Genomic DNA, 72,089 nt, shown 5'->3' on the forward strand with positions numbered 1-72,089 from the left:
TTACTTTTATTTATCATATGAATTAAAATATACATATATTTACATTTGCATCCGTTGCTGCTGCTTTGCGCGCTTCGGTGCATTTGCCATATCCAGTTTATTTAACTCTCTGATGTTTTCTGTTTTTACTCTTTAATACAATCTTTTATATATTATATTATTATATATATATATATATATATATATATATATATAGATGAAATTTTTGAAATATATACTGTAGATGAATTTTTGAAGCGTCTTCCTTCTATTATTTATTATTATTATTATTATTATTTTAGTATTGTACTTGAATCTTGGTTTATGTTGAAATACTCGTCCCGCCCCCTACCCACAACCGATTAAATAAATATATAAATAATGTGTTAAATAATGGATTCTTCCTTTTCAGAAAACATCAAAATGAATGAAACAATAAAATGAAAAGAAAGGATGCAGTAAAAGTCAATTGAAAAATCATAACATAAATTTAAACAGCCGAGTTACGAATAAATATCAAGCAAACGTTATAAAAATAAAATAATAACTTTTGTTAATTCCCCTCACCACTACATCTAGCAGGAAATTGAAGATAAAACATCAAAATATTTTATATTTAAAGAATATTAATCAAATCTGCTTTTATTCCTTTTAAAATTCACGCATTGTCATTCATCGCAAATTACAAAGCAAAACTTTTCACAGTAGAAGGGGAAGTTCACCTCGTAACAATTGTACATTCAGTGCGCCGACCTTGCAGTTACTCCTTAAGTAGATTAGAGCGCATGCGTAAACCAACTTTCGCGTCTGCAAAGGAGCTGATTAATAGGGAACGCGATATCACTTCGGTAGCGGGGTGAGTAGCGAACTATTTTGTCCGTAAATTTTCTTCGAACAAACCCTCGCGTGATAATGCACGCTAAAGGCTCGAATATTAATTATGAAAATCGTAATTATATTTTCAAATTACTCAAAGCAGTTATTATTAATAATTCCAAACGCGTCTAGGAAGTACTAACTAATAATAAATTAGTTTTTATCGTTTGGTAAAAAATTCATTGCGACTTTTTTATAATAATTTTTGACGCCTACGGATATTGTGATTGTCGACTCTAATTACAGCGACATCTGGTGAGATTGTAGACAAGAATATAGGGTTCGGGCTGTTGTGTAGTTTGTTCTGAGAGCGCCAATCTTTTTAGGGAAATAAGATAAATGAACAGGAAAAACCTGTTTGTTTCAGGACGCAAGTGTGCCTCGGGGTGGCCCCTACCGATAAGCCTTACTGACTTTAGCTCACCCGTTGCTGCAGGTTGTAGTCAGTCTGGAAAGGGAGTGAAACGTGTAGTATTACAACGCGTCGCGACTTCACCTGGCGACCTCTGGCAAAGCTTCAAAGTTCTATTGTGACGACCGCTGTTGTCTTCTGCTGAATTTTGGTGCCCCTAACATTGCCCGAAGAACGGATATGTGCTACGTGGAAAATCTGCGTGGGGCCCTTTTCTGCACGGTTAACGCAGATTGCCCATCTTATTTGTGATGTTAATGGAATATACGTTCAGGTTACGTCTGCGTGGATAAAGTATTTGAAAGTAGCGCTTTGTGTGCCCAGTATCTGCCTCAAGAAAAGGTACGTGTATTTATTGGAAATATTTTTTTACTTTTTAATTTTTACATGGTACTTGACTTCCGTTTAATTCATGGTGGTTTCCATTGCGTGACTGAGTCACAGTCAGTGAACTCCTACGCTGGACAAGTGATACTGATTGCTGTTAACACAATTTACTACAGAGAAGACTGCCTGCTGTTACCATGGAAACTGATACTTTTACCAAACGACACAAGCAAAAAGTGAGGCAATGGCGCCAAACGATTTCTTTATTTTTTTGAAATTTGAATATACGTATATATATATATATATATATATATATATTTTTTTTTATTTGGAATATATTTATATCAGTATATTTTTATACAATTGTGGCTTCTTTGACTTTAAAATTGCAAAGTAGCTTTTTTTTTTTTTTTGTTTTATGTGGCTGGGAAATATTTCAGATTAATTTTTTATGAAAATTGATATTTTAATTAAGGGTAATAAAACCACCAAACTTTAGTTTATGCAAATTAAAACAAGGATATTATTCTGTAACGTTATAATTGTTTCTAGTAGTAAATAATGAAAGTTATAAACTATCAAAGAGCCAATCACAAATTTTTATTTGCAAATTATTTTACTTTTAATTTTGACAAATTATTTGACAATAAGTAAAGTAAATATAAGGAAATTCCGAAATACAAAGCATTAAAATTTTTGAACAGAGGCGTCGACAGATGGGGACCGCTAAACTTCCTCTGGGGCAGGTTTTAGCAATTATTTAAAGACATAAGAGGGGTAACTCGGCAAGGCCCTTGGGCAGGCGCTGTTTTGGCTCAGGCTGCTTCTGTTTGACCAGTTCACTTTTATGTTATTCTGAAGATTCGATACATGCATGCAACCATGATGATGATATTTCATAAAGCTTGCAAAGCAACTACTGTAATTTTAAAGTTATAAAACTTCATAAGGAATATTAGCATTGAACACCTCCAATCTATATCCGTCTTTCAATACAATGAATCATAATTACTTCATGAGAGAATGCATGCGCGCTTTCAGATCATGCGTAAACAAATGAAACCGGAATACAAAAGTGAACCTTACAAAAGAAAGCAAAACCAGTTTGCTTCTTATTTTTTCTTCACTTGAAGTCGTGCGAAAGTAATATCTAACTGCCAAGTAAAATGTAATGTGAGACGTCGAAGAATTAAATTTCTGAACTTTAGATGTTAAAGTGGAAACTCGGAAGTTTTACAGATCATGCAGTAAGTTTTTTTTTTTATTTGAGGTATGTACAAATAGCAGTTCCTGTACTTCATCTGCGTAAAAATGCCATCTTCTGAGCAACTGTTTCCATTTTTGTGGATGTAGGAGTTGTTTATATCGAATTATATATACGGACAAACAGGGCCGGTCGTAAAGTTTATAATTAATCGACAACCAACCAACCCTTGTTCCGTATTTTTAAGTTTATGGTAAATGAAGTAGTATGCAATAGAACTCACCAGCTGGAGTACAAAGCACGTGAAGAAATAAATGTCGTTGATGGGATCGACGCGACAGACCAAAGTGTCGCGACACCCTCTTTGGAAAGCGGCTGTCGCGACACTTTTTCTAGGATACAAAATTCTGCAGGAAAATGCGCACCCTTTCCTTCCTTTCTTGAAGACTTCGAATTATTGGTATTAAGAGAATTCTAATATTTCCTCTCCCATATCCTGCAACGTGGGTCGTATTACCGCTGAATTTTATCATTTCTTCCGCAATTTTGCAGGCTATACTTTTTTAATTCTTTGAAAAGCTGTTTTTGTACCGGTAAATGGTATGACACTAATAAAATTACACAACGATTTTTTTTTTTTAATTATCCAAAGAACAAATTTAATTATTTCAATACGAAAAAAAAATGAAATTACAGCTGTATGAATTTTCGTTTGCAGTGTTTTTTAATAACTGCTTGCATATCACGTCTTCAAAATGGTCAGGTGATATTAAAAATCTTTGACTAAGTTGACAATGAATGATTTCAATTAGGGAACTCGTTTTTCACCGTTTGGTTTGACAGCTTTATTTTTTGTTCATTCGCGAATATCTTTCAGTTTACAAGCACCCCACCTCCCAAGTTGCTCGCAACCCTGCTGGTATCGCCTTTTTTTTTTTTTTTTTTCTAATTTTATCTCAGGTTTGAAATTTAATTGTTTTTCTTTTGTTTACAAAAGAGAGACACTCCTACGTCTGCATTTTATCACGAAGTAATAAGAACGCATGAAACTCTTATCTTTTTACACTACTGCAGTGGTTTTCCACCGGGGTGCCGTGTAATTTGGGTTTAAGTTATTATTTTTTTTAAATTTGTATATTTATTTCATTATAAAAAGGTGTATAGTATCCATTGTACCGTATCTTTTTAATTTTGTGGTGACCTATAATTGATCTTTATTTAGTACCTCTATATAAAGAATAAAATTATTATATAGGTATATATTAAAAGGCTGAAAACCACTGTGTTAGGTATTTCTTTTGGCCTAGGGGTGCCTTGAAAAAAATTACTGAGATACTAAGGGCGTCGTGCACCGAGAAAGCTTGGGAACGTCAGCACTACTGGTTCAACCAGTAGCGGATTAAGGTCGGTTGAGGCCCCGGGCGTAGAAGAAAATATTGGGCCCCTTAAAAAAAAAAAAAGAGTCACAGGGAAAATAAAAATACATGTTAACCATTTTTTTTAAATAAATAAAAAATATTATGTACTAGTAATGTTTTATTTCCAATAAAATTTGAATATAATATATATATATAATTAATAATAGCATAATAATCACAAAATGTTCAACTAATTTGTTGGGTTTTGCGTGGGCCCCTTCAGAAATCGGGACCCAGGGCACGCGCCCGCCCCTAAATCCGCCTCTGGGTTCAACTGTTACCGTCATATTTATAATATCCTGATTTATAATGACAATTAGTCACTTGCGCAAGCGCATTAATTGCTTAATTTCATATTTACAAATAAACTCCTTAAATTATAGTTTTAAAAACTCGATTCCTGGTCGAAGCTTGTCAAGTGATACATCATTTATCTTTCATATGGGTTTTTTTTTTTTTTTTCCATCTTTCAGGTTCACATCTTAGTATGGGTTTGGCACTCTCAGGGTAACTTTTTTTTTTTTTTTTTTTTTTGGCTGATGCAGCAAAAGCCCCAGGCTTCCTTGCACCATATGTCTAATAATATCGGCACGAAATATATATTCAAAAACAGTCTTAATAATGTATAATAGATTGTCATTTAGTTTTATATAATTTTATTCTAATAATGGCGGCTTTCAGTTTTGTTTTTAAAACAAAACAAAAATCATTTGTGGTTAAAGATATACAGATAAAAACTCGTACCGCCTTGTATTGGAAAACGTGGGGAACAGATCCGAAACTCGTATTAGGTTTCATCCTTTCTGCATTCAAAAATCGTACAGCTGAGTTTATCTCTGCGTTAGTACAACTTCCGACACAGTGACGCCATTTTAAATCGTGCAGCTGCGGGATACAAGTCGAGAAAGCAGACGACAATTGCTTGATTTGTTTTTATTTTTAATCATACCCTCTTTAATATTTAGTAAATCCAATTTTAACAGTTTATTTATTTTTCTTTCTTTAAAGCGATTTACATATAATAAATATCAGTCTGTCTTGTGCCTGCCGAAGTGAACGGGGTTTGACTTGAGGGCAAAATAACAAATCGAAGAACTGATTGATCAGTGACCAAAAGAACAATGTAATTATTTTGGTCACATTTTTCATTATATATTTATATCACGTTTACATTGTATGTCTACTACTCTTATTAAATAAAATAAGAAGATATATGGCGCACGTATTCTATGGTTAAATGTTGCCATATGAACCCAGTAAACTATCGTGCTCATACTTATTGCTTTTCACCTAATTTCTAAAGCGAGGTGTACACATGTTTTCCTCAAAGCAGAACCTGTTATCAGAGAACTGTTGTCACGTATCTACCTTTGTACCAAATAATTCTATATTTTTATGCTGACAAACTTCCTGGTATTGCTTGCATTTATTCGCAGATGACAGTCGCAGTGTTTGTAGTTCGTCTTGGAAACTTTTCCCCCTTTGCGTCTACTAATGTTCGATTACGAAGCCGAGACCTGATTACTACAAAGAGAGAAGAGCACTTCATCCAAGGCCTCGAGGATTTGTAGGAAAAAACCTCAAAATAATTGTGAAGTGGATGATTATAATCACCGTGTGACCCGAGAGGGTTGCTGTGTAGATGTATTAAAAATAAAAATTTGTTAGGCTAGCTGTCACCTGCAATGGCTATAGTAACTTGATGTAGTTGCTTTCTCTTCTATTTGCAGTGAAGTAATCACTCAGTTTGTTCGCGAGAAGAATATTGTTATTGGACTTTAGCATTAGCAACTAAGGCTCCATGTATGCTGTCTGTAAATTGCGTGTGTTCTATGGTCGATTTTCTGATTGTTCGACGAAAAATCCGAACTTCTGGGAGGAAAAATCATGCTACCTTCCCCTGAGACCGACTAACTGAACCACGTTGTGAAAAAGGTCCCTAAAAAATTGGACAAGATTAGCTTTGAACTTCAAAGCGCAGGCAAGAGTAATGCGCAGGTTGGTTGGTTGTTATAGGGTTTTAGACGCATCACCATCTTGGGTCATATTACGCCGTATATAATATGTCTGCAAATTGTGTTCTGTAGTCAGTTTTTTTTTATGAAAACCCCAAACACGAGAGGTATTAGAACCTATAGTACTTAGTACCGTGCATGGATTAGAGGTTCAGAAGACGAAACAAGATATCTGTTGACATTAGACTTGAACTTCTGTAGATTGTAATTTTCAGGAAATACGTATGAAGGAAGGCTGTTCCAGAAAACGGCAGTTGAATGAATAAACGAGGAAGATGAAAAGTTGGTTCTGTGAGTTTGAAGTTGGACAGTAAATGGATGCTGGCTGGTGGCGGCACGTGTTCGGACTGTTTTGAAAGAGAGAGAGGGCATTATAGAAGCCAGTTCAGAAGAACAATGCCCATGGAAGTTTGTGTAGAAGAGGCATGCAGCAGAAACAGTACGTCTATGAGACAGCGAGTGGAGAGACTCAGTTAGAGAGGAGTCATGAATTAACCTAACTGCCCTCTTCTCAATGGAATCTAGAAATCTGAGAGAGGTTTTGGGGGCAACACCCCAGAAGTGGGAACAATGTTCCATGTTAGGGCGGATTTGCGATTTATACAGAGTGAGCAGCTGTTTGGAAGAAAAGTAACGCCGAGAGCGAAAGAGAAAACCAAGTTATTTAGATGCAGAGGAAGCAATATTTGTAATGTGCTTGTGCCAAGAGAGCTTAGAAGTCAGGGTAATCCCCAAAAGAGATATAAAATCTTGCCTAGAAATCAGAATGGCACCAAAGAAAACCATAGGAGCAGAAGAATCCTTTTTTGCGAGATATAAGACAGGACTGAGTTTTAGAAGGATTGAAATCAACTAAGTTGTCTGTTTGATGGACGAAAAACCGAGGAAAAACCGTGCTACCCTTGCTTGTGATCCACAAACTCATCCAGGTCCCATATTTCCTGGCGCCTCCGTAGCCAGGTGGGAAGGAGCAGCAGTGCGTAGCACACGCTTCTTGATTAGACCGGGGTTCGAGCCCGTCACCACCAAATACTGAGGATGAGGAAAGGTCAGGGAATGAACACCGCATATCCCGGAGCAATATGGCCTTAGTTGCTAATGCTCCTAAAAACCAAATAACAAAGTAACAACCCATAATTCCTCGCGTCGTTGGTAGGATTCGAAATGAAGTCTTTTCTACCCGGTGTGGGGAGGATGGCGATTCTAACAACTGTGCTACCCACGAGGGCAATGCACCCTGCAATAGGGAACAGTTGGATACATCATTCTTTCGGGAATACAGTTCCCGAAAGGATGATGCAAGCACATTTAAGGGTGAGCTTCAATTAAAGTTCTTTGTCAACGATTCGAGCACTGACAGTAATTTTTTAGAACAAATAGGCATTTCGGAAGTATTCGTAATGCTTCTACAACGCGATAAAGTATTTTCAGACGGATGTAGCTCCATGGCAGTGCCAAAGCACCACTTCGTGCTTTGGCAGCACCACTTGGCTGGTTGGCGAGGAGGCTTCGGGCAATAACTCCCCATGGTGGGATTTGTTAAAGAACGTGTCTCAAAGTAGCGTTACAATACTTCATGAAATTTCCTCATGAGGAATTTTCTTGTAAATTCACACTGGCAGTATAACATTCCACGAGACGGTCGTTGTATTATCCTATGCAAAGAATAGGTCGTTGTTCATATTGACCTTCTCGACAGATGAGAAACATGCTGAATGAAACGTCTTTTAATTATGTTGCTACCAATACATTTCCTGTAGAGCGACCTTCTGTAAGTTGACAGGCCATCTCATGCAGTCATTTGTCATACTTTAGGTATGACATATTTGTAATGATAAAATGGACAAATAAGGTGGTCCAACCAATTTTTAATATAAATAATAGTAGAATCTCCAAGGAAAGGTATCAGTACAGCAGCAGTGGGTGTTTAATAGCGCATAAGCTGCTGTATCTATAGTGCGCCTACAACAGCAGTGATGTAGTCGATTTACAAATTTGAATAGTTTATGCCTGAATATACCGGGAGTGGTTGATATTCGAGAAAATAAACATTCGAAATGTATGACTGGAAGTGAGTAGTTGAACCTGGTAAGGATTTGCACACGAGTACAAATATCTTGTCTCAAATTGGACATCAGTACCACCGCAGTGACATCTGTTCTAGTATACTCTGTATTGAACAGATATAAAGTTCAGAAGTCATCTGTGGCATCAAAAGGCAAAGCAGAGACTATTTCGAATGGTACCAGGAGACTCATCCCTTGTACTCTAGGCAGCAATAGGAAATGCTTCATCAGGACTTTTCTTGCGGGAAGAAGTCGAAGGTGTCTTGGAACACATTAAATTTGGGCTGGCATGTTCTGGTTATATATTTTGTTACTAGAAATGGGTGTAAAGAAAAACAAGTTGATAAGGATCGATCATACTTGTTGGAGACTTTGCAGGCTGGTGAGGGTGGTGTTAGAGTCTGGGACCAATGTCGGATTTAAGGTAGTCTGGGACTCTGGTGAACATATTTTTAGTACTATTAAATAAGTTCATGGATCTCTGGAATAACCTTAAGTACATCGTTCCACGGCTCATCGCGATCTTCTAGGCTCTGGAGCAAGTCTGCGCGGGTAGCACAGTGGTATCGTCACCGTCCTCCCCACACCGGTGGAAAAGGCCTGGGTTTGAATCCCGTCGATGACTCGAGGAACTTTGAGCTTTTTTCACTCCGTGGCTGAGTTAGTCAGTCTCAGGCGTAGATAGCAAGGTTCGTCCAGCAAACAGACATAAGACACAGCATGTCAGATGAATTTAATTATTCGGGTGACCTAAATATAATAGTTTAGGCTCTGGAGCAACAGCGTTACTGCACTTCGGCAAATCCGGCCTTCTGTGGGATCCATTTTGTTAGAAGACACTGGAGTCCTGATACCAGTGGACTAATGCTGGGATGATCGAACCGACTTAAACGTAATCACCGGCCAGCTGCATACGATGTCATTATATCTCTGTACCCATCTGTGGTTGATGGCCTATTTCCAGCACTTGCTGGAAATATGCCATCAACACATGTGCTATGCCGGAGTTTCCACATTCGAAACTTCTTCTCTCCAGTGGGGGAACCGAACTATGATATTTGTTCCGGGCGAATCAAAACTAGGGGCGCAAAAACAGGAAATAAATATATAAAATGAGTGAGCGCGGCACAAATTTTGCAGTACAAAAAAAATCTCAAATCTGCTCTACCGTGTAATAGTTTTCACATCCGCGGAGGTCTCTCCAAAAGCTCCCTAAAAAAAAAAAAAAAAATCTTTGACTGTCCAGAAGATATCGTGGGGAATGAACTTCTCTCACTCACACACAGAAGGTTACTTTCTGCTGCACCTGCAGCTCTACTTTTTTTCTTTCTTAAACGGTCTAAGCACGTATCCGCCTCGTATATTTCCTGAAATAAATTTCTTCCCGACTTCTCAATCCATGCCATTGTACTAGAGTACTACAATTTCATCAACCATCATTCAGATTCTTCACATACAAAAAGTGAATGCAATTTCATCTCCTTCAAGAATGTACTGTAGGTTATCACGTGGATGCCAAAGTAGACATGAAATTCGACACTCGAAGTATGCTCCTTTAAACTGGAAAGATAATTTTTACGACGTCTACTGGCAGCATAGTCTAAAGATATTTGATATTTTTAATGGACAGTGGCATTCCACTGGGGTACCAAAGTTGACCTCTGATTTATATTGAGAGAGAAAATGAGATAAATTTTCGTTTCTCAACCTGTACTGTTATACTGTACAGGAGAAACATTTTATTGAAAGTTGCTTACAACCCATAATAATGCGTTATTTCAGGCGCGTTGTATATTTTTATTTAAATTGATTAAATTTTAATTTATTAAATTGTTACCAATTATTTAACTAATAATATATAAAAGGAATTCTTTTTCACATCGCTGCGCATACATCAACATGACTATTCACTACAACTTTTTGCTAATAGTTTACTTATTTTTATCCTGGATTTAAACAAAAATGAAAACGCGACGTGTATTTCACGGATCTTCAGTGATAATATAAACAAATGGCACCTGGGGTGGATGGGATCTGTCCAATTATATTAAAGGAAGTAAGCAAACCCTTAGCCCTAATTATGAGAGCATCCTTGGACTAAGGGGAAGTCCCCGACTGGAGATGTGCAAATGTATCCCGAATTCACAAAGGGTGACACCAGTAATTACAGACCAGATAGTTTAACTTCTGTTCCGGGGAAAATAATGGAGTCACTGGTTAAAGAAGCATTGCAGGATCATCTAGACAAGACTGCAGTAATAACTCAGACGCAGCATGGGTTTGTTAAGGAAAACTTTTGTCTGAACTACGATGTGGTTACAGTGGTATACAGGATGCAAAAAATAATTTGGATTTCAGGAAAGCTTTTGATACTGTTGCACATGGAAGACTACTGTATAAGTTGGAGCAGTATGGCATTAAGGGCAAGTGGGAGAAGATAGTGTTAATCAATGGACGCTGCTCTTCGTGGACTAATATTATTAGTGGAGTCCCGCAGGGTTCAGTGTTGGGCCCACTGTTTTGTATATTTATTATTGATGAAGGTATATCACCTTAATGTCCAAGTTTGCAGATGATACAAAGGTTGGCAGGATTGGTAATGGCAGTGTGCTACTTAAACAGGATCTAGAAAATTTGGGCAGGTGGACTGAGAAGTGGCAGCTGAAGTTTAACATTGACAAGTACAAAGTAGCAGTAGCCCCAGAGAAACCTACCAACTGTGTGGTACTACACTCAGGGTAGTGGAGAATGAAAAGGACCTGGGGTTAATTGTGCAGTCAGTTCTGAAGTTTTCTGAGCAGGTTATGGGGTATTGTCAATGATACTCAGGGTAGTGGAGTATCATTGACAATACCCCATTAGGAATTTTGCTAATAGGGTAAAGGCGATTATCCCTTTTGTATAAGACAATGGTCAGGCCACACCTTGAGTACTGCATACGGGTCTGGAGGTCTCATTTTTGGAAGGATGTAGAGTTGCTTGAGCGAGTACAGAGAAGGGGAACGAAGAGGTCCTATTACCAAGAAAGGGTGAAGTTATGCAAATTGCAGCGTCTGGAGACTGAAGCGTAGCTTTGCATCGAAGATCGTCACGATGTTTTGCTACACTTTTGATGAGTTTCCCGTCATGTGTAGGGTGAATGACTGTCGGATCGAGCTTCAGTGAAAAGACTATGCAAGTGGACTTGTTTGGATTAATCTTCAGCCCAAAGAATTTGAAATACTGTAGTTTTCTAATTGTTTAAGGTTGCTGTTAATTACATATTCTATATCTTGCACGTTATCCGAAGGCTTTATTGTGGTTAACATCTTTCAATTGTCCGCATACGATATCATGTCAGTCCTATTGTTTACTAGAAGAGTAAGGATGGCAGTAAACAGGTCTGATAAAACTCCCCCTTGCGGTACCCCTGTATTTCAAAAAATAATTTAATTATTATAGTAGGGTTTCTCGTAAATGACTACATAAACCCATATTTGTGTCTGTAAATTGCGTGAGTTCTCTGGTCGATTTGCCTGTTTTGCTGGACGAAAAAACCCCAGTTTATGGGGAGAAAACCTTGCTATTTACGCCTGAAACCGACTAACTCAGCCACGGAGTGGCTGAGTTAGTCGGTTTCAGGTGAAAAAAGCCCATTAAGGTTCCTCGCATCATCGCCGGGATTCGAACCCGGGCCTTTTCCACCCGGTGTGGGGAGGACGGTGACAATACCACAGTACGACTCGCGCTGACGGTACCCCTGTATTGATATTTCTTTGATAGGTCCGGCCACTCACAGTTAGCTAATGGTCCTATTGGTTAGTAGTGACTTCAGAAACTTGAGCAGTTCGCCTTCAGTATTATAGAAGGATTGGCGATGTTTTAGGAGTGCCGAAATGCTGACTCTGTCGAACGCCGCTTCCAAGTCCAGGTAAGTTATCATTACTTCAGATCTTTCTTCGAATGCAGTGATGATACGGTTGGTTGTCAATTGCAGTACTACTACTACAATGGTGTGCAAAACTTAAGGACCAACACTATTTCTAACGGTTACAATGACAAAATCAAACGAAACAGCCTGTGGCGATTTGCATAACTGTGGCTGTTCAGTAGAAAGCTGGTGCACATGCAAAAATTTGAATCGTGGTGAGAGGGCTCACATAAACAGATAAAAGCAGCAGTTATGTGCAATTTACCGAATGGTGAGCACGATTATTATCCGTTTATTAACCACAAGAAACTGTGGGTCACTCTGGGACGGCAGTGTGCCAGGAGGGTGAGAAATTTACATACTGAGGTGCGAGGAACCACATGTACATGCGTGCTCGACCCGAGATATTTACATAATTGAACTTTATACGCTTCAAATAAAACAAAGTTTATAGCAATAGACATCAGAATTTAAAAAAAAAAATGCAGTAGGCAAAAAGTCCAGGTGTAGGTGATCGTCACAGGTTCAATAGTTGGTAACAGTTCTTGAGGCATTCCATAACGGAGATACAGATGGAGCATCTATTCGGCCTGTGATAAGCCGAGCTAGCATGAGTACATTTTTTGTCGTAATGAGAAGTCTCCAGGGAGTGGTCCCTAGATTAGCATGGAGGATGGACCTAGAGATAGTAAAAGGGTGACTCACCACTCTGTTTATCCATCTGAGCAACCAATATTCCAGAATGAGGTACTTTTTTAGGTGGGAGGTAGGAGCAGATGACCAAAGTTCAGATGCGTAGAGAGGGACAGGGATAATGCACCTCAGGATGTACCGACAAAACAGCGCTGGCTGATGCACAGCAATGAGCTCCTGACGCAAGTGCCGCGTACGTCTTCTGTCTCATCCTGAAAAAGTGAGTCCAACATCCCAGGTGAAGTGTAGGTCTGTGTAGGAAGTTACCCTTTCCCCGCCGACGAAGATTTGAACTTTTTTTTAATCGATAGTTCAGCAGGTTTGGAAGGGTTCAGATGCAACCCAATTATGGTTAGATAGTTTTCCAGTTTCATTATCTGTGTAGAGGCCTGTTGGTTAATATCCAGGATGGTTTGAACTCAAGTAGAACTTCAGATCATCGGCATAAGAAACAAAGTTAGGATTACATGCTAGGAAAAGTTCCAAAACTGCTGCGAAGAGAATTGTTGAAAGCACACTCCCTTGCGGGATGCCTCTTGTGACGTCGAAAGTTACCTGGAAATCGTTGACAGTAACAGAGAGATGTCTGAGAAGTAGGATGGACTTCAAGATTTGTAGCAAGATATCTGCCAGACCGAAGTAGTGCTTCAGAGTAGTAAAGAGAGCTGGTAGGTATATTCTGTCGTATGCCGATTTAATGTCCAGGAAGAAGATGTCAATCTGGGATTTGTTATTGATGGCCTGTTGGATTCTGAAAAGGATATCTAGAAGCTTTGTAGTTGTTGATCTCTTGTGCAGAACGGTATGAAGGTACTCGGGCCTGTGACCAAAGCAGTGGTCACAGGCCCACAAGAGCATCTTCGTGCTTGGGGATCGGCAAGTTGAAATCACCCGCAACTACTGGAGGCCGCTGCAGTTTAGTGATCAGGCGTGCGGGTGCATAAGTACACGTGCCTTGAGTGACCGGGGTTCAAGCCCGTGACTGCTGAATACAGTGCTATTTCTTGTAATCTGTGTATCTTGTGAATTCTCCTGGTCGTCTTGGAGTATAAACAGAAAATTAATTTATTTACAGTTGGAGTTCTAGGTACTAAATTTGTTGCCAACCAGGTGAGCAGCTCAGATTTAGTCTTCATTGTGATCTGGTGGATTGTTACAGACGTTCGATTGGTTTCATACAGTGCTACAGACAAATGGCCAGTAGACAACGTCTGGATGACTTTATACCCGGGGTCGAATAATTTGGAAGGTCGAAGTGCGAGGAGTGTGGCTGCATAGTTCGGTATCGCCCATAATATCGTCTCACGTGAGTGATCGGCCTTCAGAACAACAGGTACAGCTGTTCGAAGGACCAGTGTTGGTCGTCCACGAAAAACAATGCCCAATGATGACCGCTATCTACTCCTACAGGCCAGTAGGGACCGACAGCAGGATCCATTGCAAACCAGCTGCACAGAACGCAGGATATCGCCGTTTACTGTGGCCAGGCGACTCCACAAAGGTGGACTGTTTGCCCTACGGCCAGTACGCTGTGTCCCTTTAACACCTGCCCATCGGAGACACCGTACACAGTGGTGCATCGAACACAAGGACTGGATCGCAGCGCAATGGGGTAAGGTATTATTTACTGATGAGAGTAGATTCAGTCTCAGCAGCAATTCTGGACGTCAGCTAATTTGGCGAGAGGTTGGCACACGATATCACCTCCGCAAACATCACTGAAAGGGATCGATATGGTAGTCGAGGTGTTCTTGTCTGGGGAGGCGTTATCTTGGGTGGACGCAACTCCAGATACAGGAAGGCGGTACTGGTGCACGCTACTGTATTGAGATAATCCTTCCCCATGTGTGTCTGTTCCGAGGTGCCATTGGCCCCGAGTTCGTGTTTATGGATGATAATGCCATCGCACTGCAGCTGTTGATATGCTTTTGGAAAGCGAGGACATTGTTCGTATGGATAGGCCTGCCCGTTCCACCGATGTAAATTCCATCCAACACATATGGGACGCTCTGGGGTTAGCCTAGCGGCACATCCACACCCACCAGAAAATCTTCACCAGCTGAAGATGGCGCTGACAGAGGAACAGTCGATGTTGCCGCAAGAACTTATCAACAACATTGTTCTAAGTATGGACAGGCGGTGCAAAGCCTGCATCGACATTAGGGGTGGCCATATCTCCTACTGAGGACCACCTCTTCCCTTTGTTCCATCTTTGGCAGTGATGCATCTGTATCATGGCAGCCAGTGCTATGTTGCCGTTTTTGAATAAAGTCCCTCTGTACCGTTTTTTATTTCCGGTGTTGTTTCCTTCATCGTTTCTGTACCTCACAAGGTTCGTTTGGTATGCTTTTCCCATATCCAGGCCATTCCTATGAGAAGCTACAGGTGAAAACCTGACTGGTCCTAAAAATTTTGCACACTAGTGTACTACAAATAGTAACACAATACCAAAATTGTAATATGAACTAAACATTTTTGTAATGCACTTTACATCATATTTCCTTCTAGATTTTAATAAAATTTGAATTACGTGCAGTATTTCACGTTTCTGCAGCTATTGTAATAAGCGGATAGTGTAATTTAGCGTTTATGTATTTAATAAATTAATAACAGAAACACGAGCACTTTAAACTACAACGATTTTCATTTGCACAGTGATCAAGTCCAAAATATTGCTTTACTGCGCATCCGCCATATTTTCCATTCATTCTTTCAGTGAGCGCACAGCAAAAGCGATAATATCCATTGCTAGCTGCAATATATATACAGTACATGGATAATTTTTGTGATGCAGGAGGTTCTCGATTATCCGTAATTTACAGACAATTTACGTCTGTAAATTGCTGATACGCCTAAAAATCCTATAACAACAATATGCATGTAAATTAAGTTATTTATGTAAATAAATAAATAAAATTTACATACATACTTAAATTAAAATTTAAGTATTATTATTATCAGCCATATGGTGCAAGGAAGTCTGAGGCTTATGCTGCACCGTCCAAAAAAAAAAAAAAAAAAGAGAGGAATCATCAAGAAAGAGAAGAATGATGATATCCAGCTGTATGTAAATAAATTTAAGTTTTTGTCAGAGGGCCTCACATCTGGTGAATATGGGCTTGGCAAACCCAGGGTTCTGTGCTGGATATAGTCTTTCTTGGTTATTCCCTTCTACTTCTTTCTCTCTCAGGGTAAAGCGGGGGAGTTTTTTTTTTTTTTTCGGCTGGTGCAGCATAAGCCTCAGGCTTCCTTGCATCTTACGACTAATAATAATAATCGGTAGCCTACTTACCATATACTGCCCTACTATTCGTATTTCGATACTGTCATATTTCGGCCACCAGATTACCAACTCATGAGAAACCATGTGTATAATATTCATTGGCGTGCTCTCTGATCTATTTTCTTGTTTTGCTGGAAGAACAACTCTACTTCCCTAGGGGAAACTTTTCTATCTCCTCCCGAGACCGACTAACTCGGCTCGCAGTGAAAAATGCTCAAAGTATTTCGCGTCATTGACGGGATTCGAAGCGGAGATTTTTCCACCCGGTGTGGGAAGGACGTGATTATAACTATCGTGACACCCGTGCAGACGATACATTTACACATCCCTACCATTAATATCTGGACACATGCATATTAACAAATAACCTTTAACCATTTATGACATCCTCCACATTTTTTTTATAAATGGCTTCCGATATTTCTCCCCATTCGGCCTTCAAAGCGGCGACCACTTTTCAGCTGCTCTTTTGGGCAGTCTCTTCTCGCAAGAATCCGACGATCTAATTCATCCCATCTCTATAGGACTGAAACCATGGCTCTGTTGGATAGTCCAACTTTTTGACGCTCATGTGTAAAAACGCAAGCAGTGTGACATGAAGCTGAGATATGGCCTTCCCCGACGCACTGCCACAACATAAATGCAAGTAAGGTAAGCAGCAGCCATTATCAATCCACTGCAGATGGAAGCTTCCTCAACAATTCATGTTGAGAGAAATGGACCATAATTTGTAACGCTGGTCCATTTCGGGTTGGCAGATCGACCCGAATTAGCAGTCAGGGGCTTGAATTCCGGTCTACTCGAAGAGTGTGTGCTACTGCACTCCCCCTCCTGACTACTCGGCTACACTTATTGTCCAGGGTGTCTAGACAGACCTCAGTATTTATGGTTTTGTCGAATCAACCAATGGTCCCGTGCCAAACTATGAAAAACATCCCCAGACAATCACTCTGCCTCGCCAACTTCATTGCTGGGATGATAAAGTCTGGCAGGTAGCTTTCTCGAGCGCCTGCCTAAGTAATTCATTTTATTTTGCGGCACCCCTACTCAATTTTCTGCCTGTTAGAACGGATTCTCTCTCTCTGTGTATATAATATTATTCTTTATATAGAGGTACTAAGTAAACATCAATTATAGATCACCACAAAATTAAAAAGATACTGTGCACCTTTTTGTAATGAAATAAACATATAAATTAAAAAATAATAAGTTTAAGCAACTTAAACCCAAATTGCGTGGCACCCCTGGAATGTTGTTGCAGCACCCCTGTTGAAAACCACTGTAGTAGACCATGTACCATGACTCGTCACTAAAAAAAGCAGTTTCCCATTGGTCTGTAGTCCAAGAACAGCAGGCCTTACACCAAGCTAGACAGCGTCTAACATTAGTGAGGGTGAACAGTGGCCTGTTGTTGCTGACATGTGTCCCAGTTGTCTCACTGAGGATCTATGTGTGCTGCGACAACGTCAACCTGCGTTCAGAGCGAACGATTCTTTGCTGACTCTTGTCCCGTCCTCTCAAAATCAGAGGATTTGACGTGTCAGGGGCTTGAACCTCGGTCTTTTCAAAGAGCAGTTGCTTATATGGCACGCTATTATCATGTTACGTTAAAAATCTGTTTACTTCATCGATCGCATTCACAGTTTGCTGCTGCCTCCTCGAAGGATTAAGAATATATTTATAGTTGTGTTTGCCACGTTTTGATTGACTAGGACGTGACCACTAACAACGAAGGGGTGTTCCTATATTATGGTAGGGCAGTGTATATATATATGGGGGGGAAAAGGAAATAATAATTGCCGGTTTAAAGTAGTTAAACACGACAATTACTAATTTAAAAGTATTTTTATAAAAGCAGACATTTTATACAGTAATTTAAAAACATTTCACTTAAAAAGCGAAATGTTAAATTATAAAATGTCTGCTTTTTTTGGTTCTGCCCATAATAGTTGTTATCATCGGATCAACGAACCTTTCTGAAATGATTGTTCAAGTTCTCTTGTATTACTAACCAATGAAATTTCTAGATTTCTTATTAACCTCCGTATATGGTAATACAAATTGTACAACGTATTGTTCTGCAACCTCACTGAAGTACTTTGTCTATACAGGTGGAGATAATCTTTGGACAGTACGTAGATAACAGAACCACTCCAAGTAGGAAACAGCGCAATAACTAGTTGCTCGAATTATAATAACCACAATACAATTTTTATTGGACATCTAGTTATTACTGAAAGACTCGAAAAAATTCTCTGGATAATTCAAAATTAATTTTTAATTGAGTTGTTCTATTCGACACTTCAAAACAGATGTGCAGCGAGTGAAGGGGCCCTCTTTTACTCGGTAATTGTTCAGTTAACTACTTCCAGTGAATTAAATAGTCATAGAGAGAGAGAGAGAGAGAGAGAGAGAGAGAGAGGAACTGTGACTAATGACCTCTGGGATTTCCCACGATTCGTCTTGACCTTGTTTGTTTTCTTCATTCATCCCCCCCTCCGTACTTCTTAAATTACTTTCATTTAGCTGTCATCAATAATCATAGGACTTGGAAAGCAGTTCAATTTGAAGGAATTAATTCTTGCTTGTAACATTTATGATATTCGAATGTACGTCGTTTATACAAACAGCTTATAAAGTAAAAAAAATTTTTTTCACAACGAGATTCAAAAAAATAAGCAGATTAGTTTGAAAAATTGAAGTACAGGGCTTGACTTTGTCAACAGAAGCTACATTAAAACTCTTATCGTAATTAGATTATCTTTGTAACTGCTTTCGTAAACTTTGTGTGATTTCGAATGGAAATAATCAGTCGCTGTGAGGAGCTTTATGTATGCTAAACAAAGAAGGAAGGAACTGATAATAATGAAGAGTGTGCCCTTGGCCCTAAGGCATTCAGCTGAGAGAATGGCTTATCGAGACAACAAAAATGCATACCCAGTTTTTAAGCCCGATGGACTTCGAGGTCACTATCTGCCATGGATATCGCTGGACTGCGTCTATTTAATATTTTTCTCTTTTCCTTAACAACAACTGTTTCTAAGAAGTACAGCCAAGGATGAAGAACCCATTGCCGACTTACTGGTTAAAGATTTTGCTTCTGTTCTATTGGCAGGCATTCTAAAACAAAATCATTTACTCTTAGTATAATTTTTTTTTTTTGTGACGACGAGATTTAAAAAATAAGCAGGTTAGTTTGAAAATTTGAAATACAGGGCTTAAATTTATCAACAGAAGCTATATTAAAACTTATCGTAATTCGGTTATCTTTGGAACTGCCTTCGTAAACTTTGTGTGATTTCGAATGGAAAGAATCAGTCGCTGTGAGGAGCTTTATGTATGCTAAACAAAGAAGGAAGGGACAAATGTAAAGTACTGTACTGCACGTGGGAAGCGGTAACCCCAGAATAACTTATCAACTGTGTGGTACTACGCTGACAGTGGTAGAGAATGAAAATGACCTAGGGATAATTGTGCAGGCAGATATGAAGTTTTCTGAGCAGTGCAGACGGTCTGCAAGAGTAGCTCATGGTGTCTTGTCAATGATATACAAGAATTTTTCTAGCAGGGATAAGGTGATTATCTGCTTGTAGAAGGCAGTGGTCACGCAAGACCTTGAGTACTGCATACAGATCTAGGGCCTCATTTTAGGAAGGATGTAGAGCTGCTGGAACGAGTACAGAGAAGGGCAACGAGATTGGTGAGTGAAACAAAGGGTTGCACTTAAAAAATAAAAAAAAAAAAGGCTAAAGTTCTGCAGATTGCAGCGTCTAGAGGCTAGGCATTTCCGAGTTGATCTGATTGAGGCACATAAGGCCTTAAATGGTTTGAGCAAGCTGAACGCTGATGGAATTCTTCCCCTTGCTGAGATCACGCACCTAATGGGGCATAAATTCAAATCGAGGGAAGACAGTTGTAGAACAGATATGCGGAAATTTGCCTTTAGCCAGCGGGTGGTTGATTGCTAGCAAACTTCCATCTGTGTTTGTATAAGTTGACAGTTTAAACTTGATCTTTGAAGCTGTCGCAGACATTCTCTCAGATATGCCAGACAAGCTGTGCTTGCTACCTGGTAACCTAAAACGCTAATAGGACTGATATTCGGGTGACACAAGTCAAGTGAACCTAATTTCGGCGAAGTCCGGACGGTCTGTGACAGCCAGATTCTCTGCTTGCACCTTCACGATGGTGGCACTATTAGTAGTCCAGGGTATGACCCCCATGCGCAATGCACTGTGGGTGACACACTCATGTGTAAACCAACGTAAGCAGGGGTCGAGGTGTGGCGCCCATACCACACAGAGCAATGCCGTCGAGGCCGCGTTATGTCAAGAATCTGGGTATATTCTTACCATGTGTACGCCATATCCAAAAATTTCATTAATTCATCTGTCCCCCAACCCTACCCCACTTTTTCTTACTATTCAATACGCCATGAATTGTCAAACTAATATAATAGAGCAAACTTATCTGTGAAAAGATCTGAACCTTCCAAAAGCTTCATTGTTCATTTCACAAATATACGTGGTCTCAGTGATGTCCATTTCCACTTACAGTCTGCCAGACCCCATGTACTTTTTCTGACAGAATCTCAGTTATCGGTTGATTCAACCACTGCTCATCTCAGTTGCCTAAATTATTCGCTGTATGATTCCTTTCGCCTCAAAGGTGGTACTTGTGCACATGTCCGTTCCGATATTCCCTGTAAGAGACTTGGTAATTTGGAATCGCCTCTTTTCGATCTTCTCTGGCTTAAAATCTCTACCTCCTCATTCTGTAAAATTCATCTGTTGGCTCTACTGTTCTCCCAATTCTACTAATCACTTGGAACTCTTTGACTTCCTCTATTTGCAACTTAACTTTCTCCAGCCCAACTTTCCTCACAGTGAGGCAATTTTCCTTGGTGATTTTAATGTTAACAACTCCAGCTGGCTTCCGTTTTCTAGTCACACTGACCAAGGTGGTCGTGATGCTGAGGCTTTTGCAATTACTAATGAGCTCTCACAGATTGTTCATTTACCTACCAGAATACAGGACAATCCTGACCATACAGCCAACACGCTTGATCTTTTTCTCACAAACAACCCATCTAAGTATACGGTTGAGTTGAGTGGTCCTTTAGGTACATCAGATCACAACTTGGTGATTGTGTCCTCACCAATGGAGCCTTTATCTCATGGCTATTCCTAACCTCGGATTACTGTTTCAAAACTCCTAATATCAATATTTGCTCAGATCGTGCCAGTGAAATTATTCTTGCAGGAATGGAATCCTTTATCCCACACTCCACTTTAAAATCTCGTCCTTTATCTAAACCTTGGTGTTCCAATAAATGTGCTAAGGCTGTTCAAGAAAATAATGTTGCATATCGTAATTGGCTTGTTTCTAATTCTTCAGTTTCATTTTCTGCTTACACCAGATCTCGCAACAATTGTAAAGCGGTTATTAATCAGTCCAAACTAGATTTTGAACAAGCTAAGAGTAAAAAACTTGCTTCTTGCTCTAATGGTGGCTGAGCATTCTGGTCTCTTGCCAAAGCTATGGGCCGCAACTTTTGCCCATCTCTGCTCTCACCTCTGTCAAAATCAGATGATTCTATTGTCACTTCAGCTAAGGATAAAGCTGACCTGCTAGCATCCCATTTTTCTTCCAACTGATGTATTAGTGATCTTGGTAAAACACCTCCGACCATTCCCAGCACGTGCCATTCATTGCCTCCTGTGGTCTTCCGTCATAAGGATGTCAGAAGGATTTTTGATGAATTTTGATGCTAAGAAAGCTCCAGATCCTGATAGTATTTTTCCACATGTTCCAAAACGTGCACTCCTGAACTTACTCCTTTGCTTATTCCAAAGATGTTTTTCCTTTTGCTTGGAAATTGGCTCATATCCAGCCAGTTTTTAAAAAGGGTGACAAATCCCTCCCATCAAATTATCTTCCCATTGCAATTACTTCACAAGCGATGCAGTTTTTTTGTCCACCACTGTAAGTTCGGTGTTTAGTGTTTACTAATATTCTTCCGAAAACGAGTTTCTATGAAACTGCTCCATCACTAGGTGGAGCAGTTTCTTCTAAAACTTGACCTACGTCTATGAGAAACATCGTACCATTTAAAGTAGCATGCTAATGTATTAAAAACCACAAATATTTAGGCAAATTTGAATCCCCATCCTGACAACATCACTGTGTCAGTGATGTAGCCGGGATGGGCTACATCACTGATCTGCAGAGGCCCAAAGTAGCGAGGCCTCTGGATGAACACGATTATGATTGGTCCACGACCCTTCGTGACTTATTTTCATGGTGTTGTGTGTGCCAGGGCCCCCAACACCTCTTAAATATAGCAATAAAGTAAACTTGGCGTACTTCCGATACTCATACACTGTGCTGCCACTTTATTAGGTACACCTACCTAGTAGCGTGTTGAGCCTTCAAAACAGCCTGAATTCGTCTAGGCATGGATTGAACAAGATGCTGAAAACGTTGTGCAGGAATGGAGTACCATGCAGTGTTAAGTGTGTCAAGCAATTCCTTGAGATTCAACGGAGGTGTAGGCCTGCAGCGAACAGCCCTTTCCAGCTTATCCCAGAGATGTTCAATAGGATTGAGATCTGCGAACTGAGCAGGCCACTGCAGCAAAGAAAAGTCATTGTCATGTTCCTGGAACCATTCCATAGTGATTCGGGCTTTGTGCCCTGCGCATTATCCTGCTGGAAGTAACCATCTGACTGAGGATAAATTGTCAACACTTGGTCATAAACGATGTTTAGGTACGATGTGGCATTCAGACGTGAATCTATGGGTATCAATGAACCCAACGTGTGCCAAGAAAACATTCCCTACACCATAACACTGCCCCCACCACCTTGCACAGTAGTCATCAGACGTGATGGATTCATGTTGTTTACGCCAAATTGTGAGCCTTCCATCAACATGATGCACTAGGAACTTCGACTCGTCAGACCAAGCAACTGTTTTCCAATCCACGATAGTCCAGTGCTGGTGTTGCTCTGCCCACAGGAAGCGTGCTCTCTTGTTCTTCATTGATAACAAAGGTACGCGATGTGGCCGTTGGCTGTTGTAGCCCATTCGCGACAAAGTGCGACTAGTGGTCCGTTGCGATATTTTGTTCTGCGCCCCAAGGTTGAATTCTGACGTAATGTGCGACATTGTGGCCCGTCCGTTTGTTTGCACAATTGTAGCCATTCTCCTCTGACTTCTCTCATCAACAAGCGATTTTCTTCCACAGGAGTGCCGTTGAGAGGATGTTTTCTGTTCGTTGCACCATTCTCGATACACCCTTGAAACTGATGTGGGTGAAAAGTTCAGGAGAACTGACGTTTCAGAGATGCTTTGTCTTCCACCTACTACCATGCCACGTTCGAAGTCCGTTAGATCACTCCTTTTCTCCATTCTTGCTGCGGTTTGTACGCTTTACTGATACTAGAAAGGTTGTTGTGCTGCATTTATATCCACAACTGTGGTCATGTGATTTGCAACGTTGTGGGACAAACCATTTGTGTGCACAGCAGGAGTATAACTAATAAAGTGGCAGCACAGTGTACAATGCAGTTGTAAATATCTGTTAAATGAGTTTTTATATTTGTCACCCGCATTTGTACTTTATCTTGTAACGTTTGTAGATACTGTTTTTAGGTTCCTTTTTTCGTGTAAGAAGCAGGGCACTCTGTTGGGGAAGAATTTAATAAAAATATCTAGCTACGTTTAGAAATGTAGACTGTCGTGACATATGAAGCACGATACAGATTAAAATGTGCATTGAAAAAAATCAATCGAAATTTAGTTCGCGACGCAAACTTTAACCTTAAGGTAATGACAAAGCAACTTTTTATTGGGTCACGCGTGTGTGGAAAATATTTCCTCCATATTTACTGAGTCACAACATATTCTGTGTAACCTGTCGTATATCTCAGTGAGAAATCACTTGTGGTGTTAACAATGCTTACTTGTAATGGTAATTTAGATCAAATATTTCAGTTTTTTAAAACTGAACATCTAGGCGAACTTCACATAAGCTACTTCTCGCTTACCCTTAAAAAAAAAAAAAAGCGCCTACGCTGCTTGACAAGGTACGAGTAAAGTTACACCCATCTGCTGATAAGAACTTAGACCTTTGCACTATTACACCCAGAATTACAATGAATAATGCATCTGGAACTGTTCGTTATATTCAAGTCGATCGATATGGAAGTACTATAATTTGCCCCATTAGTATAATTCAGTTGGCAAAAGACCAGAAACTGACCCTCCATGACACTATCAGATAATATTTGAGAAGTTTTGATTCAAAAATGATTCTTTTTGCCACTTAATTATTACCGAAAAAGATCTGAATCAACGCGCACTTCACTCCACGCAAAGTTTGAGCTTAAATTGAAAATTTCTTGGTTGAGTAGAATTCATTACTTGAGTAAAGTAATGAATAAATAAACTAATCCTGTACTCATACTTGAAAAACTTATCCATTTTTTAATGACAAAGTTTCAAATCCAAAACTTTGAGGTTTGTTCTCAAATCTAGGGAAGAAAAAGATTTTGTTTAAGAAAGGTCACCCGGTTGGCGAGATTAAATTCTTTTTGCTATCATTACTTTCCACGGAATACGAATGAATAATATTGCGTCTGTCATTTCTCAATTGACAAGTTAATGGCTGTTTCAAATACATTTGAGTGAGAAAGTATTTAGATTCTGTTGGAAAACCTTTTTTAAATTGTAAATTTTATATGAAAACTTCATCCTTTCTGAAATCTGATCTGCTGGCAAATCCTTGAAATATAAATTTCGTGTAAAAACGTCATCCTTGCTGAATTGTGATATGTTGGCAAATCTCCTATAAAAACGTTATCCTTCCCGAATTATGATTGCGCTGGCCAATTGTCTTCATGATTTTATCAGTGTGACCAAGTTGAAGTAAACTTCTAATGATTCGTCTCCAAAAGTCAGCTGGCGAACTGTGTCAACCTAATTTTCAAATGGTGCAACTGTTTATGCTTCACGTGGAATTTTCTTTGTTCAACGAAGGGATTATTCTGCACTTATGAGCAATCAGAAAAAAATAAGGGATTTCTATTTCTATAGAGGGTTGTCCTTGAACTCGCAGAAAGTGTTTTGTCTTTCTGAAATCAAGTGTTACATCCTCGAGAAGTGGCAAAAAACGAGAAACAATTTAAAGCTTGTAACTGCTGTTGTAACTCAGCATGACAAAGATGACAGTATAATTAGAAGTAATAATGTAACTGTCTTAATACTCTGATAGGTCGCTCATTTTGGTTTGACTTCCCACTTTAATAGTATACAATCCTTTTCACATTTGCACCCTAATTATAGTATGTGTCATATATCATTATTTCCGGCTGCTCTTTTGGTTTTATGCTGCTGTAGTTCGTACGTATTTTATCCACACTTTCCTCGTGTGTGTATATAGTTTTTTCCCTCTCCCATTCTGTCTAGCAGAATTTTACTCTAAACTGCATATTGTGGTTAGCAATTCATAAAGTTATCTCTCACAAAGTTTGATCAAAGTTTGGAGACTTAACTTGGTATTTTGAAAGTGCGAGACAAAGCGAGCTACGACTTTTTTTTTTTTTTTTTTGTTGCTAATCCAACATTTTGCGATTAGTCGCAAGATATTAATACTTTTATATCGTCTGGATAAAACAATAACCTTACTCCATCGGATAGAGGTAGAAGGGCCATTCATATAAATATTAAATAATAATGGTACCAAAGATAAGCCCGAGCGACTTCAGTATGAAATTTAATATATTTAGAGGACCTCTAATTCATTATTGAGTTATACTACAGATTATGGGTACACCGTCGGAGGAGTGGCTTCTTTTGCTTGAATCCGTCCCGAATTACTCGCGTAAACTAACCTAACCTTTTTTTTTTTTTTTTTCACTAGCCAAAAATGAAAGTCTATTAAAAAAAATCCACACCTATTTTGTTTGAAACCGTTCCGAATTTGGTCATGCCCGCAACGCGGTGACAAGGTGTACCCATAATCTGGAGTCAGCCCATTATGTTTCGAGTCTTGGGTGGACTATTAATCAATGTGGCTGGTTGATAGTTAGTCACTTTTAGCTTAGATCCTATTTAATGAATAGAGGAAATGTAAACTAGTTTAAGTTGACTTCGATAATCACCCTCTTTTAAGGAATTATGAATATATACAGTAAATGTTCATGCAGTGGTTCCAGACAACGTTTTCAAAAGATAAGAAAATGTTCGTCAAGAACATTTAGAATGATCGTTGCGTAAATAATTAATGGTTGTGTTAATGTCTTTCTTGTATGATAGAAATATATCTGGCTTTTTCTTTATTGTACAGTGTACACTGAATGGACAAAAGACATGGGATACCAACCTAGTAACGGGTTGGCCCACCTTTCGCCCGAATAAGGGCAGTCACACGGCGAGCCATTGAGTCCACTAGTTCATGAAAGCGTTCCACAGGTATTTCCATCCATGCTTGCTGCACAGCTGGCCATAATTCCGTCACATCCCTGGGTGGAGGATCCAAAGCTCGAACGGACCTTTCCACAGCATCCCAAAGATGCTTCACAGGGTTCGTGTCCGGTGAACGGGGAGGCCATTCCATGGAGGTAAAATCTGAGGAATGCTCTTCGAACCATGTTCTAGTCACCGCAGCTCTATGGGGAGGCGCATTGTCCTGCTGGAAGGGTTCATTACCCTGTCGGTGCACGATGACCATGAAGGGATGCAGATCGTCTGCAAGGATGGACACGTAACCTGGACTACTCAGAGATGCATCTAGACGTACCAGAGGTCCCAACGTGTGCCAGTTGAATACGCCCCAGACCATTAACGACCGTCCACCTGCCTGAACAGTTCCGTGTTGACATGACGGGTGCATAGCTTCGTGCGGCTTCCGCCAGATACGCACCCTCCCGTCCGCTCGAAATTACTGGAAACGGGACTCATCGGACCAGGAGACTCGTCTCCTGGTCCGATGAGTCGCTCTTCGGTTGGCTGAAACAATCCGAGACAGATGTCGACGGCCACGTTCATTCACCACCTTTCTCCGCCCACAGAGCTGTCTACGATGAGATGTTATTCCGGAAATGGCGTATTCCCGATATGCTCTTAATACTGTCGAACGGGGATAGTGCAATTTCTGTACTACCTCCGCGATAGAGTAACCCATGCCCACTGTCATCCCTCTTTCAAAGTCGTTAACTCACGACGTTTATCCATACTGACATTGAATTACTGTCTATGTGAATGCAGTGTACATATATACCTGCCAAGTTCGTCCACTAGCGAGAGAGGTGACAGCATCGCGTTGCCCAGGAACCAGGTATCTCCATCCCATGAATTCTCTCCTTTCAGTGTATAGTTTAACTGAAAATCGAACCGTATAGGATATTTACTATTCAATGAGGATTTATTAGGGATGTTAGCTTTATTACTCTTTAACAGTTGAAATAAGGTAATTGGTAATCTCGTTTAAAGATAAATTTTGATAATTTCTTGCGAAGAACTCCATCACTACGATCTTCTATCCGCAATACCCACCGAATTTAGCTTCCTGTGATTTTTTTTTTTTTTTTTTTGTTTGTTTTCCAAGCTTAACTTAAAGTTCCCTTGGAAAATGACTGCTGGAATTAATTCAGAACGCGACAGTGGAACTATTAGCAATTCCAAAAGAAGTGTGTCGGGAATGCTTCCAAAAATTTTATAACTTGGAATCGGTGTATACAGTGTCAATGAGACTACTTCGAAAGAGATCTATCTGAATAGCCGGTAAGCTTCATCTTTTTCTAAATATTAGTTCAGTCCCCGAACTTTTTAATCACATGGTGTATTTATTTCCCTTAGGTAAACATTTCGAAAGAAAGGTAGGACTGTACTGCACATACTCTTAAATTCGGTTAGATCATTGCGCATTGCAGGTTTTTTCATTAGATCAGTTCATTGATAAAAGATACGGAACAAGTAATAATGAAATACAAAATACCGTTTTATTTTGCGTATGTCCACAGGCTGGAAAATATACTGAGTGGCCACTTTCATGTAAAGGATAGGTACACCTATCCTTTACATGAAATGAGTGCTCCCTCAGTACCGTCATCACTTGCTTGTACCATGCGATATCAATCAGGTGGGCACATACATTATGTATGTTTTACACCTCTTTTACTCCATACCAAGACGAATCCAAGCTAAAAGAGGGCTAAAAGAAAGGATCTATTAGGTATGTTTACCTAATAAAGTGGTCACTCTGTGTTTTTAGTACGATTTTTTGCAGAAAATCCATCGCGTTTATTCAGTTTTTTTTTTTTTTTTTTTTTTTTTTCTGTTTTTCTTGTCTGACTTATATGTATATATATATATATATGTGTGCGCCTCTTGTTAGTTTATAAATATAAAGTTACATGTGATAAATACCAAAACAATCAACAGCATATGCAGTTTTTAAATCCCAGGAACTGAGTGATTTAAAGTTACTCAGTCAGTTAAAGACTCCCACTTTGCTACGTAGGTGTGAAAGGATGCTGGCAAATAATAATAAAATCATTAAGTAATTGCAGGCGAGAACAGTAGTCAGCGTCTTACGATTGGTATCCCTAAATAAAATTGTTATTAATGGAGAGTTATGATTTTCTTCTACCTCCAAATTAAAATTTGGACTGAATTTTTGCTTAATTTTCTTCTGAACTATGAAAATTAAGAATTACCACTAAAGTTTTAGCGATGGCCCCTGTGATTCCATTATCCTTTTTTTTTTTTTTTTTTTTTTTGCGTAATTATGCATGGTGATCATTTCAAATGAGAACCCATGAAAATGAATAACTTCGAGTAAAAGAGTGCCAGAGACATAAAATATACAGGTAACATTCTTTATTCTGTGCATTGATTCGCCATCTGTCAACAGCTTGTAAAACTACAAATGTGCGTGTCGCGCAAGCAGTAATTGAATATTACCTCAAAACAGTCGTTTAAAACTACCCAAGGACCACAAAATCTGCTATACAGAAGCTTGTGAAAATGTTTAGGAAGACTGGGAATGTAAATGTTGTGACTGAAGAACGTTTTATCACCGGTTAGAGAGAGCCTGGAGGAAATGCATGAAGACCGATATTAAATTGGACTATCTTTTCCGATGGGGTCTGTTTCATCTGACTGGATGTGCAACAGATGGAAAGTCTGTTTCAAAAAGGAATATGACCACAATGCTCTCGAGATTCGTTGCCTTTAGACTTCAAAAGAAGTCTAATGGTAACAAATCTCGAGTCTAATAGCAACGACAATCCACTCACCTTGGAAGAATCAAAAAGCAAATTTTCAACACACTGCAGGCAGAGTTTTTAGGCCTGACGTAGCCGAGTGGTCAAGGGCGCGAGTGCAGTAGCATACGCTCTTTGGGTGGACCGGGGTTCACGCCTGTGACTACTAAATACGATTAACATTTTGTATTGATTGGTTGATTTATTGTAAATTCCACGGTGTTCCGTCAAATTTTAAACGAAAGGGATACGATTTTATTTTTATTTTTTTTACGAAACAGGGGAAAATAATGCAAAAAGTCTATAACTATAATGCAAAAAGTCTGGGATAAAGATTATTGAGATTTACATATTTAACAATGTTTCAAAACGAATTAAGAAATATCCAAGATTCAGAACTCTTTGGAGTGATTTCCTTTATCCTCTGGGGTTTCCCTAAAAGGATCCCACCAGAGGTTCTACAAATGTTCCATTAATTTTTATCTCTGATTATTATTATTTTTTTTCTAAATTTGTGCATATACAACCCCAGGGGCTCCCATGTGGTGAGTATGGGCTTGCCACACCCAGGGTTCTGAGCTGGATATCATCATTCTTCTCTCTCTCTCTAATTCAGAAATTTCTTTTTTGGCTGGTGCAGCATAAGCCTCATGCAACCATATAGCTAATAATAATAAAACACTTTTTTTTTTTAGGCCTGACGTAGCCGAGTGGTCAGGAGCGAGAGTGCATAGCACGCGTTCCTTGAGTGGACTGGGGTTCAAGCCCGTGACTACTAAATACGATAAATATTTGTATTGAACGATTTATTGTAAACTCTACTGACTTGGTTGTCGTGCCGGAGTATAAACAGAAAATTTTATTTAGTTTTAGTAACATCGGAGAATAAAAAGAAAACAAAAACTATAAATTTCATGTCACTAGCACTCTTTTACTTGAAATTATTCGCATTTTAATGAGTTCTCATTTAAAATTCCACCCTGTATAATAAGCTGTAGAAGCCTACTTTTTTTTTTCTTTTTTTGTAGAAAGCAGTATTCTCGTTGAACTTTCATTTTATGACATTAATACCTCCCTAAAACCTGTATAATTATTTACGTCGTATTTAAACTGTATTTTAATGCATTCTTTAATGCTGTGGAACAATATTTGTTGAACGCGGAACACCCTCTGAATTTCATTATCAGAAGAAATGAGATACACCAATAAGCTCGTATTTAATCAGCTAAGATGTGCTAATTCCACAATATATTTCGACCAGTTTCTGTTTCGGCTTGCCCTTCTCAGTCTCCATCTTTTAGAGTCAGACATCTTGTGTCTGACACTAAAAGATAAGAAAAGCTAGAAGTGAAATCTTTATTTCGCCTTGACTTGTTGAGCCTCAGATGTGTACAAGTCGGGCACCAGAAAGGAGCACTAATGATTGTCTTGATTTATGAGGTAAACGGCCTGACTGATCAGTAAACTATGGCTTGTCCCTAGCGCAGAACGCTCTCCCCTCCTTACTTCTCCCCCATTCATCATTCTTGAAGTCGTTGGTCGGGTTTGGAGGTCGTGCACATCCTCTTCCTTGTATTCAGGAAGGAAAAAACAGGGGCCACCCGTACTGGAGGTTCCTCTCAATTACTCTTTAGGGTTGATGTGTGGCAGGAGCCCTACAAAACTTGATAAGCACATACATAAAGTAGTAGCAAATGAAATAATTGTCAGTCACACCCCAATATAAAGATCATGTATTTTCATGATTTCATCAACTGGCTTCGGTACAGGGTCCATGCCAATATCTGTTTAAAAAAAATAAAATAAATGTAAAGGGGGAAGGAACAGCAACTGAACGTCTCTGTCAGGGAGTTAAGTGAATAAATAACAAGGAACATTGGCTATCCTCTTTTGATAGTCTCGTTCTCAGGTGATGGAACAAAAGTCCATAGGGTAGATTTGTGGTTTTAAACCACAAGCAGCTGTTTAGAAGTAAAGCTGTAGAAAAATATCACTTTTTTTTTTTTTTTTTTAATTGCTTATTCCTAGAACAATTTTAAGTCATGGTTATCCCACTAAAGATTTGAAGAAGGTTAGCACAGGAGCAGCTGACTCTTTTATTCAAGAAATAAGGCGGAATGGGTTTCAGAAGGATTGAAGCTAAAAAAAGAAAAGAAAAAGCTTCCTCCACTGGAGAATTTTTTGGAGACAGAACTGTGTAGTGATATCTAGGAGCCCGGGTGCATTTTGGTTTGAGTCCCCATTCTTTTTGTTCAACTATATTATTATAACTATTTAAGGAACATTCATTGGGTTCGGGTGCGTCACTTCGCGTACAGTGTACCTCTCTTTTGCACGGCCCTGCCTGGAGATCACTTAAGGAACCGGTAGTTGATATTCAAGAAGAGATCTCCAACTTCCATAACCCGGACCTTATCATCAAATACATTCTTCGTTGCATTTTCCCAATTCCATTATATGCCTCGACTATATGGTCCTCAGCACCCTCATCATACCAAGCCAGGTTCCTCTCCCTGGAATTCTGGATCTTGAAATGGCTAAATAGGGTTGCCGGGCTAACACCTACAATCTCAAAATCTGTTCTGGTCACCAATCTTAATACGCTTCCTTGGAGGTATCTCATCATCTCTAGGAACCTTCTTACCCTCTCTCAGCTTCTATCTGGAAAACTGAGGTCACCCGATATATGGGATATCATCGCCAGACCGTCTGACAGGAGAAGATGCCAGTCCAACACCTCCCCATACAGATCGCGTACAGTGTACCTCTCTTTTGCACGGCCCTGCCTGGAGATCACTTAAGGAACCGGTAGTTGATATTCAAGAAGAGATCTCCAACTTCCATAACCCGGACCTTATCATCAAATACATTCTTCGTTGCATTTTCCCAATTCCATTATATGCCTCGACTATATGGTCCCCAGCACCCCCATCATACCAAGCCAGGTTCCTTTCCCTGGAATACCGGATTTTGAAATGGCTAAATAGGGTTGCCGGGCTAACACCTACAATCTCAAAATCTGTTCTGGTCACCAATCTTAATACGCTTCCTTGGCGGTATCACATCATCTCTAGGAACCTTCTTACCCTCTCTCAGCTTCTGTCCGGAAAACTGAGGTCACCCGATATATGGGATATCATCGCCAGACCGTCCGACAGGAGAAGATGCCAGTCCAACACCTCCCCATACAGATCGAAGCTGCGTAGCATGTCCTCCCTGGACAACATGGTTCCACATAATTCCTTCCAGATGTTTAATAGATTAGCCATAGACGTTGAGAAACTTTGCAAGGACAGAACATACAGAGCTTCCATTCTTGCAGACATGTATGCCTTAGTCATGCTCTAGGTGGACTCTCTGTAATGCCGCACTATCCACGCTCTGATGTATCCGTATGCACTTTTATTTGTTGTAACTTTATGTTTTTGTATCTGGCTCTGTATACAATGCATTTGTCTGTATTTTATGTCTTATCTCTATATGTAACTCATGTCCTCTAGCTGCATAGCTGTAAAGGGACATTTCTTCGGAAATAAATTGATATTGATAATAATAATAAGTTGTAACTGTTTGTGCAGAGTGGAGTTTGTCGAACTAGAGAGGGGAACGCTAATATCAGCAAAAGTATGGATAGGATTTCCAGCTGATGAAAGAAGAACATTAATATATACGAGAAAAAAAGTTTACAAAAGAGCGACCTCGGAAACTCCAGCATTAGTTGAGAAGTCAGAAGACAGCCAACCATCATACTCAATAATCGGTCAAGGGAAAAACAGGCTTCCTAATTGCCAAAAAACAGAAGACAAACCACGAGATAGAAGCTTATTGAGAAGACATTAACCGCTTGAGTTTCTCTGGACTTTTCCGTGGAATTTGTCCAGAATGTGAGTAACAAGATATCATCAATGGATCGGCACTGGCGTAATCGATATTAACAATCGTTAATCGGAAAATTTCAAAATAGTGTAAAAAGCTGGTGGTTGATGCGTTTCTCCATTACTTTGGAAAGAGTGGAGGTAAGTGCAACAGGACGATAATTGAAAGGGAAGGATTTTTTTTTTTGGAATTGGTCAGATATGAGCAAGCAATTCCCACGAAAAATGAAAGACACTAGCGGAATAAAAGAGCATACAAAGTTAACACAAAGCAGTAGTCAACTGGAAGAGGATGCGCCGAAAATCGGACTATAGCCCAAATCTTGTCTAATCCACGAATATCATTCAATGGTAGTTTCAACCATAAGCGGGGTAAGCACCTTGTTAAGGCCTAAGAATTTATCCCCCCCAGGGCAGTCGTTATTATTCTAAGGTAGTGTCAAGTTTATTCACATCGAGTTTATTCACTTGCAGTGCGTTTCAAAGTTTGAAACGCACTGCAAGTGAATTCATTGAAAAATTAAATTTATGCATTTTTGTAAGTAGTTCAAATAGTGTATTTTTATGCCATTTGGGTTCAAAGGGTATTGCCGCTTAGACCCAGAAAGTGCTAAATCCATTACTGATTAGTTGATCCGTTGTTTTTGAGTACAACTGACATGTCCACAAATCATGGTCTCTTGCATATTTCTCCTGCAGCCTGCGGGATACAGATCAACTTTATACAGCCAATAGTTGAACTGTCTCCACAATCGAGATATTATTATACTGTATTTGGATATGGATAGATATTTAGTTTTTTTTTTACCCTCGTCTGCAAATCCGTCCCTTGCTTCCGTCCTGTAGATCATTCATACGGTGTTTTGTACCATTTGTTCACGAAATACTCAAGCATAATTGGTATCAGCATAATCGAATTAAGTGACAAATGGCGAGACCGTTCTATTTAAAATCCATCCATATTTGCATCAGTTATTTTTAAAATTTCACGTCGATTTACAAAAGGAAAGATTTTACAAAATCTGCTGCACTGTACCTTGACTCTTATCAGTGTATAAATATTAGAACGTTGATCCTCATATTTTGCAATATAAAAATTAATTTTTTTTTCAAATTCTAGAGATGAAGTTTTTTTTAATTTATTTTTTTATAGAGTTTAGCTGCGTACTAATATGATGCATTTGCACTAACTTAGACGTTGTCTAAATCTCTCGCAGCCTGAAGCTGAAGCCCTTAACGTATTTCAGTCATTTATTTATATAATTTAACTTGTACAGTAAGCTTGATTTTAAGCTGTACAATATCGAGTAAAAAAAAAAAAAAAAAAAAACCAAGTATACTTGTCTTTTTACTCTGTAATTTTTAGATCTTTTGGCATTTACTTAATTTTAGCATATTTTACAATATTTAGATCTTTTGCTTACTGAAGTCTTTCCTTTCAACAGGCAATCAAAAAGGAGAGTAAAAATGGTGAAGATCTCTCCCACTGCGCTAACGCAGAACTGAATTGCATTACAATCTGAAGTCCACTTGGGTGCGAGAGCGCATGCGTCTACGGGAAGTACATTCTTACCTGTTGTGTGATCCGAACACATGGTGCAATGAGTCGGTAAGTTTTACAAATTACGTAGTAATTTGTTTCTTCTTCCCATTTTATTTATTTATTTTTTTTAATATATGGATAACAGTGGCGTTCATTTAACCTCGACAGTACTGCACTCCACAGAAATAATCTTTTTATGACTGCTTGTAGCATCGTCTGCTACAAGATTTTCAGATTACTGTTGGTTTAGAATATAAGAATGCATAGAATACTGTATATAGTAGTTTATATTTTCCTACTTTTTAGTTTATTAGTTTTAATAATAGGGAAAAATCAACAAACTTCCATTGCTACATAAATATATGTGATAATTTAATGTTAATATTACACATAGTATTGAATTATACTTGTATGTGTATTGTACATGTCAAAGTTTAAAAGTGTTTTTTTTTTTTTTTTTAATTAAGTATAATATAAATGGTACGTGCAAATCAATACTAATATGCATATATAATTACTTAAGCTCGCTCTCTCTCTCAAAAAAAAAAAAAAATCTTGTTATTTTAGAAGTGAAAAATGCAATTAAAAAAATGTCCTAATATCAGTAATGCTTATTATGTATAAGTTGGCGTACACTAAAAAAATTACATATTAAGTTAATAAAGTCAGTTTAATGTTCTGCTACATTCTTTTATTCAAATGTGTACAGAAGCAATGAGATGCGTGTGTTTGGGTCCTCAGAGGACTAATTGTCATGAATATTTTTATCATGGAAATTCTGGATTGCTAATCGCTGATTAGCAATCCTGACCTTCGTAGAAAATCAAACTGCTTCTTTTGCATTATCAAGCAAGTTGGCATGGGGTGTGGGGGGTGTTGAAAGTCTTTACATCTAAAGATATTTGTTTGTTTGTTCATTTTTATGAATAAAAATGAAGCATACTTGAAAAAGTTTTTTTTTTTTATTTTTTGAGTTAGTCAGAATTTATTATTTTAAAGTTAGATTTTTACTTAGTCACGAGGATTATTTGCTCTGACATGTAAACCAGTCGATGTTTACCTCTACTTCCCCCCTCCCACCCCCAGCACACACACCGAATCCTGGGATTAGTTTTTTGGTTTAAAGTCAACGTAATATAAAAGAACAATCCTAGTATACTGTATTTGGCATGATTAAAATAACATTTTAACCCTACTATATAAATGGAATCAAAATTTCAAATTCTCATGAATAAATACAGTATTCAAATAGAAATCTTGTTTTTCGTACTCTTACACTGAAACTAAATACATTTTTTATAGTTACGTTTACATCTTTATAAATACATTAATAAAATACGCACATGCTAGTCAGAAGTTAACTTGTAAGCTTGTAAACCAAAAGTCATGTGACTCATTACGTGTTGAATGAACGAACCGTAATGAATGTAGTTAACGTTGGCAGACGTGAATTAACGTCTGCCAACTCGTGAATTAACGCTGAACTTTCTCCACTTAGTCCAAAAATAGTTTCATAAAAATTTAAGTCGATAATTAAAATGATTTCAAACTATATGGCAGTATTTATGGAATCTAGCAACGCGCATGCTCATTTTATGAAGTAACGGTTCTTAATTTCAATTCCGGGCTACATTGGGAAATTTTATTATTGAAAAACTCATTGGATGTTTTGTTAGTGCCACACGATGAAAGTAATACATAATACCCAACAGATAAGGTTTATTTAGAAAAAATGATAAGTTTATTTGTGCACGTGTAGTCTACACGATGGAGTGTTCATCTGTCATCGACTCTTTCATCAAATAAACGCTCTACGTTTATTTGCAGAAAGACATAAAATGAGGTCGGGTTCGTACGGCAATATGCCATACGAGTTCATCAAGCTCTTATGACAGGATAATTTAGAGTCGTTTGAAAGAAATATCAACAACTTTTATTTATTTTAACGATTATTTCTCGCATATGTGTAATTGTAATGAACTCCGTAATTTTATTTTTAACCGTATAAAAAGTGTATAAGATATTAAATGTACAGTATCAGTATTTTAAAACTAATTTAATATAGTGTACGTGAAGTTAAAATTTAAATATTGCTACACTTGTACTTCTGTTCGCTGAAGTGTGTATGCTGGTCATTGACTGGAGTTTCTCCGTTCAAGGTCGGACACTGATGAACAATAGAGCTTCATAGAGTTTCAGATAACTTCCAACTAAATAGGAAATCCCTCCGGAAATGGGGTCGGCAAAGTCGAGGGAACAAAGCTATATACTGTAGAAACGTTCTCCCAATGAGTTGGCAGTAGACAGTTGTTACCACTTGGTGCTACATACTCAGAAGTATTGCTTTTATGGCCGATGGACCTAGATATCAAATTTTAATAACATCCATTCTTCTGCCGGCCAGAATTATGTAGAATAATATTCAGCAGCATTCATTTTAAAACTAAGCATGAGAGCGTAAAATGTAAGCAGTAAATTGGCCGATCGCGAAATTTTATTATTGGGTTTGATCAAGTGTAAAGATCAGTTAAGACCAAGCAATGAGTAAATATCACAATAGTTATGAATGGATCCACTCAAGAATCCACCCAAATTTTGCGTAACCTTGAACCAGGATTATTTGAGTGTCACCGAATTTATGGAAATGCACATTCCTGGCCTCTACTATTTAATATTTATATTAAGTATTTAATTCTGATGTTTAACAATTCTTCTATCTGTTTTTAAAGTTGTTAATCAACATATAAGTGATTTATCATTTTCTTAATCATTAATTAGGCGTATTACAACTAGGTGAACACGATTCAGGAAAGATTTGAAGACTAACATGTGTAATGGTATCTTCCAGGTCGGTTTTTGAATAAAGTTTTCAAAATAAAAAAAAAAAAAAAAAACCGTGTCAATGACACCGTAAATCACCAGCCTTATAGCATTCCCAAGATGCCTTGAAAAGTAAACAGTTTTGTTTACTTTTCACTGATTCAGCCCAATGGGCTAAATTTTGGCACCGGTATAAGTAAGTATACAAGAATGACTAAAAATAAGGAAATCCTACCAGGGACTGACTGCTAAAATTGTTGCTTAGTAACAAAATACCAGTAAACAGCAAGAAGAAAATTTTTGTTTTACAGTGTTTCGCCCAAATGATGACGTTAAATAAACACGACGATGTTTAATTTGCTACAATGCTTGAACTGGGCTGAAATGCCGTTCCTGGTGATATACAAACTTACTTTTTAAAATTATGCTGAGCGTTCCGGTTGTTATTAAACTTTCAGAAACCCATCCAAAATGTCAAGGTGGCCGTACGATAGGGCTGGCTCAACCTAAGGCAATAACCAGAGGGCGCATTTCACATAACTTACACTTTTTTTTTATTTCTACGTTTTTCACATTTTTCCGGTTTTAAAAATTCATTGCAAATTGCTTGAAACTATTTTGAAAGAAATATATTGCCGTTAAAATCAATTCTTGGGGTACCATTCAGCTTCTTATTCAGGGCATCTGAAAATCTCAGCCCGGTACTGATTACCGATTCATCGTGGATTCCGAATTTCAGAACTTGTATGTTTGGATTCTTTTTCGCCTATTTTTGGGATGCAAAATCTGGGCTTTAGGGAGAATAAAACATTATTCGCCCCCCCCCCCATCAGTTACCAAAACCATCGAACTTAGATCACAGCAAGCATTGAGAGCAAGCACGGGTAAAACGGCCTCACCGGGGAATGCCTTTCTCCCTCAGTTCATCTTTCTATAATTCTCAAGATTCGAGTACCGTCGATGATATGAGAAAATTTTATGGGCCTTTTCTCAACGTGGCAGAGTTAGTCGGTCCCAGGAGAGGGTAGCATGGTTTTTCGTCAGGCAAACAGAACACACGCAATTTAAAGACAATATACTTGGAGCAACATGGCCCTAGTTGCTGGTACTCCTAAAACCCTATCACAACAACAACCCAATGTTCGAGTCTCTTACACGATGTCCGCCCGGGAAAATAGACCCATCCTGCTGTCGACACCTCTGGTGATCTGTGTAAAAGTTCCTGACGTCTCAAACGAAATAATCCCTTGACGGGAATCGAAACTAGGTCTTTTCCACGACGGCGGAATGACAATAATCATAATAACCACGATCCTGCCGGGGTTGTTATTGCGTTACTTTACTCAGGGCTCGACAAATCTATTGCCTGGTATCCATTGAGGACTAAAATCTGTCCTGGCTACCAGCATTTTACAGGTGAGGAGTTAGCCAGACATTGCAATTAATATCTGTTGGGTATTTTATTACAGTTCGTATAGAAATTAAACATCTCATCTGGTTGTACTTCCATGCTCTTAGTAGCTAATACTCCCTGGCAGACCGCTTAGAATATTAGGAATCAATTTTTAATCTCGAAATCAGACTTGATTTTCACTCGTTTGTAATATACGTATGTGAAATAATCAGAAGTAAAGAGCATTTTAGAAAGTGGAATTATAAGGGGACAACATTTTAGTCCACAGATCTGATTTAAATTTTTTTTTTTTTAATCAAAAATGAGTGCCCTTGTCGTACGGATATACTGTTCATGGTTTCAAGAAAGTTAGTTTTTACCGTTGTGAGAATTTTAACTTTAACTCCAGCAAATGCCAAGTGTGAGTTGAAATGATATTGCAAGCTTGGGGACAGGAGGTTTTTTTTTTTTTGTTTCTAGATTGTCATTTATGAATATAATAATCCAATGAATTTGACGTAAATAACGTGAGTTTTTTATATTTATAACAAATGTGATTTTTGTCGAAATAATAAATGTCTAATTCTGATGCAGTAAAATAAATAAATTTTCTGTTTATACTCCGGGACGACCAAACGGTCAGAGGAGTTTACAAGATGCACAGAATAGAAGAAACAGCAGCGTTTCAGCAGTCACCCCGGGCTTGAACCCCGGTCATTCAATGCACGTGTATTTATGCGCCCACGAGCCTGACCACTAGGCTATGGCGGCCTCCGCCGTAGATGGAGCTCCGTTCATATCTTCTCGCAGAACCTCACCATAATGCTGAAGACTTTTGTAAAGAATGATTGTTTCTAAGCTAGCTTATCTTTGATATTTTTGATAAATTAAATTCACTTGGTTTTTTGTTTTCAAGGAAATTACATCAATATTCTACAACTGTCATACAAAGTTTTAGCCTTTAAAAGGAAACAAATTTTGTAAGGAAAAAAAAAAAGAAAGGTACAAATGATTGCATTTACATCAGTTTTTATAAAAAAAAAATGAAGTTCATTTTAATAAATTAAAATCAGTAATTGAGCATTTATCGCAACTCCAATTTCGTTGGTTGATTTTATTATCGCTAATATTGTTAGTCGATAAAGGCTGGTTCTGATTAGTTTATGTACTAATTGCTATTTTATCTAGAATTGATTGTTGTAGGGTTTTAGGCGCATTAGCAGCTTAGGTCATATTGCGCCGTATATAATGTCTGTGATTGCGTGTGCTCTGTGGTCGATTTGCTATTTTCTGAGCGCAAAACTCGAATTTCCGGGAGAAAAAGCATGCTACCTCGGTCATATTATCCCAAGGACTCCCATCTGGTCAGTATGGGTTTGGCACACCTAGGGTCCTGAGCTGGATATAATCATTCTTCTCTTTCTTGGTGATTCCTTTCTAATTCTGACTCTTGTTCTCTCTCTCAGGGTAATTCAGAAAATTTTTTTTTTTTTTTTTGGCTGGTGCAGCATAAGCCTCAGGTTTCTTTGCACCATATGGCTAATAATAATAATGTAAAAAAAACCCATAAAAATTCCTCGCGTCATTGACGGGATTCAAACTCTGGTATTTTCCACTCGGTGTGTGTGGGAGGATGTAAGACTCCCAACTAGGCTACCCACGAGGACTTAGAATCGATACTGATATATTATGAGTACAGTACTGCGAATTAAGGCGAGGGGATGGAAGAAACTACTAAGAGTCCAATCTTCAGCCACTAATTCGATGACTGAGTTGAAAAACTATAAAATATGCTTCTTCAGGTTCTGTGTTCAATTTGAATGTTGGGGACCAACAGTTTCCAACCAACTCTGTCTCTTGCTTTGCGAAATAGTTCTTGTGTCGTAAGACCCCCTGGCCGTTCTTTGATGTTATCAAGCAAAGAATGTTGTTTCAGTTGTCAGTCAATGCTGTTTCATTGATTGTTTTCATTATATGGGAGGTGTAGATCAAAGATGTGGTCGACACTTAATTAGATATTGCTGCACCTGGAACAAAAATTTTTCGCTCGATAAATAAATTAACAATAAATAATGAAATACTGAAAAATGCATGTCACGCTGACTCATTTTTCTGCGTTTTAAAGATTAAAAAAGTAACAGTAAATAAATATTTTTAAATTCACATTATTGCCCCCCTTATTTTTCATACGCCAGGGTAAAGTGCCGTACCCTATAATTACTGCTCTGGTGTCAACTCAGTGCTCAATAATGAAATACTGTACTAGGTAACATTTTTACCGATGGTTGTTGCACTCGTCATAAGATTAAACTTGAATAACTTGCTTGGAAAGTCAGCTCGTCATTTGAGGAAATTCACAAGAAGGCTACACAGTACGAAATCCGAGAACCAGATGTGACAGAAAGATTACAATTTTTTCGCTGGTTTTTGCCAGGGTCGGATTTAGCGGAATGATAAATACAGCCCTCGAGGCCGTATTTATGGAATTATAATTCGAATATGGAATTATAGATTTTTTGTCTTCACCGAAGAAAACGGCGAGACTCTCCCAGATAGTTTGGCACCACCACGGCTGCTTTGGCTTATGCCTAAATCGGGCAGTTCACCCAAAGTGGTAGTTAAAGGAAAGGTATTAATAAAAATAAAAAATATATATTATAACACTCTTCCATTTTTTTTCATCACATTTGGGACGCAGTATTTTTTGCAAATGAGATTCTTATTCCATAAGATAAGATCTCATCTGTAAAAGGAGACCTAGTCTAAACAGCAGAATATGTCGAAACGAAAATAGCACGTTTCTCACGTGAGTTATATAATATAGTTCATATTCCAAAAGTTTGGAAATTGTTTTCGATTGCGGCGGCACCTTATTACCAATAAATGGCGAGAAGTACTTTCCAATAGGGAAATTGGCATTATTTATTATTTCAGTGCAACTCAAATGCTTTTTAAATTTTTTTGTTTTGCAAAACTCGGGCTTATAAACTTAGTATAAAACGCACGCCAACTGGTAGCCGATCAAGACTATTTTGCTGGTTTTTTTCCCCTTGTTAGTTGGTGGCGCATCATCTTCTATGGCCATAATGCATCTCCCGAAGCTTTTTTGCATTTTACTGTGATCCAAGCCCAAGGCGGGAATCGAACCCGCGACCTTGGGGTTGCCAGGCAGGCACTTTACCTACCTGGCTAGCCCGGTCGGCATTTTGCTGCTGTGAGGGGTTATAATGATAAACGATATGTGGCTGACAGTAATGGAAAATTAAGTCTGGAATTTAGCTCGGATTTCTTAACTAGCCATTGTATAGTTTACAGTTATTATACTAAAACTTAATATAAAACACAGCATTTGCTCCAATTTACTCAGGCTCTGGAGAAGCGACCCCCCCCCTCTTCCTTTTAGATCCACCACTGAGAGAGAGAGATTTTGTTTTCCTATTAATTTGTAGTTACTCTGAAAAGCCAATATATTTATAAAGCGGGCAGGAGCGGACTGCTTGTAGTTGGAACCGATGGCGCCGTGCAATTTTTGGCCCCTTTTATTTATTTATTTATTTATTAATTAATTAATTAATTAATTAATTAATTATTATTATTTTGCAGCAGTAATACGCTAAAAATGCTATTTGTACCTGGTGGCGATCGCCAACTAGCTGTCAGACCAGTCAGTCTTTGAAGGAGGGTTAGATTTATTAAATATAGTTTAATAAATCTAAGTAAAATATTTTATACTTAGTGTTAAGCGTAACTAAGAATTTTGACACCTAAGGCCACATAAATGCGATTTGTTTAAAAAATTGCAATTATAATACTTTTGAATTATTATATTATTTAAATTATAATTATTATTATCCCTGCGATGAAAAAAAAAGTATTTGTAAAATAAATTATAATTCAGTTATTCTAAGTCTTTTTTTTTTTTTTTTTTTTTTGACTCCTTTCAGCTCCTGTGGCGCCCCACACTTGCCATACCCAAGTTATTTTGCTTAATGACCCTTTTTTGTATCACAAAGGGGGAAAAAAAAAAGTCTACCTGATACTTTATACATAATCCATTAATGGAACCACTAACTGTTTTTGTTTGTTGGCGTGATCCCCCTTCTCTGATATGTCTTTTTTTTTTTTTTTTCCTTTTTTTTTTTTTGCCCCGCTCCCGTAACCTTCACTTTTTTCTAGCATATTTAGTTCAAAAATAAAACTGAAAATATAAACGTGCATTACAATAGTAACTGAGCTGCATTATTATTCGATTAAAAAGTTAACGGCATGCATTTTATATTTCATATAATATCAAAGAACTGTTTCATGTCCGCACAGTTTTTTTTTTTTTTTTCTATTTCACTAGAACTCCTTTTTTTTCCGCGTAGGTATACAAATGTTTGCTTCACAAGCGAAGAAATGTTTTCTGGCGCAAGCTTTCTTGGCGTCTGCTAATGTAGCTTTTAAATACCCCATGTAGCCCGTAGCGCTTTCGACCTCCTGCTGTCACGATACTTATAGATGTGGAAATGCATACCAGAATGCTAAGGATGGTAATTAGTAACTGCAAGCAGTTGATAAAAATGGTCGCGTTATTTTACTGAGTTCTCATTTTTTTTACATTAGGCGATCCAGTTCGGCTCACACAATGGAGTCCGGTTCCGGAGAGGATAATGCCGGCTGTTCGTGCTTGGGGTGTAATCCGCAAGTGTTTACTTCAACGCTTCTTGGAATACTAGCCTGTGTCCTCGTCACTGGAGGGGTTTTTTTGGCCTTTCACAAGTGGGATCATATGTGGCTTTTGGTGTCTGCAGTAGGAATCGTACTTATCATCATCGGAGCGGGTTTACACTATTGTAGCAGCAAACAGCAAGGAAGTCATCGCAAAAGCCGACCAAATAAGCAGCGACCATCCGTTGAACGAGGTCTTCACGAGCAGTTATTACCAACAGCACCACCACTTGGCAATGCTTGTTCAATAAGCCAGCTCTCCCTGAACATGCTTCCACCTTATTTTCCCGCCTATGGAACTGTATCATCGCAACAGACGACAGCGCCCCTTGTGGCTCACAGTATTAGCCAAATCATGCAAATCAATGGCCAGAGCTTCATCTTGCTTCCTGTATCGGGGGATACTTCCACAGCAGATACACAAAGTTTAGTAACAAGGCTCAGTTCTATCCTTCCAGATCAGAGGTAAGATTATTTAGAACCTCGAGATATGATAATTGGTATGGTATAAAATCCGGAATATTGTTGTGTTTTTGGGTTGTATTTTATATTATTTGACCATGAGGTTTATATCTGGTGAGTATGGGCCTGGCACACCCAGGGTCCTGAGCTGGATATCATCGTTCTTTTCTTTCTTGGTGACTCCCTTCTACACACTCTCTCTCTCTTTCGGGGTAATTCAGAAAAATTTTTTTTTGGCTGGTGCAGCATAAGCCGCAGGCTTCCTTGCACCGTGTGGATAATAATAATAATAATAATAATGTGAAGAAAGAAAATATTTATTATTTTGTTTAATTTCTTTAAACCTTACAGGTTGGTTTTTTTTTTTTTTTTTTTTCTCTCGCGGTGTGGTATAGTACGTATTGGCAACATGATACAAGGAAGCAAAGCTGACACAGCATCAGCCAAAAAAAAAAAAAAAAGAAAAGAAATTCCCCATTCCTTCCAGTAATGTGCCCTTAAATTTATTCAAAGCTACCTACTTTCACAGCTCATTACTTTCTTTCTGACTACTTTTTTTTTTTTTTTTTTTGTATATTCCCATTCCGAAAAAAAAAACCTATTTGGAAAATGAGTTGGGATGCACGCACACATTTAAGTTTTTCATATTTTACCGATTGCGCACTTTATTTTATTAATTATGTATGCTTTTTTGTTGCTATTTTTAAGCATTACTGGTTTCAGGATGTTTTGGCTTATATTTAATTTTATCTTTTGTACAAATTTCTGCTTTGACTAGGTATACTGCAGCGGTTCTTAAACTTTGGGTAGAAAACCTCAGGCGGGTCGTGAACCATCCGTGGGGAGGGGTTCGGAAAATTTAAAAAAGAACTATCTCATGTTTTAAATTTGAATACGCATTTGCGTTTTTATTTTATAAGGGTCTGCCATTGCTATATTTCATATACAAATTAAAATTTTATTTTAAAAGTAAGCAGCATATTTTTCTTTCCCAACTCTAAATAAAACTAATGATCTCAAATTAGATCATTAGTTTTATTCATGGCAGAGGGATTGCTGTTTTTGTTATTTGGTTTTTAGGAGCATTAGCAACTAAGGCCATATTGCCTCGGGGATATGCGGTGGTCATTTCCTGACCTTTCCGCATCCTCCGTATTTGGTGGTCACGGGCTCGAACCCCGGTCTGATCAAGAAGCGTGCGCTACGCACTGCCGATCCTGGCTACGGAGGCGCCCAGAGGGGTTGCACAAATTCATTTATCGTTTTGGGGAACTCATTACTGCAAATTTTGAGAATTCCTAGCCTACTGATGTCTCTTCTTTTCAAGGGTGGATTTGGAGAGGGGGTAATAATCCCCTCCAATAATATTCCAAAAGCACTCTTTTTTGTCAGTAATCAGAGCAATTTCCCTATACTGTTCCCCCAAGAATGAGTCTGGATCTGTCCCTGATCCATTTCATTCAAATGTTTGATATAAGAAAAACTTCCCATAAGTATTAGATGAATATAAAACAAAAATTCCTACAGGTTTTGGTTGTTCTATAAATTGATCGTTACCACTGGATATTTTTATGTACAGGGACTGCCCACAAATTACATAAAGGATTTTTTAACTTATTGATCTTGCACTTATAAAAGTTTGTAGCAGCAGTTTTTTCCCCTTCCCCACTATGTAATGAAATATGCCAGTTCAAGTAATTTTTGAGAAAGATGTTACCTAGCATTTGAGTTCATTCTTTCCACTCCCACCTTACCATTTTATCTGATCCCTTCTTCCCTGTTGTTGCATAATTTGTGGATAGTCTGTGTAATATTTAATGATAACCCAATAACTGTCATACTTGATAATAAATTTATTATCAGTAACATGGCTCATCATTAGGCATAATACTCATCAGGAGCATTCATCAGATTGCTTCTGATGATTATTATGCAATTAAGGTTGATGGGCAGCTACGCTGTGCTACTACGTTTGTAGTAGTAACAAATGATAGTGTGGTTCTGCATCGTATCCAGGTATCATCGTGAGGGGGGCATGCTGACCAGGTTTTTGAGGGTTTTTTTTTTTTTTGTAGATAGACCTAGAAACTCTTATATACACATAAGTAAATAATGTTTGATTGATTTATCTTTTTGAATATTAGGAAAGAATTTGAATAATAATATATGTATTAATCACAAAAAATGATTTGTTATTTGGTTTTTAGGAGCATTAGCAACTAATGCCATATTGCTCCGGGAATATGCGGTGGTCATTCCCTGACCTTTCCATATTTGGTGGTGACAGGCTCGAACCCCAGTCTAATCAAGAAGCGTGTGCTACGCACTGCTGCTCCTTCCCACCTGGCTACGGAGGTGCCTCTCCCCACAAAATGACAGTAATATATTATTTCCAAACATTTGGCAATACAACACGTGGAGCTTTTTCTTTAATTTCAAATTTTTGGTTAAGGGTGACATATGTGTCTGCCCCTCTGGTGTGGCTAGTAGCAATAGAGATTTAGCACTTAAATATTAATCCAAATGATTGAACGAAATGGACTTTTTCTTCATCTGCCAAAAATAAACTAAATGACAATCCCAATCACTCATATTGCTTTCACCTTTGCCAGTACTACTTACAGTGAACCAAACTTGTTATTTGGTTTTTAGGAGCATTAGCAACTAAGGCCATATTGCTCCGGGATATGCGGTGGTCATTCCCAGACCTTTCCGTATTTGGTGGTGACGGGCTCGAACCCCGGTCTAATCAAGAAGCGTGTGCTACGCACTGCTGCTTCTTCCCACCTGGCTACGGAGACGCCTAACCAAACTTGTTACCCCCCCCTCCAAAGGTGGTTGGGGTAATAAGTGGCTAATGACAGTAATCAGGTTATGCTACTGCAACAACATCTAGAAAAATTATGCAGATGGGTGGAGAAGTGGAAATTTGATTTTATTTGGGGTTTCTTAGCACAATTAGTTGCAGAGGTTATAATGCATCAAAACCAAGAGAAGTGGCAATTGAAGTTAAATATTGACAAATGATTTGATGAGTTGAATGGATTGATAAGCTCAATGCTGATGGCATTCCTCCTCTTGCTCAGACTACACATATGAGAAGGCACATATTCAAATTGAGGAAAAAAATTTCTGTCATTAGTGGAACAGATATATGATTATTGTTTGAACAAGTCTGTGATACGAAAGCTGCATTTCCATCAAAATGCTTTATCACCACCATAACAGTTAACTAGATTGGTCAGGCAAGATTTTCCTTTCATATACCTGTGCTGTGATCCCTTTTAGAATTTCATTCTTATTGAAATGGTTGTGTATTTTATCCTTAACCTATCGGTGGGGCATCCACAAATGTTGGGCCCAATAGGCTAACTATTTCTTTTCTATTTATGAAAAAAGTTGAACATTTTTGTACAAACCGAAGTTTGTACATTGGCATCATTATTGTAAGATCTCATATTGTGAAGTCAGTGTCAATGTACAAACTTGGATTTGTATAAAAAATTCAACTATGTAGTAATGATGCAAATGCACTAATATCATAGTTTGAGGCTTTCTGCCTTAAAATATTATTTGTCTAATAAGCATACTTTTTTGGTGTTTTTTCTATATTTTGCAAATAACTCACAACTGAGTGGTCACCCCTTATACAACAGGTTACCTACCTACTTACTGAGGAGAAGCCAGATAGCTTCGAAACAGTGCTGTCCGAGTAGTGGTACTCAGCTGAAAATAAGTTACCGTAGCCTTCTCTAATGGGGAAGCAGTACTTATTGAAGTAGAAGAAAGGTAACTCATTGTCAACCAGACTGCAATCTTGGCTGGCCACCACAGAAATGTAACTCACTAGTCTACAGTTCCCATTTGATTCTTCTTATTTATTTTTTTTTTAGCTCCTCTGTTATGGATATGGGAAACAATGCTCTTCTCAATTCCAAAGGTTCAATTTTTCAATAAAATGCACATGCCAAGTAAAAAGAACCAAATTATAAGGATGAATTGTGGCAGCTGAATGAGCAAGGTTTGTGCACTCCCAATTATTAGAAACAACCACTAAGTCAGGTAAATTAAAACAGAAAATGCTGCATCATCGTTTAGAGAATATTCAGCCAGTGAGGGTTGATTGTTGGAACAAATTCCCATCCAGTGTTGTAGAGGTGGGTGGTGTGAATAAATTTGGGGAAGAACTATGCAGACTGTTAGAGGGAATGGATGGGTGACATGGGAAGTGTTGCTTTTTTTTTTTTCTTTTTTTGCTTGGTTCTGTATATGCTTTCTTGCATTTGCCACTACTACTAATAATAATCTCTCCTTCATAACATATAAATATACATATGTTAAAAAAAACATGCCAGGTGTGCATTATTTCAGTATATGTCACCCTTCATAAGAACACATATCCCTGATGTAAATTGGAGGCTACCTGTAATTAGTTTTACTAGCTGCCCTTGCAGGGGTCCTTGCTCTCCTTCAACCTCAGTAACCTTTCATCCAGTGGGCTCTTCTCAAAGACAGTTACTACTAATTTGATAGCAAGCTGACTCCTCTTTGTTGTTTCCTTCTGGTTCAAATTCACTTATAAAGATCATTATGAAATACCTGTTCATCAGCCACATTTATGGAGTTTTGCTATGATTCCGCCACTACTGTTTTTCTGGGGTGGGGGCTGTTGTACTTTCTTTCTTGTATTCGTAGGAAAGAATTCCTTGTTCCTGTTTTTAGCTCTCTCTGCTAGGATTTCTTTTATTTAGCTTTTGTATGTCTCACCTTATAAGTTGTTTTATTACAAATATGCTTATAATTGTCATACCAAACTGTCTTTCAATAATATAACTATTCTATGCATTTTCCTTACCTCATTTAAACCTTCATTCATTTTTCTGTCTTTCTTTTGTTGCACATCTGCACTGGATAGATTATATTAGTGGCTGCTAGGATAAATAGCCTAAGTACTTGCCATCATGTATTCATGTCCCACAACATATAGTTCTCTCTCTCTCTCTCTCTCTCTCTCTCTCTCTCTCTCTCTCTCTCTCTCTCTCTCTTTAATTAATTGAGACCAAGAAACACTTAAGAGCACTATAGACTTCCCTTTTGAAATTGAAGCCCTTTCCTTTTAGATGCAATTTTATAATATTGTGCTCTGAGCCCATTCACTTCCTGTACTGTCATGCATTTGATACTAACCAGATGCTTAGTGAGAACCAGGTCAAGGACATTTCAGCCCTTTGTTTCCTCATCTTGAGTACCGCATTAGGTCTGGAAGCCTCATTTTACAAAGGTTGTGGATCTTTTGGATTGGGTTCTGAGAAGAGCATTGAGATTGGTGAGGGTAACAAAAGGGTGTTCTAAGAAACGTTTCAGTTCTGCAAATTGTAGCAGCTGGCAATTAGACATCTGTGAGAAGATCTTATTGAGGTGGTTAAGGCTTTGAATCAATTGAGTAAGCTCAATGCTGATGGCATTTTTCCTCTTACCTCATAAATTCAAATTGAGGAAGGATGGTTGCAGGATGGATGAGCAGAAGTTTGCTTTCAGCCAGCGGGTAGTTGGTTGGTGAAACAAACTTCCATCTGATGTTGTAGGAGTGGGCAGTTTGAATAAATTCAAGGATGAACTAGACAAACTATTAGAGGGGATGGATAGATGATATGGAATTTTTTTTTTTTTTTTTTCTCTCTCGTATAAACTTGCTTTCTTGCATTGTTTGCCACTAATACCAGAAATCTTGATCCTATTTGCATTCAAACACACAAATTTGATCCTTTGTATTGCTAGTATATGATTTCCACTCAGTAAGAGATAAATAAAGGTATCCGTGTTGCCTAAACATATTTTCATCATATCATCCTTTGAGTCATTTTACCTGTAACACAACCTCCCTGTCATCTTTCCTTTATGATTGGTGATCTCACATACACAGCCTGAACTTTCAGATAGACTTGATAAAGTTCTGGAAACAGTGTTTGCTTTCAGGCAGCTTCTGAAAAGAAATATCTCCCCCACCATCTTTTCTGTACACACTATATTTTGTCCTTTGTGGTAGCCTAGTCGGCATAATACATTGCAATCTGCCACTGGTTTGAAGAGGTCTGGATTCTATTCCGGTTTATGACTGGAGGAATTTCAAAAGCCTCTTCATTTGAGGCTACAGTTAGCTGATCTCAGGTGGAGGGTGTAGGGTTTTTCTCAGTGAGTTAATCTGAGCTTTTCAGCCTGTACAACATGCAAATTGGCCTGTGAACATAATGTGCACTTCTTCAGACATAAAATACAGTTATGGGAGCAAACTTGGAGGCTGTTAATAATAGTATTTATCTGTACACAGTATAGTTGTACCATTGAAATTCTTTGTCTTCTTTCAAGGTAGCACTGACTCAGTTGTCCCTAAAATGCCTGCATTAGGTAACTTGACTAGGTCAAATTTTTTTAAAACACTTTTCACTATATTTATATATCACTTAGGTAAAAAAAAAAACAAACATTTTTTTAAATATTCATTTAATTATATTAGCTTCAAAATACATTGAATATCAAGAGGTTAGATACTGTAATATTACTACAGTTGAACTTGGTTATAACGAGATCACGGCTGTAATGAGCAAAAAGCCATAATGATTTTAATTTGCATGTATTCCCATACAGTGTTATAATGAGCGTACTACATGGATATACTGAAAAAAGTTTGGTAACTATGCAAACAAATTGTTCAGGTAGTCAAAAAAACCAAATTCTTGGAATAAACGAAAATGAAAAGGACGACTTAGCTTTATGACCACCTGCATTGGATTAGCGGCCGGTTTATGACCATGTCCTTCCGTGGACGGGACTATACAATAGTGCATTGGCATTCCACTTGTTGCATTATCCTATTTACAGATTGTCTTGTATTCACTGAACCATAAATTTATTTTGGGACTTCTAAGAACTTTGTATGCATTTCTTTGTCCTTTTCAAGTGTATCAACATTGTGGAAGAATAAAGATGTTTACATGTCGGCACTGGAAAAGAACATAACTGAAAAAAAAAAAAAATTTAGAAAGTGCAAGGTTACAAACGTTGACGAAGCATTGCTTCAGTGGTTCACCGTGCAAAGAAATGCTGGATTTTCAATAGACGGTCCAATCTTGAAAGCTCAAGTGGAAAAATTTGCTAAACAATTTGGATGTGACGATTTTATGTGTAACAACGGTTGGCTGGACCAATTTAAACTGACATAACACCGTTTATGCAAAAATTAGTGGAAAATCTCGATCTGCAGAGTCAATGGCAAATGAATGAATTGACAGTGTTTGGGCAGAAATCAGGAAAGATTTCAATGACGAAGACATCTACAACAGTTTTATTACTGCAACAGGATCTAGAAAATTTGGGCAGTTCAACTGAAGTTTAACATTGATAAATGCAAAGTACTACATATGGGTAGAAGTAATCCCAGAGGAATGTACCAACTGTGTGGTACTACACTTAAGATGGTAGAAAATGAAAAAGAATGATTGTGCAGTCAGATATGAAGTTTTCTGAGCAATGCAGACAGGCTGCCAGAGCAGGTCTTGGGTCAATGATATACAGGATTATTGCTGCAGGGAAAAGGAGGTGGTTGTCCTTTTGTATAAGGCAATGGTCAGGCCTTGAGTACAGGTCTGGAGGCCTCATTTTAGGAAGGATGTCGAGTTGCTTGAGTGTGTACAGAGAAGAGCAACAAGATTGGTGAGGGGAACAAAGGGGTCCTCTTACCAAGAAAGGCTTAAGTTCTGCAAATTGCAGTGGCTGGAGACTAGGCACCTGCGAGGGGATCTGATTGAAGTGTATAAGGCCTTGAATGGGTTGAGCATGCTGATTTTGATGGGATTCTTCTGCTTGCTCAGATTACGAACCTGTGCAGGCATAAATTCAAATCGAGGAAAGACAGTTGTAGAATAGATGCGTGGAAATTTACCTTTCGCTTGCAGGTGGTTAATTACTGGAGCAAACTTCCATCTGTCATTGTAGAAGTTGATAGCTTAAATAAATTCATTGGGGAACTGGATTATCTTTTAGAGATAATGGTTGTGTGAAATTTTTTTTTTTTTTTGCTGATGATATATAAGCTCATACACTTGCTTTCTTGCATCACATGCCTCTACTAAAACGCCAGACTTTTTTTTTTTATAATTTTACACATGACAATACATTTAAATTCAAAGGGGGGAAAAATCATCAAAGGCTTGCTTGATGGTGCTCGTATGTGCAAATATGACAGGAACTGATTAAAAAAAAAAAAAAAAAACTTATTGTAAAATCATTAAAACCTCTGTTTCAAAAGCGTAAGGAAACTTTCTGTGGAAACAAGAAAACCTGGATTACTTCGGATATTTTTCGGGATTACGTAAATGATTGAAATAAGGAGCTATTCAAAAGGAAGAAAAATATTTTATTGTTAGTTGAAAACTGTCCTGCACATCCCCAGATTCAAAATTTGTCCAACATTTAAGCTAGTGTTTCTGCCTCCCAATGCGACATCAATTTTACAACCAACGAATATAGGTGTAATCAAGAGTTTGAAAGGATTTTATAAAAGCTTTCTAGTTCTACATATGATCAGTCAAAGAGAACAGAAACTTACTGAGTATATATTGGTATTGAATGATATAAATTTATTGAATGATGTGTGGAACAATGTTATTTTGATAACCAAATCGAATTGCTTTAAGAAATCGAAATTAAATTCAAATGAAATTTTCAATTGTAGATAAAGATGGAAATGAAGAAAACAAAATGCTAATAATAACTTACTGTTATCGAATGGTTGTACGTAACAATGTTGTAGGTTTTAATACAGGTAACATCGATGAATTTGTACAAGTGGATGATAACTTATTAACTAGTGCTCTTCTACAGAGAGTGACGTAGATGCTGTGCTCAACAAAGACGATAATGATGATGATATGATGACAATTGAAAGTGAATAAAAATCACTGCTGACCATCGCACAAGCTCAAGGTGCAATGAACACATTAGTCAATTTTTTTGAAAGAACTGAGGCAAGTCATGAGACTTTTAATGCATTGAGTGTTTTAAGGGGAAACTTAAGAAATATCAAAGTGAAATCTTTAAAACAAACATCAGTTTTAAGATTCATAAGTAAAGACTAATTGAAATCATGTTTATTATTAAATAGTATTGTTTTTAATTACAGAGAAATAAATTGTATAGTATTAAGTGTATTTATTTTTTTAAAATTACAGACAAATAGTGTTTAATATTAAGTGTATTGTAGTTTATACAAGCATATTAATACAAATAATATGTAGGTACATCGATGAGCCAAAACATTATGACCACCTACCTAATATGATGTTGGTCCTCCACATGCAGCCAAAACAGCTCGTACCCGGCAAGGCATGGATGCTACAAGATTTCTAAATGTGTTTGTTTGTTTGTTATTTGGTTTTTAGGAGCATTAGCAACTAAGGCCATATTGCTCCAGGAATATGTGGTGGTCATTCCCTTGACCTTTCCGCATCCTCCGTATTTGGTGGTGATGGGCTCGAACCCCGGTCTAATCAAGAAGCGTGTGCTACGCACTGCTGCTCCTTCCCACCTGGCTACGGAGGCGCCTACTAAATGTGTCTTGTGGTATCTGGTACCAACACATAATCAGCAGATCCTTTAACTCCTGTAAGATCTGTGGTTGAGATGCCGCAGATTGGAGTTGCTGTTCCAACACAAACCACAGATGCTCGATGGGATTGATGTCCTGGGAATTTGGAGGCAGGGCAATACCGGAAAGTCTTCATGTTCTGCGAACCAGTGTCAAACAATCTGGGCGGCATGGCACGGCGCATTATCCTGCTCAAAGACAGTACTGCCAGAGGGGAAGACCATTGCCATGAAAGGGTGTACCTGGTCAGCAATGATGTTGAAGTGGGTGGTAGACACCAGATTGCCCGGCGCATGGATGACTGGACCCAGGGTATCCCAGAAGAACATCGCCCAAAGCATGACACTGCCGCTACCGGCTTGTTTTCGTTCCACGGTGCATCCATGCACTATCATTTCCCTAGGTAAACAACGCATACTCACCGGCTGTCCACATGGTGCAACAGGAAACATGATTCATCGGACCAGACTACCTTCTTCTAATCACTCTAGGTCCAGTTTCAATGATCGTGTGCCAATTGTAGGTGCTGTTGCCCGTGAACCGTGGTTAGCATGTGTACTCGGAGTGGCCTGCGGTTATGCAGCCCCATTTTCAGCAGGGTTCAATATACTGTGTGTTGTGACACATTACTCCCATCACCAGCATTCCAATTACCGGCGAGTTGCACCACAGTCACCCCTCTGTTGTAACATTCCATCTGGGGAGCCTTCACTTACCTCATGCATCGATGAGCCGTGGTCGTCCAACACCTCACTGGCGGTTTGTGGGTACCTACTGAAAGTGGTCCTCCTCAGACCACTTTCGGTAGGTACTTACCACGGCTGACTGTGAGCATTCCACCAGCCATGCCGTTTCAGATATGCTCTGACCCAGTCATCTGCCCATTACGATTTGGCCGTTGTCAAACTCGCTTATGTCTGCTGCCTTTCCTATCTGAAGAACAAGTAAAACTGATTAATGGAGGTCAGTATCAGGTGTTTTTTATAGTGTCCCAATCTGCACACACACCTAGTTCACCTGCAGTTTCTTCGATTTGCATAACGACTCACTGGTCAATGTTTTGGCTCATCGGTGTATATACTTATATTATTATTTTTTTTTCTCTCTAATATTTATTTTGTTTTTTGAATCTATCTTTTTATCAAGTTATTGTGAATTTAAAAATAGTTGGTAGATTTAACCCATCACTGATATAAAGTGTTCATTGTTTAACGGCCCCAGAGGTTTCCCCATCTCCACTATCACTGATATAGCGAGTAACAGTTATAACGAGGAAATTTTGTCAGTCCCTTGATGCTCGTTACAACCAAGTTAGACTATATCTGGTAATGTAGTGCCTTAGATATAGTAAATTTCAGGACTTTAAAATCAAAGTGACAATTTATCCTTAAATCTTCCACACTGGTGAGTAATGTAGCAACAAATAGTGCATTATTACTTTAAATTATGTATGGGCTGGCAGAAGTAGTGAGCTGAAAATCTTTAACCCATTATTAAAATTGGGTTAAATATCATAATTTTAAATTTTACTTAGTTGCTTTTATTTATTTATTTATTTTTCAAAAAGCTCAACTATTTGGTATAAGTTGCTTGAAGTGCAGAATGAGCTGAACATGACATTGGCAGCAGAATGGAATTTAAAAGAACTTTTTTTTTTTAGTTGATTGTTGAACTGCTTCATTATAGCATTTGTGAACTTTACTAAAAAGGAATTATTATATGTAAGTTTTTTTTAATTTGATACTATTCTCACCTACTTTGCTAATTTAAGAATATCATTATAACTTCAATAACATTTTAAATATATTTTTAAATGTAATGTGTGTGTTAAACTATATATTCAACTCCTTCAGAAATCATACCTTCAGCAATCCCTGATTTGAAGATATTTTTCCAATAATTCTACCACTCACTTGCAAGGTCATTTTGAAATGCTTTTAACCTTTTGTGTAAGGTGCTCAATGGATGAACTTTATCTTCACTTCCAAAAAATTAGCATATTCCAATACTCCTTGACCATATGAATAACATCATTATTAGTCTTGAGGTGCCTCTCTTTCAAATGTTTTTTTTTTTTTTTTTCCATTTCAGGAAACAGCTAGTAATCTGAAGAGTAGGGTGGGTTTGACAACAATCCTTAACCTAAATTTTTGTGTCAACCAGTTATTCCAGCTTTGTGACTGGGAGCATTCATGTAGGAAGAGGATCCATTTGCAGAGTTTCCAGTGATATATAGCCTTTAATTGCTCATGGAAAAATATTTACCCATAATGAATATCTCCCCTTTGTCTTAAACTGATTCAATCACCTTAGTATCTAACTGCATCCTTTGAAATTTCTTGTGGAGAGAAATGCCCAGAAGGGAACTTTTAAATGCTCTCAACATTCTTATTTTGAACTGATGAAAATAAGGACTGGGGCTTCAGTGCAAAATTTACATTTTGTACTGAGGCCACAAGTTTGCTGTGCTATTGGAGGAGATCCTTCATGATTTTACTCCATGGAGTGTTATTTAGTCTTCAGATTACAGTAATGAATTCAGGTTTTGTCCATCACCAGTTGGATGACAAACTGGTTGAATTCCATAAAAATTTTGAAAAAATAATTGGCTTTGTACAGTTCACCTTCTTCTGGTCAATGCTTCACTTAATTCTTTTCATGCTCACTTTTTATGGAGAATATGGGTGGCTCATTCACAGGATGTTTGTGTCTGGGCCAGGGCTGTCGATCTGGCAGCGAACTGTGTGGCCTGCAGTAATATACTTCCACTTCTCAGAATATGTTAATGCTTTTTTACCCCTCCTCTTTTAACATTTCACACACTATGAAAAGAGGCTATTACATACACATGTAAATTTTTAATTGACGTTGCATGCAAGTTAACTGCCAGAAGCCAATTCATAATTTTTTTTTTTTAATGTAAAATTACAATTATCAACATTGTAGGGTATTAAATTTAAATAAATAGTTTTAACCATATGCATCTAATTCTTATTTGTGTGCTCTTGCTTTGTAGATCTAATCATTGCAGGATGAATACTTGTATTTATATCAATATATTAGAAAATAAAATATTTTTAATGCAGCCCATAAAGTATACAAGAAATAGCAGTCACATGGGCTCAAATGACAGTTGCTCAAAGTGTGTATATTTGTGCACCCTCACACCTGACTTCTTGGTTATGGCCACTTTAATCCTTGTGGATTTGCTTCCCAGAATTCTTTCAAAAAAGGGTAGATTTCCTTACTGCAGTGATTTAGCTTTGGTAGCTGTGAATTTTTTAAACATTAAAAATAAAATACTATTTAAGATATTACTCTTATCTTTTATTTTATTTTTCAGTTAAATGTAAGCTAAAAATCTTTTGAACCATCTCTTGAATGAGCACACCCTGCTGTCCTAACAAGACATGCCAAAGCTTCATATAACTTAAGAATTTTTTGTGAAATTTGGTATGATCATTAAGTATTGCTATGTATAGATATTTTTATATAGTATTGTACAGAAGCTGACAAATGTGGCTGCAGAAGGATACATTAAGATGTAGGTAATCAACTATTGCCAAAAAATGATTCATCTCTGCATTAATTAAACTGGTTTAAATAGTGCTTCACTACATTATATTTTCTCATCTTGCTGCGGTGTTTGTTCGGTGCTCTCTTCCGTCAGTTGATAGCAGCATCATTTCTAAAGTGAGATCACTTTAGAAATGGCATTATCCAATTTGCCCTAAAATTATTAATGTTGTTTTTAATTGAATAACATCAAGAATCTTATTCTATTTAAAAAAAAAAAGTAATTTTTTAGGTCAACTTGCAGTTAATGTTTCTAAAGTGGGTACAAGCTCAAGCCTGTACCTGGAGAGAACAAAGCTTCCTCAAGAGAAGTATATAATGCAGTGAGGAATCTTCAAATTATTCTTCTGGTCAAAATATGACCACATTACTTAATAAACTGGTTTATTTTGAAATTTAACTGGAGACAAAGTTCGTTCAGTTTACAGTTTTACTCAGAGAAATCTTTTTTTTCTTTCCAAAAGTTGACAAACACTTGGCTTATCAACAAATGAAAGAATAGTAAATTAATGTCCCTTTAAGGAATATGGACTAGTGTCCAATCCCATTGTACCTATAAATTCCTACAGTAAACCTGAATGGAGGATGGGGCAGTTATCATATTAAAAGCCGAAAGACTATTTAAGTGATCACTGATCAATTATTTTGAATTATTGAGAAGAACAGAGCATAGTTTCCATCTGATTCCAAACAAGACAAACCCTACCTTGGTTATGTAAATTATAGCACTAAACCAAAATAACTGAAATGTCAGTATTTGGATCTAATACCAATTGGCCTTTCCTGTCATTTGGTAATCAAAGTATTAAGATTTGTCCCAAAACCAATCCAAATTGCACTAAGTATCTGGGTTCAGATTTAAAACCCAAGAACATGCATTAATTTAACTTTTTTTTTTTTTTTTTTTTTTTTTTGGAATGAATCTGTCATATTCATAGATGTTAAGCACTGCTTCCCATTTGGATAGAATCAACTTGGAAAGTGAACGGCTGATTAAATTGTTAAAAATCTGATTATTGTTCTGTAGATCCTCATGAAGCCCTCCCAAAAAAAAAAAAAAAAAAAAGTGTTTTGTCTATCCCTATCAAAAACTTACATGGTTCTTTTTTAGGCCAAAGAGGCAATGTAAAACAATCAATAAATAAGAAACCTAATGCAAAAATCCAAATCTTAACTTCAGCACATGAATAAAATTAAAGGAGTCGTATATCTGATAACTCTGTCCTTAGTGAATTTGATTTATATTACAATATCTCTGTTGTCATGGTCCTAGAGTTATTGTACAACAGCCCTCTTTAGGAACCATGATGGCAGATACTGTAAAATAAATTTACTAAGAGCAGTCTTAAGACAAAAATAGAGTAGAAAACAAGGCAGGTGTATAATGGGGAGGGGGGAAAGCATGTTGTCATCAATGCAGCCATAGTTCTAAATTGCATAGGGACTTATGTGCAAGATATTGTTCTCATAGATCTACACTATTGCTTTACATTTTTTATTTGTAATGTATTGGTATACACAAAGAATGGGAGGTAGGGCAAAATGCACCTGAGATAGTGTCCATCATCAGAATAGGACAGAAAGATATAAACATCCATTTAAGGACATTTTGGTTAAATGTGGTCAAAGGAGGATTACAGAAGTATAAATGGCAATGTATGAGAACTGTAAAATTACAGTTGTACTTTGATTAGCAGTGTCTCAATAATACTGTATGTTAGGTTTTAACCAAAGCATTTTAAGAGTAAATTTACAGTTTCATATTAATAATCACATTCTGTTAAAATATAAAATAATTATTTTGTCCACAAAGTTACATACAGGTAATTTTTTTTCCCCCTCCACTTCCAGTGAATCTACAAGTGAAGTAAGAGAGCATCAATCTTTGGTAACGGAGAGCTTACCTCGTGCTCGAGGAGATTCAGGATGCCAAACAGATAGTTCTGCCTCGACGTCAGATAGTACCTGTCCCCTTACCACAACTAATGTAAGCCAATCTGTTACTATTTCTCTTCCAGTAAAAAAAGATGCAGAACTTCAAACCAGTTGCCCGGGTACACCTTGTGTTCATAGTTTACATATCCAGGCTAAAGATGCTACAACTGAAACACAGGGAATGCCACCAGTCACTAACAATAACAAAGCTGTTTCTACTACTACTACTGAACTTGTATCAAATTCTAATTTAAATTTCTGTTCTGAGATACCTACAACTATTGAAGGTTTAGAACAGTCTCCTGCAATTTGTGATAATTTAGAAGAGCCATCTACTGCTGAACTTCAACAGCCATCTGTGCCTTTAATTGACTGTATGGTCTCTACAGAGTCAGAAGAAGTGCATCACTCTGAAAGTAATGAACAAGTAATTAGAGAATCACTAAATGATTTGCTTTTGGAAACTGTTTGTTCTTCTAATGAAGTCTCAGAAAATAACAGGGTTGAAGAAACAAGCGTAAGTGATGTTGGTTTAGAAGCAAGCCCAGCTGTTAATACTTCAACTGCTATCAGGTTAGAACTGCCTGGCAGTTCTTCACCAGTAAACAGTGACTTAATAGCACAATCAAATGTTATAACAGATGAAGTTTTTGCTGTTGATCTGAATAGCATATCTAGTATTCCTTCTGTGACGTGTATAAATAACGAGCCATCAGGTGAGAGTTCCAGTCATAATGTAGTTACAGAATTAGAAATTCCAGATGAAGATTTAATTCCTAGTGATCAAGAGGATGAATTATGTGGACGTTCGTCTCCTCCCCCTAGTTACGATGAGGTAGCGCAAGAGGTTCAGATGACAATTGGTGCCTTTGGTTTAGCATATGGTACAATATAAACAACTAGATAATTTAGGAAATCCAAAAACTGTTTTTAATAGCTGCCCTATTGCAAATATTTAAATGGGTTCAAAAGTGGAAGTTATCTCTGGGATATATATTTTACACACAGTGCGAACTACTTTTACAGAAATTATTTGGGGTGTTTTCACATCTTTTATTGGGTTTTTTATTTTTATAATGGCCTGTTAACGTTTCTGGCATTCCAATAAAGTAACTATTAATTTATACAGTATGGTATGTATTTTACTTTTGATTGTAAATTAAAGACAATAAATTCTCAGATGGTATTGAGTTAGTTTATTGGTTCAGATGCAGTGAGTACGCAAACTTGTTCAGTAGTATTAATGTTTTTTTGGGTCAAGTACTATTATTGCCTGTACAGAAATCATTAGATAATTAAATTTTTTCAATTCAATAATATATAATCCAGACATTAAATAACACAAATATTTAATATATACTGACATAAAAATAAAATTTTTACACAAAAATTGTATAATCCAATTCTCAGAAGTAGTATGCCAAGTGCTATTTTTAAATAAATTTTTATTTTAAATGTGATCATATTGTTTTATTAGGTGACAGTAAAGTTTATAGAGAAGTTTCATATTGTTAAAATACTGCCATTGTCTTAGTGTATGATGTTCCACATACTAATTTTTCTTTTTACTAAAAAGAAAAAAAAAAGTAGGTACTGACTGTATTTTGAAAAACACTTAATCTGCACAGTTCAGAAACTTCCATTTACCCAAAATACAGAATATTGTTTTATTCAGAGGTGATAAGCAAATCAATCTTGCAAACATTAAATACTTCTTTAATGCCAGACTAATTATTTGAAAACAGTTGTTGTGCATGTCATAAATCTGTCAAAGGACTTTACATTTGCAAGATTAAGGTTTCTCAATATACCTGAAAATATTTGCAAAACCACATTTGCACCCTCTCCACAAAAAAAAAAAGCAAAAATTAAAATAATTATAAACAATTTACCGAACACCTCACATAGGAAACAAATATATTTTGAGAACCTTTGTTTTCCATACACTGCATTACCGAACATAGTGGAGAAGGATAGGGTTAGTATATAAATCCTGTTTCCACAAAGAACTGGCTTGTTTCTAGTGGTGGCAATCAGCAAAACCTAACATTTTAGTACCTGTAATGTTTAAGTGGAAGAAGTTTTTACCACTTTTCTAGGAGTGGGTGCAAATTTGGTTGCTTTAAGCCCTGCAGTAGTGATCTATGAAGACTGCTGAAGGAGTTAATTTACCTTAATAATAAAGAAAGAGCCTTATTTTTCTTCTCAATAAATCTCCTTGAGTACAAAACATTTTCTTGATTTTGAGGGTAAAGAGGAAATACCTGGATTAAAAAAAAACCACTATCTGGAAAAGCCATTTACAGCTTCCATGAGATAGTAACCACTTGAAAACTAATACTCATGCAGATGGGGTTTTTTTTCAAGTTTCAACAAGGAAATAATCAGTGGGAACCAGTTTTGAACAATAAAACTCAATAAAATGGAATCTGAAATCACTCAAAGCAGCAATTGCTTTATGGGATTTGTGTACAGCAGCATTGTGAAGCAAGACACTGCATGCCAATTTTCCTCTTCTGTTCCTCTATGAATGCTCTTAAAAATTTGAGTAAAGCAGCATAGGTATGTATCTCAAATAATCATTTTCTCATGTGGGATGTAGTCTATCAAAAGAATTCCTCTTGCATCCCAAAGAGTGGTGGCCACAATATTTTCAGAAGAGGGTCAAGTCCTGAGTTTGAGTGGTAGTAACACATGGTATTTTCATTGAATGCCTGTTTTGTTTCTGATCCCAGTGATGAATCCACATTCCATCACCAGTCAATTCTTGAAGGAGGGAGGGAAACCCTTGTGAAGTTGCAGTCTGCATGTATAAATTTTTCTCACAAATCTGAGTTCTACATTGTTCCCGAAGTATGAGCATTCTTGGCAGTGAGCAAGAACTTTCCTTTGACATGAGCAAGGATGGTCAGTACTGACCCCTCAGAAATACTGCATTCCTGGAAATTGGATACTATTAAAGTATCTGTAATTATAATTTCTGATTGTCACAAGTCTATCTTGCATAATTTTTTTGGCACATTTCTGGAGTTGTCACTTCCATTGGTTGCCCTGAGTTTATGGAGAAGGGGATATCATCTATTATGGATTCTCAACTTCATTTAAACTGTTTAGGCCAAAATTTTCTGGCATTCAGAAAGAGCAGGATCATCATATATAGCTTTCTTGCACTAATGAATAACTTTTTGGTCCATTTCCTTCTGTCTAAAATTTGATGATAGCCTGATACTTCAATTTTGTGACATCGATGGTTTATCACTAGATCAACACTTCCCAAATTAAAAGTATTTTAATACTTTTCATGAGTCTGTACATGGATCAACACTTTTTATGGGTGTACATACACAGATCTGCATTTTTAAGGTAATTTAAAATGTGTTATTAATGTATAAATTGCCTAGAAAATTTTCCAGTACATGCTTCCAGTAGGCAGTTTTAACAGATGTCCACATGAAAACAGCTTTAGAAGCTGTAAGAAGAAATTTCACCAGCTGTTAATCTCAAATGTCCAATGAGTTTATGAAAACTGAAAATTTAATAATGTAACTAAAGAACTAGCACTAAAAATAAGGAATCCCAGATATTTTATGGCTTTTTTTTTTTTTTTTTTATTTGGAAAGAAAACTGTTTTAAATATTCTGCAAAATTTTAAGGAAACACTGTTGTTTTCTATTAATTACATATATTCCAAATGCTTGTTCCTTTTTTTTTTTTTTTTGAGGGAAAAACATTTAAAATTGACAGTTTGTGGGAAACAGAGCAAAATAATTGCAAGGGAGGGTAAAAAAAAAAAAAAATTGTATTTGCCCAGAAGTAGTTGTGATAGAAAGTTGATACAAAAGCCATGTATTCACTTTTTTCAACATAGTCACTAGACAAAATGATACATTTTTGCCACCTCGCAATACACTCCTGCAGGACAGTTTTGTAGCATCCTTTGATTTTTCCTTCAACCCATGACCTCAGAAGCAGAAATCACCTCAGCAGCAAAGTGTGTTTTCCACAAAGAAAGGACTTAGAGGCAGGAAAGAGGAAGAAATCTGATGGTACAAGGCCAGGGAAGTAAGTAGGATGAGCCAATACTTCAAACCCACATTCATGGGTACATTTCATTGCAATATGCAAGGAATGCACAGGAGCATTATCGTGTAGCAGATTCACACCTTTTGACAGCTTTCCCCCATCTTTTTTTCTTTATAGCAGCATGTAGCTTTATGAGGAGGTTGGAATAATACTTCACCGTCACAGCACAGCCCTTTTGAAGGTAATCTGTTAGTATTACACCATGCTGATCCAAAAAACTGACAGCATCACCTTCTCAGCACTTAGTTGTATCTTTACCTTTTTTGGGGTGGGGTGATTCTGCATGATTCTATTGTTTTAACATTTGTTTACTTTTGTGATCGTAATAATGGATCCAGGTTTCCTTAATGGTGACTACCAGTGAAAAAAAAACTCCTTGCTTTTCCAGGCACATCAACAACATTTCATGTGTGCATCATGCCCTTCTTCTGGTAAGGGGTCCAAAGTCTGGGAATCCCTTTAGCAGACACTTTATTCATATGCAACTCTGTTGATGGATGATGTTCTCCACAGACCCTACACTAATACTTTGACACTAATATACAGTGAGCTTCCAGTATTAATGCCTCAATTTTTGCAACACACTCATCTGTTATAGCAGTTTCTGGGAATCCTGAGATTTTTTTTCATCATATGCAGTGGTTTTTTTCCACATTTGAATTGTTTATACCAATGTGAAACAACACTATAATCTGAGTAGCCTTCTTTATGGATGTTTTCCCCTTGCAGAAAGAGGAACCAAATCACTGGTCTGTATTCCACTTTTATCAATTGTGACACTTTACTTCATTCGGCACTGCAAAAAATAAAATAATAATAAACAAATCATCAGATTGAAACCAAAGTTTGTGGTTGCTATAGAAATAAGGTATAAAAAAATCTTTCAATCAAAATACTTCTAGGTGAATACATCTTTTTTAAACCTCCCCATATATGCTGGTAATTAATATGCAAAGGACTTGAATAAATAAAAAAGTAACAAAATATTATAAACAGAACATTAGATACTACTGTAATATTAAAATTTTCAAAACAAATGTTAAAAGTGACGAATTTTCAAAGCAAAATTTCTTTTGTGGACAAAGCTACACTTCTGCCTAAACTTCTTGGAATTGCTATACAGTGGTCCCCCAATTAATGATCATAAATGGTTACAAAAAAACTATTTTAAACTGAAATTACTGTTAATTGAGTATATAAAATGTGTTAAAAGTTAAATTCATTCCCAGGCTATCCAGAAGTTGAACTTTTTCACAGAAGAGCTGTACTCCTTAATACAGCACAGTATTTGAAAATTTGATATTAGTAAATAAATATTTTTGCTAACATTGTTAAATACGTATATAATACAGTAAACTGACAAAACATTCTTAGCTTTAGCTAAAATTGTCACTTTTTTAAACTTTATTGCATAATTCTTGTTGGATAACTGTCATTTTTGTTTTGAATAATTTTTGTTTGCACAGAAAGATTGTTGCTTTTCTTTTACACTCACTTTTTGAGGGTATGACTACTGATTTAATTTAGTAAAATTGTAACAAATTTATAAAAATCAGAGAGAGATGTTTGCATTAAAAAGGCAGAAAAGAGAAACTCCAAGTTTTGATAACTATAGCATGTGCCTGATTAGAATGCTGTGATTAGCTGAAATAAACAAGTTTAGAGTGCTTTGAATTTACCAGAAATTTTTTCCCCCCTGTTTATACTCCAGGATGACCACATTGTCAGAGGAGTTCACAAGATAAAATATAAGAAACAGCACTGTATTTAAGTCACAGGTTTGGACACTGGTCACTCAAAGCACATGTACTTACATACCCTTGCCCTTAACCACTCTATGATGGCATGATGACTGTGTGGCATATGAGTCCTTATCTTGGCATTTGTGGCTTTTGAGCACCAAGAAAAGATTTAACAATATCATTAATTGAAACTATCATTATTAATCCAATGCATGGAATCCAATGAGAGGTGTGCTGTAAAGAAATATGTCATTAATCAAAGACATCATTAATGACTGCTGTATTTGTAAAATCATGCACAGAAATTTTGATTGGGTCACTTGAAAAGAAAAAACTCTTAACTTAGCACTAAGTTTTTATTCAGTGAAGTTTATACCAACAGTGTGCTGCTACCTTAATGAAGTGTAGAATATTTTTGCAACAATAAAATGCTGAAAGAAAAGGCCACATTATGTTTTTTTGTTATGGTTAAGAAACCCAATCAAGTGACCCAATCAAAAAATTTGTCTGTGCATGATTTTTTTTTTTTTTCCCTTAACCAAATTAACCATAAATTATGCAAAAAAATTTATTTCATGCTTTCATTGCAGTGATATCAATCAAATATATTGAAAGAATGGCTTCCTCTCAGTGATTATTATTTTGTATTTAATTTTTTTGGTATAAAAAAATGTTCTTGCTTTTCTTCAAAAAATATAATCCATCTTCCAGAAAGAAGTTCCTGAAGGGCCTTAAACTACTCTTCAAAATCAGAGTTTTTGTTCATAGTAGTAATTAAAGGATTAAAATTCAGAAAAAAAACAAAATATATGGAGTATTTTTTCTACAGAATTAAATTTTTGTGGCCTTCTCTATCATATAAGAAATAAATCAGAACACAATTAATAAAAAAATGAATCATTTCAACTTTATTTTTATCTTTGAACAGAGAAAAAGAGTGTACAGTTTAATACAAACATGCATGAGTATTCATTACAAATATATATGTTCCGGAGGTAAAGAACAACTGTTAGCTACCATCTTTAAACATTTCAAAAAAAGTATATACAAAAATATTACACTTTGAGCTATACAAAATCTCTGCTGCTACGAATGGGAAAAAAAAAAAACCCTACAACAACAAAAAATAATATAAAAATTGTAATGTGACTTTTTAAAGAGCTGAACTGTGTCACAACTGGCTCAACTTTTCTGTCCTTATTTGAAAATAGCAAGCCTAGAAAGAATTAAAAAAAAAAATTAATACATATGTACAAACAAGTACAATAAAAATCTACATAACTATTAAAATTGAGTTAAAGTGAAAAACATTTCAGCATAAACTTTTTTTTTGACAGTTCCATACTGTTGAATGTCTTTTATGTAATGCTTTCTTTGTTTTTTTTCCTCTCTTTTTAGTTTAGCTAACTAGAGTAGCCCTGTCAAAAGATTAAGTAAAAATTAATGCACCAGAGAATTAGGGTAGAATGATTTTTAATCATGTCCATACCACATTTCTTTTTTCTCTAGTGCACAGTTCTTGATTTCATTATTCTGTTATTAATTAATTTGTTTTGGAATGTTTTGTTTTTAGTTTATGACCCAATTTATCCAATAGATTACAAAATATTCTTGTTACAGCCATATTTCAGGGTAAAAAAACAGAAGGGAGAAAATCTGGTGTAATTTGCATCTCATAGTCTACCATTATAATAATCTGTATTGCAGTCAGCAATAGGATAATGAAATGAATGTAATTCATTAGGTATTTTGCATATGAATAGGCCACACCTAAATTGTTTTCTACATCTCCCAGTTTGCTTCTTTTCCATCCTAGTAAGCAAGTTACCTTAGGATATAATTAACGCACTTCCCACATTTTTTCATTGGAAAGTTAATCTAGTCAAGTTTTAAAAACTACCCGACTTAAGTGCACAGTTGAATCCATGTCCAACAATTACAACTAAATGTTGGCTACTGGACCAAATATAGAATGTTTGTTATTTGGTTTTTAGGAGCATTAGCAACTAAGGCCATATTGCTCCGGGGATATGTGGTGGTCATTCCCTGACCTTTCCGTATCCTCTGTATTTGGTGGTCACGGGCTCGAACCCCTGTCTAATCAAGAAGCGTGTGCTACATACTGCTGCTTCTGGTTACGGTGGCCTCCCAAATATAGAAATGGAAAAGCAAATCAAATTACAATTTTTTGTCATGTTTTCCCACACTTCAAGTTGATTTTTTTAATTGGATGGGTAAAAACATATGTTACATTAAAATTCTTGCATCAGCTTGGCCTTTTATCTGCTACCATTATAGGGTAAGCATTTCCTTGTCAGTTTTTGTGGAATTATAAAAATTTGCATAGTAACTTAAAATAGTACTTTATATTAGATCATGGTGTCTTATTTACTTAATTTTTTTATGTAATTATGATTAAAACTAAATCCAGCAAAGTTAGCAGAGAGCATGACAAGACAGCACAACAGAGGAAAACTCTCATCTGGATCAATGGTCTTGTTTGCACTGACTGTAGCATGTATTCTGAGCCATCTCTAGATGAATTTTGTGTGTATTAAATGCAAAGAATGAGGGAACAAGTGTCTTGACAGATGAAGGTAAGTGGCTGAGGAAAACAGTTGAACTAGAGGACTCATACTTAAATTAAGGAAGGATAGTTATACACTGGACATAAAATTCTTTTAGACAAAGTGTTATTAACAGAATACATTACCACCTAATCTTGTAGAACCAGAGCTGTTAATTTAATTAAGGAATGGGCCGTTACCTGGGTAGAACCGGGAAAATTTTTTTTTTCAAAGTTGATGCTAATTAATCCTAACAAACCATCTTACTTTTCAACTGAAACTAACAAAATAATGCATACCTTCAGTGTAGTAAACATAATTCCTAATTCACCATGTTGCAAATGTGGTTCCATCAAATCTTCTATCAGATGAATCTCAGAGCCTAAATGGGGGATGCGAGCCCTTACAACAACATACTGAAAGACGGGAAACAAGTCATCCATTGTCCACATGAAATCATTATCAAATTTCTTTCGAACCTCCTATAAATAAACAATGAATAGGATTTACCTCATTTTTTTGTGCATGCATTCTGTTAGCAAATGATTTTAAAAATGGCAATAAGAGTTAAAAGCAATAAATGATTTTAAATTATTCAGAGAATAAATCACTAACTGATGCCCAGAGTTTTCTGTGAATATAAATATGGTAAAAACTGTATTTAGATATGTAATCGTGGATATGTTTTGGTTTTCAAGAACTCACCTTGCTTCAGAGCTGTTTCATGTACTTGTAAGCATCACCTAACAAAATGAGAATTTTGACTTGCATATTTGAAGGAAAAGTGGAACTCCAAAGATAGGTAGCTTTGCCACAATAATGCAGTCATTGCTACTTTCACAGTTTTTTGACCAAACACTGAATTGATCAAGTCATGCAAGCAACACCATCTTCATCTATGGTTCCACATGACTTTTTTTGTTTCCTAGTCTGAAAAACTTTGAATTGATCTAAATTTTGTAATGTACACACAATAAAGAGCAATATAATGGCTCCATTTTCAGCAATTTAAAAACTGGCTTTCCAGAAGTGCTTCCAAGAAGAGAAAAGTCACTGGGCTAAGTATGTCACCTTGTAAGATAACTATTTCAAAGATATAAAGACATCCATCCCATAATTATGCTTTTTTGTCAGTACAGTAGAATGTTGAAAATTGAGTGTCAATAATCCAAACAAGCCAGCATTTATTATTATTTTTTAATGGTGATGCCATAAAATATTATCCACAGGCTATAAAAATAAAGATGTAAAGCACAAATTTACTTTTATTACCTTACACATATGGGAAACTCAACAAGCAAACTGAATACTAAATTGACAAACAATCAATGGACAATGCTAACCAACCAAACTACTCTTGCTGAAAAGAGAGATCTGGCAGCAAAGAAACTTAAGTTTGAAAATGGTGCAGCAAAAAGTAAGTAATTATTTTCGTTAAAGGCCCATACACGTGTGTTATTGTGGCTGAAAAGTTCCATTTTTGTACCTGTGAATGAAAATACTTAAGTACAACATAGTGTTTTTATTTCTAAACTTACTAAAAACTTTTTTTTTTTTTTTTAGTTTCCAGGACAGTATTCTTGGTAAGTTCAAAAATTTGAATAAATCTGAAGTCCGAACTACCCCAGTCCCAATTAGTTCAGATTATCAACGCTCTACTGTATATTGTAACTGCCAACTGTCTGGGTTTATGATGGAGAATATCTTTCTGACTTGCACCCTTCTCTGTCATACAGCTGTAACAGTTTCTCCATCCTTTTCTTTTTGCAAAAAAAAAAAAAATTAAATAATATTACATTAAAATATTAACTTTTTAAAAATTATGGATTTCTTATTTTCATTAATGAATATGGCTGTAATATACACACAATAGTTTGCTATAATTATTCACAGTAAGCAAAAAGAGGAAGCAAACTTACTTTTCAGGTTTTTCATTTCCAGTTCAAAAATTATCCAGAAATAACTTTTCTCAATTTAGAAAACAATAAAGATTAATAAAAGACATTAAAGTTTATTAAAAGCTAATAATCATTAAAGATTTATTTTCAGTTGAAAAAAAATGTATGGGATGGCAACTCCTCTAATTCATGTTGCCAACATCTAGAAACAAGAACCAAAATGCTGCCCTCCTCTGTCAATTAATTAGCGAAGGCCACCTTCTTTGTCAATCACATTTATAAAAGACCAACAAAAGACGAGTACACAATGTTACTAACATCAAAACAAGATGAAGTGATCAGCAATACAGCACATCTGTGGCAAAACTTTACCGTAAGATTTTTATACACAGAAAAAAAAACAAAAAAAACTGGTGCAGTTTTACCAAATATTGTGCTATCAGGTTAATTTGTGTGCCAGTGAAATTTAATGCATTGTTACCACCTCAAATATTTAATGCACTCATAGCAGAAGCTGTAACTTCAGAAATAAATTGCATAAATTGTGGGCTTAGGCTTAAAGCTGACTTTCTATTATGAACTGACTAATAGTGTGTTATGGCAGCTTTTTTAAATGTTAAGTTTAATATTATTTAACTTACATATACACCTAATTCTGTTTTTACACGATAGATACGTTCCTGAAAAATACGTGTAAAAAAATACATTGTATTTATGGAAGAAAAGAAGATTGGTTCCGGATCTAAAAAAAATCAGTAAAAATAATTTAAAAAAAAAACACAAAAATATTCTTTTTAAGCTTATTATTTTATTTCAACAAAATACACATGTAATAATATGTAATGAAAATGTATTAAAGTAAATTTGTATGCATATGAAATGAATTCTTCATGAACAAAAAAAATCTGTTTTACACATAACAAAATTTTATTCATTTTCACTTTCTGATAATAAACGGCGCATACGTTTGCGTACGACTGGAATATCACTGCTATCACTAGAAATGTTGTGGACATCGTCTTCTTCCTCTATTAATGAAATTCTTTCTGTGATCTCTTGAGCAAAATCAGCACGAGTCTCCTCTGGTGCTGATGTTTCACCGGTTTTATGAACGAATTCAGTTATTAATCGTTGTGTTCGTGTTTTGGTTAGGCCATTATATAATTCTCTGTAAGAGGCTGTCAACAATTTCAGTTCAAGTTGAAACTTCTCAGCGCGTTCCTCATTAGGGTCATGTTTGACAACATGATTACCTAATTTTCTGGCCAGTTCCAGACCTTCTTTTATTAAATCTGCATTTAGAACAGGATCATTTTCTTCATTATCACTACATTCTGTGGGATAAGGAGTCCCAAGGACAATCTCTAATATTTCATCTTCGCTTAGGGCTTTGTCGGTTAACAATTCATCAATATCTTCAAACGATAGATCATCGAATCCTTCTCCACCAATTTTGTGTGCCATTGTAATGATGTTGGGAAATGCGGTCGTATTAAGGATGATGGGATCTTTGCTTTTTACACATTGTGGCCAAACCGCTTTCCAACACACATTTAAAGTTGCTGGTTTTAATTCAGTTAACACTAATCCAACTTGATTGATACAATCCATAATTGAGAATTTCTTCCACACATCAATGACTGTTAGTGTTTCATCATTCAGTTTGTCCAAAACGTGTTGGAATGTTCGTTTTACGTAGTATGTTTTAATTGTCGCAATTATACCTTGGTCTACCAATTGTATCAAAGATGTAGTATTAGGTGGCAGAAATAAAATTTGTACGTTTGGGTGTTCCAAGACAGGATGGCTGGGTGCATTATCAAGAATCAGAAGAACTTTAAATTCGAGACCTTTCAAATTCATATAACGTCTGACTTCTGGGACGAAACATTTGTTGAACCATTCTATAAAGATAGCAGTAGTCACCCAGGCCTTCTTGTTTGCCATCCAGTGAACAGGCAGTTTATTGATATCTACACCTTTCATTGAATGTGGGTTTAGGGCTCGATTTACCAGCAGTGGTTTCAACATACGATCTCCTGAAGCGTTAGAGGAAAATAATAAGGTCACACGATCCTTAGCTACCTTAAAACCACCAGCAGTTTTCTGCGATTTGGCTACATACGTTCTGTTCGGCATTTGTTTCCAGAAGAAACCAGTTTCATCTGCATTCCACACTTGATCAGGAGTGTATCCTCCATCTTCAATAATTTTTGAAAGTTCCTGCGGGAATACTTTAGCAGCCGATTCATCTGCAGATGCAGTTTCACCTTTAATTTTTATATTATGAAGAGTATTCCTTTTAAGAAACCCTGTCATCCAACCTGTACTTGCAGAAAATTCATACTTTCTGTTTAATTGAGATGAAGTGCTTGGCTCCTTTTCTTT

At 37.0% G+C, this 72,089-nt stretch overlaps 2 protein-coding genes across 3 annotated transcripts in view; one reads left to right on the forward strand and one right to left on the reverse strand.

Annotated features, from left to right (window-relative positions):
- The first annotated feature begins 1,247 nt into the window (after positions 1–1,247).
- Positions 1,248–60,420, forward strand: LOC150086658 (uncharacterized). Its single transcript, XM_090372666.1, has 4 exons — positions 1,248–1,609; positions 34,775–34,938; positions 43,691–44,260; positions 59,328–60,420. Exons 2-4 carry the CDS (start codon positions 34,931–34,933, stop codon positions 60,304–60,306), a joined length of 1,557 nt encoding a protein of 518 aa, XP_090228792.1. The 5' UTR covers positions 1,248–1,609; positions 34,775–34,930; the 3' UTR covers positions 60,307–60,420.
- Positions 60,421–66,336: 5,916 nt separating this feature from the next.
- Als2 (Amyotrophic lateral sclerosis 2) overlaps positions 66,337–72,089 on the reverse strand; it is a 177,543-nt gene continuing 171,790 nt past the window's right edge. For both annotated transcript variants that reach the window (XM_090372668.1, XM_090372667.1), the window contains exons 27-28: positions 68,103–68,285; positions 66,337–66,452 (exon numbers count right to left, since the gene is read on the reverse strand). In XM_090372668.1, coding sequence (XP_090228794.1) covers positions 66,408–66,452; positions 68,103–68,285 — 228 coding nt within the window. In that variant the 3' untranslated portion in view covers positions 66,337–66,407. The remainder of the gene's footprint in view (positions 66,453–68,102; positions 68,286–72,089) is intronic.

The sequence above is a fragment of the Mastigoproctus giganteus genome, chromosome 4 (assembly GCF_048544385.1).
Source record: "Mastigoproctus giganteus isolate SK-2022 chromosome 4, ASM4854438v1, whole genome shotgun sequence".
Taxonomy (NCBI): Eukaryota; Metazoa; Arthropoda; class Arachnida; order Uropygi; family Thelyphonidae; genus Mastigoproctus; species Mastigoproctus giganteus.

Excerpts from the sequence above, each read along its gene's own strand:
- LOC150086658 (XM_090372666.1), top strand. Across the intron at positions 44,261-59,327 it reads TCTATCCTTCCAGATCAGAG|TGAATCTACAAGTGAAGTAA; the intron begins GTAAGATTATTT and ends CTCCACTTCCAG.